Below are 60,948 nucleotides of genomic sequence, written 5' to 3'. Positions count from 1 at the left end.
TGCTTTAATTACCCTTGAGCTGTGCTTAGAACTTGGGACAGTGATAGCCTAGTGGTAGAGCTGTAGTTAACAACTAGAAGGTTGTGGGTTTGAATCCCAGCTCTGCCATGCAGCCACTGTTGGGCCCTTGAGCAAGCCCTTTCACCCGCTTGAATTGATTGGACATAGTTTGCAAAGGCACAGACCTGGGTCCAAAACAGCCCACATTTACACTACACTGTCAGGACAAAAACCAAGCCATGAAGTGTGTGTAGATCTGGGCAAGCCATAGCCTAGTGGTTAAGGTACTGGACTAGTAATCAGAAGGTCGCTGGTTCACGCCCCAGCACTTCCAGGGTGCTGCTGTTGGGTCCTTGAGCAAGGCCCTTAACCCTCAATTGCTCAGACTGTACACTGTCTCTGTAATGTAAGTCGCTTTGGATAAAGGCGTCTGCTGAACACAGAAAATGTAAATGTAAATCTCCACAAACATTTACGTTTTATATTTACATTTTTGGTATTTAGCAGACACTTTAGTCCAAAGCAAAGTTTCAGTTTAGTACTTTCTATTAAGCAATGGATCCAATATGAAAATGTAAAAATGAACACAGCATCCAAGAAATTAGAAGTGAACTTACATAAATAGAAAAATCACTGGGTGGAAAATATTAATACGTTTTATTCAGAAGAGGCACTTCAGGTTCGTGCTTGCACAATTTGAGCTTGTTATAAACAAAAATGATATTAGAAGGAACAAAAGAGTCTACAGCCTAATCGTTCTGTTTCTACAAATAATTGACAGTGCAATGTAATGTCATGAAGGCACCAGTTAACAATAAGAGCTTCTAAACATACAAAATTAAAAATATATGGCAGTAATTTTAATATCAGGATTATATGCACTTCAGCAATGAGTTTCCATGAGCTACTACTTCAATTTCTTATAACATAATCTACAAAAGATGCAAAGCTTTAAATTGAATTACATTTTCTAGTATCACTGACTTCTCAGTTGTTCCCCTTTTACTGAGAGCATAGCAGAGTCGGTCTAACAAACATAAAATGAGCTTATTTTTTCCATCATGTCATCAAGTTACTGGTCATGTCACTGGTCTTCATGGAACTGTCACATACAGTAATGTTCTTCATCAATCCGTCCCAGTTTTAATTCAAGGACTCATTCAGGCTGAATCCTATACCACATTCTGTGTAGCACCAATGGTGACACACTGAATTATCTTGGCTGTTTAGCCCTGTATTAGGCTTGCAAGGCTCACCATGATCTCAAAGATAACATACTGGAAAAGTTGGTCATGAACTGCAGAACAATGAAGATACAACAGCAGTTTAATGCAGATTAAATTAATCCACAGCAAATCGACCCCGTAAAACTTCCAAAGTCTTTAAAAAAATAGATGTTTTAGCCGTTTAGGTGGCACAGCGGTAAAATACGCTAGCACACCAGAACTGGGATTTTGAATACATCGCATTAAATCTCAGCTCTGCCATCCGGCTGGGCTCGGCGGCTACATGAACAACGTTTGGCCTGTTCTTCATACAGGGTGGGAAGCCGGATAGGGACTCTCTCATAACTGATGCAATTACGACCTCTGCTGGCTGATTGATGGCTCTCCGTACACAAAGCTGATCCGCATATGAACTCGCCTCGTGCAGGTGAAAAGATGCAGTCGGTTACTGCTCACGTGTTAGAGGGGGCGTGTGTCAGTTCACTCTCCACAACCGGGGTGGAGGTCAGCACCAGTAGAGAGGAAGCATAATGCAATTGGGTAAAAATTGGATGCGCTAGAAATCGGGAGAAAATAGATGTTTTATGAACAGCCACTTATGATTTATTTATTTTTTTAAAGATGTTTGCACTTGTATTCTTTTCCTTCTAATGGGTAAAAGCACACAGCCTGAAGATGATGTTGGGTCTTATGTAATGTAGCTGCCAGTACCTTAAGGCAACCTTTTATTCCATTTCTTCATATCTGTAAACATTCGAGACTAAAACAGCCAGAAGTCATTACTTTTATTACTTGTACACGGCTTCAGTACATCCAATTAACAGAGTGATCTGTGCCGTGCAAAGAAAATCTTTATATTTTACTACATTTATTGATGTTTTGTACACACAACACTGAATTTGCACGTCATTTGGCGTCTTTTTTGTTAAGGTAACAACATAGGTACATGAATTTCTGCTGTGTTCCATATTAATGGCCACGGTTTTGGAACTAGATGTTTAAAATGCTCACAGTCAGGTGTCCACATACCTTTACTGTCTGTAACAATACTGTTGGTAGTAATTTGACATGGTTAATAATATTGTAGTGTCCAGTTTAAGACAGACTGTTTGGCACTAGGGAAAGTGATAGCCTAGTGTGTAGAGCTTTGGGCTATCAATCGGAAGATTGTCTGTTTAAATCCAGGCTCTGCTATGCGGCCATTGTTGGGCCCCTGAGCAAGGTCCTTAACCCTGTCTGCTCCAGGGGCGCGGTACAATAACTGACCCTGTGCAATAACTGACCCTGTGCTCTGACCAAGCTTCCAAGCAAGTTGGGATATGCGTGTATCTATATATATTAGAAATACAGACATTTTTGTTCTGTTGCTATGAGCTTTGCTTCAGGCATTAGACTGGCTTATACATTTGAAGTTTGGTCCAATTATAGTACACATGTTCCTCCAGATGTGCCACTTAATTAGCCATGTCTGGTTCCATGAGACTAGTACGGTAGTATGTGGTTTGTGATGCAGCTTTATTTCAGCTCTCTGTACTCTTTACATGAACAGATTATTGATGAAGGTCTTAAAGCTTTAAACTAACAGCTGACTATTTTAAGAGTCAAGTCCTTCTGCTTTGTCATTCTTTGGCTTGCAAAGGGGGCACAGAGGCACAGAGGATTGATGTGTCAGTTTCTCTTAAGTGTCAATCGCCTTCACCTCACAAGTTCTGATTCGCGCAGGTGGAAGTTTCTCTATATATCACGGTTTCTCTCTCTTAGACTTGCCAGGACATCTCTTAAATTAGCCATTTCTGGTTCCACAAGTCTAGTACGATGGTATGTAGTTTGGGATGCAGCTATATGTACTGTTTACATGAACAGATATGAATAAAGGTCTTAAAGGACTGAACTAACGTCTGACTATTTAAATGCTTCCATGAAAACTATTTTAAGAGTCTTGTCCTTCTGCTTTGCCATTCTTTGGCTGGCAGAGGGGGCTCAGAGGCGCAGATGATTGATGTGTTAGTTTCTTTTAATAAACGAGTGTTAATTCACTGCAGGTGGAAGTTTCTCTATATATCATGGTTTCTCTCTCTTAGACTTGCCAGGACATCTCTTAAATTAGCCATTTCTGGTTCCACAAGTCTAGTACGATGGTATGTAGTTTGGGATGCAGCTATATTTCAGCTCTATGTACTGTTTACATGAACAGATATGAATAAAGGTCTTAAAGGACTGAACTAACGTCTGACTATTTAAATGCTTCCATCAAAACTATTTTAAGAGTCTTGTCCTTCTGCTTTGCCATTCTTTGGCCGGCAGAGGGGGCACAGAGGCGCAGATGATTGATGTGTTAGTTTCTTTTAATAAACGAGTGTTAATTCACTGCAGGTGGAAGTTTCTCTATATATCATGGTTTCTCTTTCTTAGACTTGCCAGGACGTCTTTTAATTAGCCATTTCTGGTTCCACAAGTCCAATATGGTAGTATGTGGTTTGGGATGCAGCTTTATTTCAGCTCTCTGAATCTGCATGTGATTTAAGGCATTACAGCATGATGCTTACATGATTTGTAGATCAGTAGATGGCTGAGAAAATCCTATGGTAATCATATTAGTACCATAAATGCACAATTTCTTATTTATATTGAACTAGTGTTTATCTTTGGTTGCTTAGCCAAGAAAAATTAAAGGCTTCAGATAAACTGTACCCAAATAATCCAAATAAAAAATAATGATCATAAATAGTCTGTATTGCATGTTATTAAATTCTTCGATTATTATTATTTGATGTAAATAATTAACCACAATCAATCATTTCTGTCAAATATTTTTTCCAGCTTGAAATTTTTATTTTATTTTTTATTGCACTGTAATAATTAATGCTGTTTCTGGATCAGCTGGGAATAAGGCACAGTTACGTTTATACAGATATCTTAGGCAATGCCTGCTGTAGAACTGAAGTATTTGAACTGCAGGTAAAAACTTCTCTTTGGACACTTTGGTGTTTTGATGAATGCGTTAGGGAAGATCAGTAGTGCTTGTCTCCTCCTTCACTGGGCTCAGTCTGCTGAGACAGCAGGAACGCCTCCCACACGGCCAGACACTGCAAGAGAACACACACATTCCGAATCATAAGAGCACTGAGACCCTTTTGCCACACTTATAAACACTTTATCTGGGGACGTATCTGTGCTAGTGGTAAAAGTCTTAAACACTGAAAGCTCCAAAATAATGACAGACTATTTGAATGATACCAAAAAAACCATGTGTCCTTCTGCTTTGCCATTTTTGGCCAACAGAGTAAGTATGGAGGCGCAAATGATTGATGTGCCAGTGTGTGAGCATTGGTCATGGTTACTTTCACTTAGACTTGCCAGCTCCTTTGCTGGCAAACCTGCTTTTCTAATACTGGGCTGCTCTGGACAGTCTGGTTTTCCGATGACGTGCAATGCCAGCACACTTATCTCTTTCTGGGAACTCAGCTCAGTCTTGTGGTGTATTTGGGCAAAACGTATGATCATATAAAATCTATGTGTCTATGTAAAATGATTTGAAAGGTTTGAAAGGTTTTCAGACAGACCGTATGTCACATCGATAATGGTCAGTCAAGACCTATACTGGTACTATAGGTTCTCATACGAAGATCTGTTTAAAGATACATGAGCATAAACTATATGGACATACACCGATCAGCCATAACATTAAGACGTTAGAAGCACTTTGTAGTTCTACAATTACTGACTGTAGTCCATCTGTTTCTCTACACACTTTGTTAGCCCCCTTTCATGCCGTTCTTCAATGGTCAGGACCCCCACAGGACCACCATTATTTAGGTGGTGGATCATTCTCAGCACTGCAGTGACACAGACATGGTGGTGGTGTGTTAGTGTGTGTTGTGCTGGTATGAGTGGATCAGACACAGCAGCGCTGCTGGAGTTTTTAAACACCTCACTGTCACTGCTGGACTGAGAATAGTCCACCAACCAAAAATATCCAGCCAACAGCGCCCCGTGGGCAGCATCCTGTGACCACTGATGAAGGTCTAGAAGATGACCAACTCAAACAGCAGCAATAGATGAGCGATCGTCTCTGACTTTACATCTACAAGGTGGATCGACTAGGTAGGAGTGTCTAATAGAGTGGGCAGTGAGTGGACACGGTATTTAAAAACTCCAGCAGCACTGCTATGTGTGATCCACTCATACCAGCACAACACACACTAACACACCACCACCATGTCAGTGTCACTGCAGTGCTGAGAATGATCCTCCACCTAAATAATACCTGCTCTGTGGTGGTCCTGTGGGGGTCCTGATCATTGAGGAACAAGGTGAAAGCAGTCAGTAATTGTAGAACTACAAAGTGCTTCTATATGGTGAGTGGAGCTGATAAAATGGACAGTGAGTGTAGAAACAAGGAGGTGGTTTTAATGTTATGGCTAATCGGTGTATATCAGCACTGCAGCGTTTAATATTGGCCCCCATGCTGTGGTTCAGACATGCCTGGTCAAGATATATTCTTTACTTTCCACATTTCAGTGTGGATGGAAAACTAAAACATTTTAAAATAATATAACCTTGACAATACATGAAAGCTTCTAGTAAGGTGTAAACATTTACAAAACCTGAAGGTCTTGCTTTGATTCAGAACATTAGGGATGACAGTGTATAAAGGAGTTCCGGAAGCATAAACTCATTTTCCGAGCTGGTCTGTGAGCAGAGGGACATTTACAACCTCGCGGTGACTGAAACGATGAGTTGCTGTCAAACTCTGAGACTCTGAGTCTCGCTTTGCTTTGCTGTGTGACAGGCGCTCACTTCAAAAAGAAAACTTCTCTAAGTTCTTAGGATGAGAGGAATAAAAGATAGACACATGCAAGATTAAAATCCACAGACACTGATTTCAAATAAATGCAGTAATAAAATCAGTTTCTAGGTCACGTGACCACAGGATGGAAAATTCTGGGACATTTAGTTGTTTCTTACAAAGCAGACAATGTGGATGATCATAAAAATTCTATTCCAATGTCTTTATGGAAACTAAATTATGATGCATTATGACCAAATTCACGGTCATGACAATTGCACTATGAGGCGTCCTAGCAATCCTACGGAAGAGTAAAGCAGCTAAAAACACGAAAACTAACAACCAATTCTGTGGACGCAGAGGGCGGGTCAAAACACAGACAACGTTTTCAGACCCTTGCTGGATTTACATTCAACTATTAAAGTAGCTGTGCTGTGTATTGTAGTTTCAATTTATTTTATTCCATTAATTTATTTATGAGAATTATTTAACGACTGTCGTGAATTGTGGCTCTTTTCTTTAAAAATCTGTGAAATCTGTTATTTTTGAAAAACGAAGTCCGTGAAATTAATCACATTTCTACATGAATTTAGTAGGGCCCTAATCATGGATATCTGGACACTATATGCTTGCTTGATGAAAACTGGCAAATTTTGGGTGGAGGTCATGCTTGAATGAAGTGTTGTAAGGAGCACTAATAGGACACCACTATTGATTATAAAGTTCAAGTGCTACGCCCAGACTCAATAATCAATAATATGCTTCCGAATGTGTGCACAGTAGAGCTGGGCGATTTGGCCAAAAATTTTATCACAGTAAAGAAAGAAAATAAATAATCAAATTTAATAATAAATATGCTTTAATATTGACAATACCCTCCGCCAAAAAGTAGTTCCACACCGAATATAAAGTTTAACACTACAAAGCAGACATCCCAAGTTGCAAAAACTCATTTCAGGGAGGTAAGAACAACAAGAAGAAAAAGGCAAGAACCTCCGAAGGGAAAACAAAGAAATAAAAAACCTCTCACACACACAAAAGGATTATGGGTGATAACAGAACTTTTAGGAGCTGCTAACTGAGCTATTAAGCTAACTGTTCACGTTACAAATACATTAAAGTTCCCTACATAGTGCAATAGATTGTGTATTAGACAATTGGTTATGTTCCCTACATAGTGCACTAGATTGTATATCAGATCACGGATTTATGTTCCCTACATAGTGCACTAGATAGTATATTAGACAATTGGTTATGTTCCCTACATAGTGCACTAGATTGTATATCAGATAACGGATTTATGTTCCCTACATAGTGCACTAGATTGTATATCAGATCACGAATTTATGTTCCCTACATAGTGCACTAGATTGTATATCAGATCACGAATTTATGTTCCCTACATAGTGCACTAGATTGTATATCAGATAACGGATTTAAAATGCGGTCGGGGAAAAAAGTCTGTGTCGCCTGCGTGCGCGTGTGTGTGTGCATGAAGCTTGTCGTTACTGGCAACGCGTCAGCGGAGTAATACAGTTGTGGTGTGAAAAGGCCGTAACTGTTATCACCAATATCAGCACGGTTAGAACGCTTCTCAACCAATCAGATTGTAAGGTCGGAACTAACTGTTGTATAATATTTATTATATGAACATGATATACATGCAGCATAGTATGCAAATTACACAAAGCAATGCAAATAGTAAAAAAAAAAAAAAAAAAAAAAAATCGAACTTGTTGATACCTTAAGTCATGTACTTTCAGCAGGTATTTGAAGGCTCTTTCTCCACCGTACTAATAGGCATCATGTCTTTAGCCATGAAATAAGAGACAGCTGCCGTTATTTCATGGTGCCTTTTTCTTAAGTGGTAACGACAGAAACGACGTGGTAACACGCCACAACTGACTGTTGTTGCTTAAAATAAAGTCCACTGCTTGATGGCCGACTAACGGCACTGCTGGATGGCTGGTTAACAACACTTAAACGCTGTTTTATATGCTCGACTGGGTGGTATTTTTTCAAATTATAACATAAATCGGTAGCGTTTCCCGACTTAGTTATTTCTGAACGGCGACATATTTTGCTTTGGAGCTTTGCAGTCCAGTATCAGTCACGAATGCTATTCTGAATGAACGGGAACAACTTTCACATGCCGAAATGAAGTGGAAAGTGTTCTCTAAGATCTTAAAGAACAAGCTGAGTGGGAGAAAAATGAATGGACACGTGCAAGATTAAAATCTGATTTAAAATTACATGCAGTAGTAAAATCAGTTTCTTGGTCATGCGGCCACATGATGTATGAGGGTTCTTCAAACTGTTTTTGGTTGAGCTCGTAGCCACTGATGCAGCGCTGCTTTCACATCATCACCACATGACAATCTTCTTCCCCTTAAAGCTTCTTTGAGCGTCCAAAAAGGTGGAAATCAGATGGAGCTAAATCCGGACTATAAGCGTCTCTCAGTCTCTCAGACACGACCGACTACTCGTGAGGAAACTTTTTGAAGATCCCCTCATAAAAAATTCTGGGACATATAGTTTTTTCCTAAATGCCTGAATGCTTGAATAAAGTTCTTGCAATGAACCAGGAGTTCCCCAAATTGTTGCCACAAATATGAGGTCCTTAAAGACACGATTTGAGAGTTTGGTGTGGAGAAGCTCCAGTGGCCTGCGCAGAACATTGACCTCAACCCAATTAACAGAACTGAGACGAATCGGAACATCTGTTGTCTTTCTTGTTCAATAACTCTACAATCCAGTATCAGTCACGAACGCTCTTTTGAATAAATGGGAACAACTTCTACATGCCAAAACATTTACATTTTCAGCATTTAGTAGACGCTTTTATCCAAAGCGACTTGCAGTACTGTGACAGTATATTGTCTAAGCAATTGAGGGTTAAGGGCCTTGCTCAAGGGCCCAAGAGTGGGGCTTTAACCAGCAACTTTTTGATTACTAGTCCAGTACCTTAACCACTAGGCTACAACTGCTACAAAACCTAGTGGAAAGTGTACTTAGAAGAGTGGAGACTGGAATTGCTCATGGTTTAGGATGGGATGTCCAAAAGTTGTCCACATACTTATGGCTATAAAGTGCATTAATGCATTCCACATGCCCAGCAACCTTTTTCTAAACAGAGCAAAATAAGAACGGCTGTGTACACAAAATAAAAGGCAGAACAACAGATGAACCATCTGAGAGCCGAGTCTCTGCTCTACCTCGGCTCCAGATGTTTCCAGCTGATTTGCAGGTGAACAGAGATAATAAGGAGAAAAATACAGGCGGGGCTGGGAAAACAATGGTACAGAAGCAGAAACGAGGAGGTGGAACAACCCGTCTCTGTAGAGCACAGCGGATTTTCCTGCAGGAACGGTGTTAAGTGTTGAATTCAAGGGTACGTGCAGTGCAGAAGCCTCGTACGATGAATAATTACAGGCCCAGGACTAACCCCTGCTGTTCCCCATGTTCTATAAGAGACGGTCATGAAGCAGTGCTTGAAAACCTTAAATATATTCCGCAGCGTCTAAATTAAGTCCTAATCAAGGGATGCTCATCTCGCCCGTCTCTGAGCAACATCCTTGTTGCTATGGCGTTTCCATAGCAATTCTTTGAACTCGCCATCTTGTGGTGTGCGGCTGCTGTGCCCACAGTGTTATACAGGCTACAATGCAATAGGGGGACTGCATTCGGAAATAAATAAATATATATATATATATATATATATATACAGTGTATCACAAAAGTGAGTACACCCCTCACATTTCTGCAAATATTTCATTATATCTTTTCATGGGACAACACTATAGAAATAAAACTTGGATATAAGTTAGAGTAGTCAGTGTACAACTTGTATAGCAGTGTAGATTTACTGTCTTCTGAAAATAACTCAACACACAGCCATTAATGTCTAAATGGCTGGCAACATAAGTGAGTACACCCCACAGTGAACATGTCCAAATTGTGCCCAAAGTGTCAATATTTTGTGTGACCACCATTATTATCCAGCACTGCCTTAACCCTCCTGGGCATGGAATTCACCAGAGCTGCACAGGTTGCTACTGGAATCCTCTTCCACTCCTCCATGATGACATCACGGAGCTGGTGGATGTTAGACACCTTGAACTCCTCCACCTTCCACTTGAGGATGCGCCACAGGTGCTCAATTGGGTTTAGTCCATCACCTTTACCTTCAGCTTCCTCAGCAAGGCAGTTGTCATCTTGGAGGTTGTTTTTGGGGTCGTTATCCTGTTGGAAAACTGCCATGAGGCCCAGTTTTCGAAGGGAGGGGATCATGCTCTGTTTCAGAATGTCACAGTACATGTTGGAATTCATGTTTCCCTCAATGAACTGCAGCTCCCCAGTGCCAGCAACACTCATGCAGCCCAAGACCATGATGCTACCACCACCATGCTTGACTGTAGGCAAGATACAGTTGTCTTGGTACTTCTCACCAGGGCGCCGCCACACATGCTGGACACCATCTGAGCCAAACAAGTTTATCTTGGTCTCGTCAGACCACAGGGCATTCCAGTAATCCATGTTCTTGGACTGCTTGTCTTCAGCAAACTGTTTGCGGGCTTTCTTGTGCGTCAGCTTCCTTCTGGGATGACGACCATGCAGACCGAGTTGATGCAGTGTGCGGCGTATGGTCTGAGCACTGACAGGCTGACCTCCCACGTCTTCAACCTCTGCAGCAATGTTGGCAGCACTCATGTGTCTATTTTTTAAAGCCAACCTCTGGATATGACGCCGAACACGTGGACTCAACTTCTTTGGTCGACCCTGGCGAAGCCTGTTCCGAGTGGAACCTGTCCTAAAAAACCGCTGTATGACCTTGGCCACCATGCTGTAGCTCAGTTTCAGGGTGTTAGCAATCTTCTTATAGCCCAGGCCATCTTTGTGGAGAGCAACAATTCTATTTCTCACATCCTCAGAGAGTTCTTTGCCATGAGGTGCCATGTTGAATATCCAGTGGCCAGTATGAGAGAATTGTACCCAAAACACCAAATTTAACAGCCCTGCTCCCCATTCACACCTGGGACCTTGACACATGACACCAGGGAGGGACAACGACACATTTGGGCACAATTTGGACATGTTCACTGTGGGGTGTACTCACTTATGTTGCCAGCTATTTAGACATTAATGGCTGTGTGTTGAGTTATTTTCAGAAGACAGTAAATCTACACTGCTATACAAGCTGTACACTGACTACTCTAAGTTATATCCAAGTTTCATTTCTATAGTGTTGTCCCATGAAAAGATATAATGAAATATTTGCAGAGATGTGAGGGGTGTACTCACTTTTGTGATACACTGTATATATATATATATATAAAAATAAATATATTGGACATATACAGTACATTTTGACACAGTTTGAACAGCCTCCTTCCAGGGAGCAAGTGTAGGATGACGTAAAATGCGTCTATGTAGAGAGATCACTAGGTTTTCGAACACACCCCTCAAGCGTCTGTGAGCTCGTTTATAAACAAGGCCAGGTGAGGTCTCTGCTGAGTAACATAGGTGAGAAAGTGCAATACAGTACCTTGAAACTCAACGTCAGTTGGTCCTGGGAGTGTTGAGTTTAAAAGGCGTTGAGTTTCAAGGTATTTTCTTCCTATAAGGATGTTTGGGAAACCTGTCAATGTGTTCCCGTGGAGCTGCATATATTTTAGGCTCATGTAAAATAATGAGGTTGTTTTTGACACTTGTACACTGAAAATAACACAAATATAATATAAACACACTGAAACATAATAAAAGCTGCACTTTAGCTTTACTTCATTATTGTTTCATTATGCTTCTTAATCGTGAAGATGCTTGAGTGACACAACCACTTTTGTGCTGCTGTGCCGTTATTTCCTATGAAGTGTGAATGCGCTGGTGCACAAAACTTAACGTGACTTATTGTACTAAAACTATGAGCGAGGAATTTCATTAGTGGAGGAACTTGAGAAGTTTAGTACTCCTGTCTCCTTCTTTCACTATATTAAACCATGCTAAGCTTTATTTATGATAAGCGTTTAAAGGGACACATTTCTCCACGAAGGGCATCGAGTTTTAAAGATGTGGAGTTACACGGTACCACTGTATTTTGGATGTTTTCTGTCCAAGTTAAATCATTTCTGAGTCTGTAGCATCCACACAGCATTAACATTATGGGCTGAAGTGATGGACAAGGATCTCCAACACCAATTAAAGGGAATTTATTTAGGACTGATGTCCTATTTATTTCATACAGTCGTAGAGACTTAGGGTGTGTTCAAAAACCGAGTGATCTCTCTACATAGATTCATTTTACATCATCCTACACTCCCGAGAAGAGGGCGTGTCTAAATTCTCAGTGTCCTTAAAACGCTCCTACCGAGGCACCTCAACTCTGAGTGATAATCTGACTGAATGACGAGGGAGCGTCCGATTCTTCCTCAGCGCTGAAGGCAATCCCAAACATCAAAGTTACAAACATGGCGGACGAATGCGAAGCAAGCAACGGAGTTCTTATCAAACGTAGATAAATTCTCATTGATGTTTAATGTGTATGAAGGTGCACAAGTGTCGTTTATTTGTAAATTGGGGCTCGTCGGGGACGGTTTAACCGTTTTCGGTACACGGAGGGAGACGTTATGTGATGCTAGCGTGTTGTGCCACCTCATCCCTTTGGTTTGAATGGCATGAGGCTAACTGTGTTAGCTCAGTAAGCGAAAACCGATGTCTAACTAGTGCATCTGAATCCTCTCTACAGTACTGAGGCAGCTGCCTATGTAGGCAGTAGACAGCAAGGCAGCTCACTAGCTTTTTAAACAGATCCTTAGAATCTATGCCAAGGTGCAGTGTAGCTGTTTTGGAGGCTTGTGCTGGCTCAGCAGCTCACAAATCAATTGATTTCCTTTAATCTGTCGTATTAAGATACGTCTCTAGCTCTTTTTATTATTCTGTTTGATATTAAAAGAAGTGTTAAGATGCACAGAGGCCCCAAGGTCCTAAAGTGCACTCGCCATCACCGATAGAACAGTCCAGGTTGGCCTCAGAGGGCTGGGCAGCCGTTAACAAAGATGACGGATTACATCCCTCTTAAAACGTCTGTGTTTTTAAAGCTCATCCTGAGAGACCAGTTTCACTTTCCAGACAGGACTGTAGCATTAGTGGTGGGGTCACGATTTCTGATTCTACTCTGAAAAGTCATGCAGAGAGCTTTGGAGAGCAAAGAGGAAGTGTGTGTAGCTGTCTTACACCATACATCACAATACTTTGCTTTTCCGAAGCTGTTCAGCAAAAAATAACATCATTTCTTTATGACCTTGGAGGCCTGTTAGGATCGATACACTGTCAGTCACAGATATAAGAATGAAATACTACTGCTCTCTGCTGGCACATGATAAAAGCAAAGCTCCTATCCATCCCTAGTATTGTTCTAAACACTACCTCTTCCATAAGTAAACATACTCGTGAATAACTGTCGCTCACCTTCTCATAATATTCCACGTTCTTCTCTGCCGTCCGGGTGAAGACTGATCTCAGATCAGACCTCATGTTCTTCTGCCAGCGGCTCCAGTCCCCCTTCAGCGTGTTATTGGCAAACTCCAGTTTGTCCTCGAGTTTATCAATCTCTTCCTTCATCTGTTTATGCAAACAAATACACCATTAGGTAGCAGCACACAGCGGGTACTTGCCCACCACACGCCCAGCTCCCAGTAAGAGTGCATTTTAATAGCCAGCCAAGCAGCAGGATGTACTAGCAACATCATGCAAGATACAAGAACTCCACGATCACTGGGTTCAAATCTCCAGTGGCGCTATCGTCCGGTAGGGCGTCTACATACATGGCTCTGTATGAGAAAGGAGGAGTCATGGCTGAGGCCCTGTGATTGATTTGGAGTCCTGTTTGGGGTGTGTTACTGCACTGCGACCAGTGAACCCAGGGAGACTGGACCCACTGTGATCCTTGATCCTGACCAGGATGAAACGGTGGTAAAACATGATAATGAAATGATATATTACATAGTATGACTTTTTTTTTCTTCATACTATGAGCGCTAATGGAAAGCTTTAAGCAAATATACGTGCAATTACTGCCATCTACTGGTAAAAAACGGCAATTTCGACACATTTCATGTCGTTCATTCATTCGTTTTATTCTGGTCAGGGTTACGGTGTGTCCGAGTCATTGGGCATAAGGCAGGAAGCACCCAGGACAAATTTCCAGTCCATTACAAGACAGACACACACAGACACACACAGACACAGAGACACACACAGACACACACACACACAGAGACACAGACACACACAGACACACACACACAATTTTTAGCGGTTCCATTTGGCCTGACATGCAATTCACACGGAAAGGACGCTGGCTGTCCAAACAGGGAATCAAAGCCAGGTTTCTTGCTGTGCGGCGACAGCGCTACCCACTGCGCCACCTTGCCGCCCTACACTTACAGCACTCAGTACACCCAGGCGGTCTCCCATCCAGGTCCTGACCAAGCCCATCCCTGCTTTGCTTCAGACATTAGCTGCAAGCCAACTTTCATACAGATGCTTCAAACTGAAAGTCCAGGTTTTAAGCCAAACTAAACTATTTATTTTTCAGCAGTATTATAGATGACTTTGTTTTTCAGCCGGGATAGAGGTCAGGTGTAATTGTTAGGGTTGTGTGGGTGCAAAGACATGATCTCAAGAGTCAAGTCAAGTCAAATTTATTCATATAGTGCTTTGTTTTTTTGTTTTTTACAATAGGCATCGTCTCAAAGCAACTTTACAGAATCCAGGACCGACAGACCAAAAACCCCTGTTGAGCAAACCGAGGGCGACAGTGGGAAGGAAAAACTCCCTTAAAATGACAGGAAGAAACCTTGAGAGGAACCAGACTCAGCAGGGACCTCCCAATCCAAATGTCTGGCTCCTTCCCAGACCTGGAAACTCTTGGATTTGAATTTCTTTTGTAAACTTATGTAATTAAATAGAAATGAGTAACAAATTCAGGAGAGGTACCGAAAACAAAATGCTATAGAACTTGTTGCTGATAGTGAATGACATTCATTCAACTTTAAGCCATCAGCTCTGTTTTTACATGCTTACAGTATTTTTTACAGATATTAAATCTGCAGTTTAGGAAACCAAGGTTCACAAGAACTTTGGTGAGAACAACATTTGGATTCAGCCAGATTAGCAAACAGTATAAAATTTACATAAGGCCAATGTTATAGTTCGAAGTAGGTTTTCGTTTGCATATCTTTTTCTTCACTATTGTTAGAGTAAATTATGGTCATTCTTTTAAATTAAATTAGGCTGAGTGTTTCTAAGAATAAAAAAAGAATACATTTGATAGAGCATTATAAAACCACTCAAATTTGTTAAAAGACTAAACATTCCTAAAACTGCATATAATATGGGCAGAACAAAGACCCAGTGACTTTAAAAAGGACCAAACTGTTATGGCAAGACGACTGGGTTGAAGGATCACAGGGGTGATCACAGGCAGCTGTGGTGAAAACTGACCTACAGTGGTCACCAACAGAACCTCTAACAGGTTGTTGGGCAGCCAAGACTCGACATCCCATCCTTAATCCATAGGGTTTAATATGATGTCGGTCCACCCTTTGCAGCTGTAACAGCTTCAACTCTTCTGGGAAGGCTTTCCACAAGGTTTAGGAGTGTGTTTATGGGAATTTTTCACCATTCTTCCAGAAGCGCATTTGTGAGGTCAGACACTGATGTTGGTCTGGTGTGAGGTTGTTTTTCAGGAGTCGGGCTCGGCCCCTTAGTTCCAGTGAAAGGAACTCTTAATGCTTCAGCGTACCAAGAGATTTCAGACAATTTCATGCTCCCAACTTTGTGGGAACAGTTTGGGGATGGCCCCTTCCTGTTCCAACATGACTGCGCACCAGTGCACAAAGCACAAGGTCCATAAAGACGTGGATGAGCCAGTTTGGTGTGGAAGAACTTGTCCTGACCTAAACCTGATAGATAGAACACCTTTGGGATGAATTAGAGCGGAGACTGTGAGCCAGGCCTTCTCGTCCAACATCAGTGTCTGACCTCACAAATGCGCTTCTGGAAGAATGGTGAAAAATTCCCATAAACACACTCCTAAACCTTGTGGAAAGCCTTCCCAGAAGAGTTGAAGCTGTTATAGCTGCAAAGGGTGGGCCGACATCATATGGCAATATAGTGTGTGTATATACTGTATGTATATATATATATACAGTGTATCACAAAAGTGAGTACACCCCTCACATTTCTGCAGATATTTAAGTATATCTTTTCATGGGACAACACTGACAAAATGACACTTTGACACAATGAAAAGTAGTCTGTGTGCAGCTTATATAACAGTGTAAATTTATTCTTCCCTCAAAATAACTCAATATACAGCCATTAATGTCTAAACCACCGGCAACAGAAGTGAGTACACCCCTTAGTGAAAGTTCCTGAAGTGTCAATATTTTGTGTGGCCACCATTATTTCCCAGAACTGCCTTAACTCTCCTGGGCATGGAGTTTACCAGAGCTTCACAGGTTGCCACTGGAATGCTTTTCCACTCATCCATGACGACATCACTGAGCTGGCGGATATTCGAGACTTTGCGCTCCTCCACCTTCCGCTTGAGGATGCCCCAAAGATGTTCTATTGGGTTTAGGTCTGGAGACATGCTTGGCCAGTCCATCACCTTTACCCTCAGCCTCTTCAATAAAGCAGTGGTCGTCTTAGAGGTGTGTTTGGGGTCATTATCATGCTGGAACACTGCCCTGCGACCCAGTTTCCGGAGGGAGGGGATCATGCTCTGCTTCAGTATTTCACAGTACATATTGGAGTTCATGTGTCCCTCAATGAAATGTAACTCCCCAACACCTGCTGCACTCATGCAGCCCCAGACCATGGCATTCCCACCACCATGCTTGACTGTAGGCATGACACACTTATCTTTGTACTCCTCACCTGATTGCCGCCACACATGCTTGAGACCATCTGAACCAAACAAATTAATCTTGGTCTCATCAGACCATAGGACATGGTTCCAGTAATCCATGTCCTTTGTTGACATGTCTTCAGCAAACTGTTTGCGGGCTTTCTTGTGTAGAGACTTCAGAAGAGGCTTCCTTCTGGGGTGACAGCCATGCAGACCAATTTGATGTAGTGTGCGGCATATCGTGTGAGCACTGACAGGCTGACCCCCCACCTTTTCAATCTCTGCAGCAATGCTGACAGCACTCCTGCGCCTATCTTTCAAAGACAGCAGTTGGATGTGACGCTGACCACGTGCACTCAGCTTCTTTGGACGACCAACATGAGGTCTGTTCTGAGTGGACCCTGCTCTTTTAAAACGCTGGATGATCTTGGCCACTGCTCAGTTTCAGGGTGTTGGCAATCTTCTTGTAGCCTTGGCCATCTTCATGTAGCGCAACAATTCGTCTTTTAAGATCCTCAGAGAGTTCTTTGCCATGAGGTGCCATGTTGGAACTTTCAGTGACCAGTATGAGAGAGTGTGAGAGCTGTACTACTAAATTGAACACACCTGCTCCCTATGCACACCTGAGACCTAGTAACACTAACAAATCACATGACATTTTGGAGGGAAAATGACAAGCAGTGCTCAATTTTGACATTTAGGGGTGTAGTCTCTTAGGGGTGTACTCACTTTTGTTGCCGGTGGTTTAGACATTAATGGCTGTATATTGAGTTATTTTGAGGGAAGAATAAATTTACACTGTTATATAAGCTGCACACAGACTACTTTTCATTGTGTCAAAGTGTCATTTTGTCAGTGTTGTCCCATGAAAAGATATACTTCAATATCTGCAGAAATGTGAGGGGTGTACTCACTTTTGTGATACACTGTATATATATAATGCATTTTTCTCCCATTTTCTCCCGATGTAGTGTAGTAAATTTGTCCTCCGCTGCTGGGGATCCCTGAATTTTTGCCGTTGAGGACGTTTCATTTCTGCTCACGCTTCCTCCGACCCACACGCAGAACCCTTAACAGAATACTTCTTCAACCATGCACTCTGCACAGGAGCATCTATCCGCCAATCAGGGTTCCCACACAACGCCTGAACACCCCGCACACATATTCCGGTTATCCCTCCCTGCAGGCACTGCCAATTATGCCCACCATAAAAGCTAAAGCGTCTGGACCAGCAGAGGAGCTACTGTGGCTTAAACTGCAGATCATTATAATACTGGTGCTGTGGTGAACGTGACGCACACAGTGCATTAAACCCTTCTGTGTACTAGGCTGCATACCGGCACACAGGACAAGGCCTAAAACATTTTCTTGTCAATGTTTGAAGAGAAATTTATGGTCAATTTTTCAGGGTGTTTATAAACAGATTTGATAAACGACATAATAAAACCACGGACATTTGTTTTGGGCTGTGTTTACTGCTTTAGTATTAAATTTATTAGGATTTTTAACATCATGTTTTACACACTTTTGTTCTATTCATGACTTGACAGGTAGTTACTGGTTACCCATGATTCATCAGTTCAAGTTTAACGCCAAACACCATCACGGCCAATTTTGTATCTTCAGTCAGAGCTCCTGAAGGAAACCCACACAGACACGTGGAGAACATGCATGAACTCCACACAGAAAAAACCCAGACCCTTCCATCTGGGAATCCAACCCGCTGTGAGGCGACAGTGCTACCCACCTCCCCACTGTGCCTCCCCACTTCAGTATTAAAAAGCTTGCAGCATCGATGTAGATCTAGAGCAGCAAAAATACAAATCGACATGCACAGTCACATGCACACATGCACATTTTCTTCCTTAATAAAGAAGAACAAGAAAGCAGACGGATCTGAACAGACGTTTATAGTCCAGCAAATGCCACAGCAGCTCAGCAGCTCAGGTTAACATGCAGCCACAAGCACACGGCAGCTGTATTAAAGAATCTTAAGAGTTAGAACCATGCTCAGTGATGAGGTGGTAACATTTGAGTCTTTTTTTTTTTTTTTGCGCTTTTGGGCTGTTAATCTTATTTTTTGCCTTGTTCTACGTTAAAGGCACCTCATTATTAAAATATGATCACAGGTTAAAACTGACATTTACATGTAGCAGACGCTTTTTTATCCAAAGTGATTTACTGTACTGTGACAGTGTATTGTCTAAGCAATTGAAGGTTAAAGGCCTTGTTCAAGGGCCCAACAGTGGCAACCTGGCAAGGGTGGGGTTTGAACCAGCAACCTTTCGATTACTAGTCCAGTAACTTAACCACTAGGCTACAACAGCCCTGCTCAGAGCATAATTTACTGCAATGGTTCAGCGGAATCACTTTTTTAATGCCTTTTTATGCATTTTTTTCCTCCCAATCTGGTCGTATCAAACTACCAGATCGCATTTTGCTTCCTTTACGTGTTCAGTAGCCGACCGCTTCTTTTCACCTGCACGAGGCGGGTTCATATGGAGATCCGTATCACGCACTGAAAATCACGCACTGATCTCCATTATCCCCTGTCTCTGTGTAGGTGCCATCGATCGCCAGCAGAGGTCGTAATTGCAGTCATGAGGAATCTTTACGGCACTCCCTCCCCAGACGAGTCAATCGTTGCCCATATAGGTGCCCGGCTTGCCAGTAGCGGAGCATAAATTTGACCTCGAGAGTTCAAAACTACATCAGGATAACGAGGCAGACAGGCAAGTGGAAACATAATTATTTTTTATACAGTGGTACCTTGAAATTGACGCCCATCATCAATAAATTTGTACCTTAAACTCAACATGTGTGCAATGTAAACAAAGGGGTAAGCTTTGTGGCGCATGGGAAGCAGCAAAACCGCTTTTGTGCTGCTGTGCTGTTGTTTCCTATGGAGTTTGACACTGTGTTTCCTTAAGCAGCAGGCGATTTTATTGTATTTTTGTTTTGAATTTTAACGGTTTTCAATTGTATTTCAGTGTTTTTATATTATATATATACAGTATGTATTTCTTTCAGTGTATAAGTGTCAAAAACAACACTATTATTTTACATTAGCCTAAAATACATTATGGCATAACATTATGACCGCAGGTGAAGTGAATAACACTGATTATCTCTTCATCACGGCACCTGTTAGTGGGGGGGATATACAGTGGGGCCAAAAAGTATTTAGTCAGCCACTGATTGTGCAAGTTCTCCTACTTAGAAAGATGAGAGAGGTCTGTAATTTTCATCATAGCTACACTTCAACTATGAGAGACAAAATGAGAAAAAAAATCCAGGAAATCACATTGTAGGGTTTTTAAAGAATTTATTTGTAAATTATGGTGAAAAATAAGTATTTGGTCAATAACAAAAGTTCAACTCAATACTTTGTAACATAACCTTTGTTGGCAATGACAGAGGTGAAACGTTTCCTGTAAGTCTTCACCAGGTTTGCACACACTGTAGCTGGTATTTTGGCCCATTCCTCCATGCAGATCTCCTCTAGAGCAGTGATGTTTTGGGGCTGTCGCTGGGCAACACGGACTCCACACATTTTCTCTGGGGTTGAGGTCTGGAGACTGGCTAGGCCACTCCAGGACCTTGAAATGCTTTTCTTATGGAGCCACTCCTTCGTTGCCCGAGCGGTGTGTTTGGGATCATTGTCATGCTGGAAGACCCAGCCACGTTCCATCTTCAATGCTCTCACTGATGGAAGGAGGTTTTGGCTTAAAATCTCACGATACATGGCCCCGTTCATTCTTCCCTTAACACGGATCAGTCGTCCTGTCCCCTTTGCAGAAAAACAGCCCCAAAGCATGATGTTTCCACCCCCATGCTTCACAGTAGGTATGGTGTTCTTGGGTTCTTCTTCTTCCTCAGACGGGCCTGGACATGTACTGGCTTAAGCAGGGGGACACGCCTGGCACTGCAGGACTTGAGTCCCTCTCGGCGTAGTGTGTTACTGATGGTAGCCTTTGTTACTTTGGTCCCAGCTCTCTGCAGGTCATTCATCAGGTCCCTCTGTGTAGTTCTGGGATTTTTGCTCACCGTTCTCATGATCATTTTGACCCCACGGGATGAGATCTTGACCCCAAGGGAGATTATCAATGGTCTTGTATGTCTTCCATTTTCTTACAATTGCTCCCACAGTTGATTTATTCACACCAACCTGCTTGCCTATTGTAGATTCACTCTTCCCAGCCTGGTGCAGGTCTACAATTTTCTTCCTGGTGTCCTTCGACAGCTCTTTGGTCTTGGCCATGGTTGAGTTTGGAGTCTGACTGTTCGGGGCTGTGGACAGGTGTCTTTTATACAGATAACGAGGTCAAACCGGTGCCATTAATACAGGTAACGAGTGGAGGACAGAAGAGCTTCTTAAAGAAGAAGTTACAGGTCTGTGAGAGCCAGAAATCTTGCTTGTTTGTTATTGACCAAATACTTATTTTCCACCATAATTTACAAATAAATTCTTTAAAAATCCTACAATGTGATTTCCTGGATTTTTTTTTCTCATTTTGTCTCTCATAGTTGAAGTGTAGCTATGATGAAAATTACAGACCTCTCTCATCTTTCTAAGTAGGAGAACCTGCACAATCAGTGGCTGACTAAATACTTTTTGGCCCCACTGTATTAGGCAGCAAGTGAACATTTTATCCTCAAAGTTGATGTTAGAAGCAGGAAAAATGGGGCCAAATTGTGATGGCTAGACGACTGGGTCAGAGCATCTCCAAAACTGCAGCTCTTGTGGGGTGTGTCTGCAGTGGTCAGTATCTATCAAAAGTGGTCCAAGGAAGGAACAGTGGTAAACCGGCGACAGGGTCATGATGCACGTGGGGAGCGAAGCCTGGCCCGTGCGGTCCGATCCAACGGACGAGCTACTGTAGCACAAATTGATGAAGAAGTTCATGCTGGTTCTGATAGAAAGGTGTCAGAATACACAGGGCAGCAAAAGGGGAACCAACACAGTATTAGGAAGGTGGTCATAATGTTATGCCTGATCGGTGTATATGCAGTTCCACAGGACCATGCGTCCTTATGGGGAAAAGAAACCCTTGAAACTCGACGCCTTTTAAACTCAACACCACTCCCAGAACCAAAGGACATCGAGTTTTAAGGTAATCTGAATAATGATGTAAAATGTAATATTAGTCATGGAATAAGGGCACAAAGGGCACCGTGTTTGCCAATTCAGCGATTTTCTCCTCTCATAAGAAAACCAGTTTAGCGAGTGTGAGGTGTAAATAATTACGTCTAACATCAGGGTGTATTTTCCTGAAATTCCAGTCTGCATAAATGTTACCAGCTCAAAACAAAAGCTCCTGTAAAAGCCGCCATGCAAACGCAAGCTCGTGAACGCATGCTCCACAACCGGTACCTCTTTCATCTCTCCTTTTATCTTCTGATGTTTCTGATGTTGGACCTCCTCTGGGTCTTTGCCCACCAGGCTGTCCCACGCTAAACTCAGCACCGTAGACTCCTTCACGGACACAACCAGGGCCACATATCAAACACTGAATGTCCAGTAGCGCTTTCCACATATCAGAGTTTGCATATTAAAATTCAGCAGACGTGCTGTTATCATACATCAGGCGCTCTTTGTACGCTTGTATCTCGCATCTCTTGCAAATCCGGTATCATCAGTTTCTTAATAAAGTCTTAAATTATTCACACGGTTGCAGCTTTCCAAAGCAATCAAAATTTGCATCCAAAACATAAGGACCACACCCAGAAATGTGAACGGTAATGCCTATGTGTTCAAGAGCCACATTTCACGTATCTTTTCACCTGCACGAGGAGAGTTCACATGCGGATCAGCTTTGTGCACTTTGATCAACGCATTATTCCTCAAGTCTGTGCAGACGCCATCAATCAGCCAGCAGAGGTCGCAATTCGCTCAGTTTTTGTTTTGTCTGTCTTCATATGTGTGCTTTTAGTTTTATATTTATAAAGAGATCGAGTTCAAGAGCCACAATTCACGTCAGTCGTTAAATGACACTCATAAACTGAATGATGGAGTAAATAGAAGCTACAAAACACAGCACAGTTACCTTAATAGTCGAATGTAAACCTAGAACATCCAGCGATGGTTTCAAATACAAAAAATTCTCGTCCTCATCTAGACTTCCACCCACCTCTGTGTCCACAGAATTAGTTGTTAGTTTTCCACACTCAGTTACCCGAGTCGTGTTTTTAGCTGCTTTACACTTCAGCATTTTGGACATTTTGACTAAGCAATTGCTAACTGAATTGCCGTAGGATTGCTAGAACACCTCATAGTGCAGATTAACCAGTAAGCGTGAGGCACTTAATCGCTACGCGAATAAAAAATTTTAAATAGCTAAACACAAACATTAAAGTTTGAATTTCAAAGCAAATTACACATTACCCAGGAAAAGGCTCGTTCCACGGTTCGTTCCACGATTTTCATGGCCGTGAATTAGGTAGGGCCTTAGTTATACTGTATGGTAACAGTATGCACGTCTAATTTTTACCCAATTGCATTACGCTTCCTCTCCACTGGTGCTGACCCCCGCCCTGACTGAGGAGAGCGAGACTGACACATGCCCCCTCCAACACGTGTGCAGTACCCGACTGCAACTTTTACCCGCACGAGGCGAGTTTACATGCGGATCAGCTTTGTGCACGGAGAGCCACACCCTGATCAATGCATCATTCCTCTCCATCAATCAGCCAGCGGAGGTCGTAATTCGCTCAGTCGTAATTATTTTTGCTCTCCTCAATCGGGGCAGGGGAGCGAATTACGACCTCCGCTGGCTGATTGATGGCGAGGAATGATGCACTGATCAGGGTGTGGCTGTCTGTACACAAAGCTGATTCGCATATGAACTCGCCTCGTGCAGATGTAGTCGGCTACTGCACACGTGTCGAAGGGGGTGTGTTAGTTTTGCTCTCCTCAATCGGGGCAGGGGTCAGCTTCAGTGGAGATGGAGGGGTAAAATGCAAAAAAAAAAAAACATCCACGACCAAGACATGCACAACGGTTACCATGTAACTAAAGCCCTACCTGATTCACAGCCATGAAAATCATATCATGAAACAAGTCTTTTTCCTGTGTAATATGTAATATGCTAGCGTGTTTTACCGCTGGGCCACCTGAGCGGCATCACGGATGTTTTAAATGTCGGGCTTTTAGTGGTAGTCACTAGTTTACATGTTGAATTTAGATTATATGGGCAGCATAGAAACCTGTGTGACTTTAATAAGGGACAAATTGTTATGGCAAGATGATCAGTTAGCTGTGGTGAGAATTGACCAACAGTGGTCACCAACAGGTTTGATTTGGTTTAACACCATGTCAACACTAGTTACATTCATGGCAGAATTTATATGAAAGTCTTTCTTGTTTAGTTTTTGTTTGGTCCGTCTTCATACATGTGCTTTCAGTTCATATTCATGAAGAGTGTGAGTTAGTTCCAGCTCTAACTTTGTTGCAGACGTCTCGTATGGTTTGGGGAAAAGCCAGGTTGTTGGGCAGCCAAGACTCATTGATTCCAGAGGACATGAAGGCTACGGCGTCTGGACCAGCAGAGGAGCTACTGTGACTCAAATTGCAGATCATTTTTTAAAGCGGTGATGTGAATGTGACACACACAGTGCATCAAAGCCATCTGCGTATTTGGCTGCACCGTCACCGGTCAGTCAAACTGTCCAGCATTTAAAACTCCTGTCCATCACTGAAAGCTCCTACAATGGGCACGCAGGCATCAGAACTGGATATGATTATCAGATCAAGCTGAAACTAGGAGGTGATTCCCACTGGCTATATCAAATATATATCAAAAATATTTTGACATTGTTGACAAATGATAGTTACACAATTTATCATAGACGTGCAGAGTACCAGTCACCTCATATATATTTATTTATTAGTTTTTTAGGATTTTAACGCATTTACTGCATTTAGCAGACGCCTTTATCCAAAGCGACTTACAGTACCGTGACAATATATTGTCTAAGCAATTGAAGGTTAAGGGCCTTGCTCAAGGGCCCAACAGTGACAACCTTTTGACTACTAGTCCTGTACCTTAGCCACAAGGCTACCACTGTCCACACAAGGACAATTTTGTATCTCCAATTCACCTCACTTGCACGTCTTTGTACTGTGGGAGGAAACCGGAGCTCCCGCAGCAAACCCACACCGACACGGGGAGAACATGCAAACTCCACAGTGAAAGGACCCAGACCACTCCATCTGGGGATCAAACCCAGGACCTTCTTGCTGTGAGGCGACAGCGCTACTCACTGAGCCACCGTGCCGCCCGCTAGCCACCTCATATATCCTCAATGCCCACTTCTCGATGCTTTTCTTCTCTGTGTATCGCACTGTGGTCAGCGCCTGACCACGTAAATGCTGACTTAAACAGCCATTTTGCATTTTTTACCCTTTATCTTCCAATTTATAGCATAGCCAGTTCATCATTTGCTGCTGGGGACCCTGTTCACGTCTGAGGAGGGTATATCTGCCTGACACACGCTCCCTCCGATGTGTGCGGGGTCCACCGACCCCCTTCTTATTCGCCCGTACTTCAGTGGATTCACGCATGGAGAGTCATGCACTGATCTCCACGTTCCTCCACTTTCTCCTAGAGGTACTAACCAAGGTCCCTGCACAGCTTCTTTTGTATTGTGGTCTTTTCCCACCCAGCAGACTTTAGTGCCCAATTTTGTCTGCTGCAGTCTATGGCGATTGTGCCCGCTAGGGGGCGCCCAGCTGACCGGTAGCAGAGCTGAGATTTAAACTCGGGGAGCTTGCTTTAAAAATGGCCACCTCACCATGCTTTTCTTCTCTGTGCATCGCAACGGAAGCGCTGGGGTCAGCACCCGTCTACGTAAATGCTGACGTACATAGCCAGTGTTATTTTTTCCATCATGGAGTGTTTTTTTGAACAGAGAGGCACCAGGATCTGAGCCGTCGCCTTCATTATCCGGTGGTTGTGTGCATCTTCTCAGGCGTCTCTGTAATAGTCACCTTCCTTCGTTTAATGACCACTTGTGTGTGTATATGTGTGTGTATGTGTGTTGCAGAGCTTTCAGATGATGTTTTCTGGTGACCTAAAGCAGATTTAAAAGAAGAGTGTCCTGATTTCTGTCCATGGACTGAGGTTATTCATGTTTGCATAGATTTTATGGGTGAGGTGACTGCAGGGTTGAGAAATGCTGCATTAGGGTATCACACACACATTCACAACCACACACACCTAGACCTATTTAAAATCCAGTATGTTTCCAATACAGACAGAACACGAAGCCTCGCACCGTCGCTCGATGTTCTAGGTTTACGTTCAACTATTAAGGGAGCTGTGCTGTGTGTCGTAGCTTCTATTTATTCTATCATTTAATTTATGAGTGTCATTTAATGACTGACATGAAATGTGACTCTTCTTTAAACATCTGTGAAATAAATGTAGTAGAAATTGATAAAAAACAGAAAAGATAAACATGTTTATCTAATTTATTTAGATGTTTTACACCATGTTTATAACACAATGGTTATATTCATGGCAGGAGGGGTAGTAAATTTTAATATCAGTCTATAGTCTTCCACTGCTGGAGGGTCCCTGATTGCAGTCGAGGTGGGTATATTGCTGCTCACGCCTCCTCCGACCCACGTGCAGCCCTTTGCGGAACCCTTTATTACCTATGCACTCTGCACAGGCGACTCTTTCTGCTAATCAGGGTCCTAACACAGCGTTTGAAGACCCCCACCAGAAATGTGTCTGCTGCAGGCACAGCCAATTATGCTCGCTAGATGGTGCCCAGCCGGCAGCCGACCGGAGGCAGAAGTTCAGAATCTCAGCACTGGTGTGCTAGCGGAATATCACGCTGGGGGTAACAAAGCATGTAGAGAAACAGATGGACTACAGTCAGTAATTGTAGAACTACAAAGTGCTTCTATATGGTAAGTGGAGCTGATAACATGGACAGTGAGTGTAGAAACAAGGAGGTGGTTTTAATGTTATGGCTGATCGGTGTATAATAGATATGAATGTGTTAAATGTGTGATCGATACATTTTTCTGGTTGTATTTTTGAGTTTATTTCAAGATAATTTATGTATGAGATGAACAATACTTGTCAGTTTAAAAAACTTTGCAGATTTATGGATTTTACTACAAAATGTGACCGCTGCCCTAATCTGGCAACCCAGCACTAAACCCGATAAACAACAAACGACTAACTGTGAGGCTCCGCTTTGCTTAAAACAGGGTAAGAGGTCTGAACGTTCTGATCAACGCTGAACTTCCAGAGCTTTTGGATGTTGTTTTCTGGTGGCCTAAAGCAGGTTTAAGAGGAGAGTTATTTGTTTGTAGACGAGACCTCGAGGGGAACACATTCCGAACCTATTAAAATAACTTCTTTCCTATCGCAAGGGCCATTCAGCACTGTGGAAGTCGACAGGAACGGCGCTCTCAGGCTGTAATTAAATTGTCTGAAGAAAGGTTATTGCTAAGCCTGGTTTAGGAGCGAAACCCAGCAACCTTCAAGCATTTCTGCAAAGGACTCGGCTCAGTTCTGCCCTAAGTTTCCCTTTCTGCACAGGAGCTGATCTCTTTTGCAGCCGTGACATTTGATGGAATTGATGTTAAAAAGCCAGAAGCCCTGGAGACTTACGGTCGACGTGATTAGCACAGGCTATGTACTGTAAGTGCTTTCTGAAGTTCGGGGGAACTTCCTGAAGTTGTTTATTTCATTTTATTTAATATGGGTTACTTTTATATGAAAGTAGACACTGCTGCCGAATAAAGGATTGATTAATAATAATAATCTGTGGAAAATTGGCTGAATTGAATAGAAAATAGAGAAAAAAAAAAAATCAAGCTGCACTCACTGCTTCAATGTCCGTCTTCTTATTGACCAGAGCGTCGTTCTTAGCCTCCAGCTCCACTTGGATGTTGTCTCGTCTCCTCAGTACTGCCTGTATGTGATAAATACCGCAATAAACACAATGAAAATACGCAAGTAACCCCATGGGTACATAGAGCTAAAGCTGAACGGCAAGCTGTAGCCTAGCGGTTAAGGTACTGGACTAGTAATCAGAAGGTTGCTGGTTCAAGCCCCATATGCTGCTGCTGTTGGGTCCTTGAGCAAGGCCCTTAACCCTCAATTGCTCAGACTGTAGACTGTAACTCTAATGTAAGTCACTTTGGATAAAGGCGTCTGCTAAATGTTGTAAATGTAAATGATCAGAAAGGTGCTGGATCAAGCCCTACAACTGTCAACTTGCCACTATTAAAGGCAGGTGTAGCCTAGTGGTTAAGGTACTGGACTAGTAATCGAAAGATCGCTGGTTCAAACCCCACCACTGCCAGGTTGCCACTGCTGGGCTCCTGAGCAAGGCCCTTAACCCTCAATTGCTTAGACAATATACTGTCACAGTACTGCAAGTCGCTTTAAATAGAAGCGTCTGCTAAATGCCGGAAACGTAAACGTATGGGACTAAAGGTCGTAGCGTTCTTGTGATTTCATCTGTTTTTGTAGATGTCCTTTTTCTCAATATCTATCTATCTAAGGGTCTGTCTGAAAACCTAGTGATCTCTCTACATAAACAGAATTTTACATCATACTTTAAGAAGAAGGTTGTCTCAATTCCTAGATGCATTAAAATGCTGCCTACCGAGGTGCCCTAATTCTGAGTGATAATCTGAGCATCTAGTGCAGGGGTGTCAAACTCATTTTCACCGAGGGCCACATCAGCATCATGGTGGCCCTCAAAGGGCCGATTGTAACGTATCCTGCTGTGATTGCAGTCACATTGCTGTTTTTCTTGGAGGCTGAATTCTGCATTTATATCGTCCTCCTTGACCACAGACACGGCCTCATAACACAAGAGACGCACCGGTTTCTCTTCCTGAAGCACAAACTTGTTTTCACTTTCATTAAATTTCCTCCTTCTGCTTAATTTTCTTAATTATCTTCTTGTACATTTTGGGATTATGTGTAAATATGTGTAACATCATCTACTGGCGGGCTGTGTCACTTTGCAGGTCACAAAATCAGCATGCATTTTGAAAGATGCAGTTTATTTAGGATTTTACAGTGTATTTTTAAGACAATCATTCTGCCCTCACTAATAGTTTATCCCCCTTTCTCAGCTAGACAGACAGACAGACAGACAGACAGCTCCCTTCAGAATACAGTCGGTTTATTTGCTCCCCAGCTGTGTGCATCAAAATGAAGTAAAAATACAAACAATAAAAACAATAAAGAACTTAATACAGTAAAAGCACACAGCTGTAGTCAAGTGTTACATCTGGTACAATATGAGATTTAACCAAACGTAAAATAACGAGTTAAAATTGTGTGTAAAGACACTAATTGTAAATTTGTAACTAAAACGCTGTGATATACTCACTAAACATTTACTAACAACTGAGAATATAAACGCCACTACTTACAGACGATGCTTGGGTATTATATTGCAATATAATTATCTGTATTTATTTATTATTGTTTACGTTACTGACTACGCTACCCCGCGTTCTCTTTGCCGTAAAAGTCACATGGCTTCTTAGCGAAGGTTAAAGTTAGTTGCCATGACTACGATGTCACGTTGTCTCTTGACACCCCTGATCTAGTGCTTCCTCACCTGCGACTGCAATCCCAGCATTCAGCATATACACACGTGTGATCTACAAAAAGTTATATGTGCTGGTCCGGACACTTGATTTGACGCAGTTATTATGTCGGATGCCCTTCCTGACGCAGCCCTCCCTATTTTCTCCAAGTCTGCTTCACCTCACATTAGCCGCCCACCACCCACAGACATCGCCAATCAGGTCTGTCGATTGCAGGCTAGCATATTTAACCCTCGCACCACCTGAGAGCTCAGAACTTGACGTTAAACACTCCCACAATATATTTAACAGTCTCTAAAAGAATCATAATTTATAATACATATGGGAATATAGCCGATGTGTTGTTTTTAGCCTTTTGTATCAGCTGGACCACAACACTGACCAGAAGCGAGTCTCATGGGCTGCATCCATGCATTACTCAGCCTTTAATGTATAGTAATAATAGGCCTAGCATATTTTACCCTTGCACCACCTGAGAGCTCAGAACTTGATGTTAAACACTCTCACAGTATATGTCAGTGTTCTTACACTTACCCAGTTATAAAGACGTCCTCAAAATACATTTGGTTAAGAGCAAAAGTGCAAATTAAATTATTCTTAAATGACATTGAACAATAATATAATATAATATATATATGCATCACGACACTCTGGCTTAGTAATACTTCTACCAGCACAGCAGACACTTCTATACAACAGGCCTATTATTACTATACATTAAAGTAGGGCTGGGCGGTATGACCGTACATACCAACGGTATACTGTCTTTGCTTCCTCATCTGGTATGGATTCTCAGCACTGCAGTGACACTGACATGGTGGTGGTGTGTTAGTGTGTGTTGTGCTGGTATGAGTGGATCAGACACAGCAGCGCTGCTGGAGTTTTTGAACACCTCACTGTCACTGCTGGACTGAGAATAGTCCACCAACCAAAAATATATCCAGCCGACAGCGCCCCGTGGGCAGCGTCCCGTGACCACTGATGAAGGTCTAGAAGATGACCGACTCAAACAGCAGCAATAGATGAGCAATCGTCTCTGACTTTACATCTACAAGGTGGACCGACTAGGTAGGAGTGTCTAATAGAGTGGACAGTGAGTGGACACGGTGTTCAAAACCTTCAGCAGCGCTGCTGTGTCTGATCCACTCGTACCAGCACAACACACACTAACACACCACCACCATGTCAGTGTCAATGCAGTGCTGAGAATGATCCACCACCTAAATAATACCTGCTCTGTGGGGGTCCTGTGGGGGTCCTGACCATTGAAGAACAGCATGAAAGCTGGTTAAAAAAGTATGTAGAGAAACAGATGGACTACAGTCAGTAATTGTAAAACTACAAAGTGCTTCTATATGGTAAGTGGAGCTGATAAGATGGACAGTGAGTGTAGAAACAAGGAGGTGGTTTTAATGTTATGGCTGATCAGTGTAAATATAAATTCAGTTAAATATGTGTATTTTTAATTCATTTTAGCTTTCCATACCATATTTCCATATATGCACAATAAACATCTAAACGTCAAAAACAAACCTTGAGGGTGTCGGTGCAAAGCACATACTCGTGCAGAGTCGGTAGAAGATTGTTGCTCAGGTGCTCCATACTCTCCTCAGTCTCCCGACAGCATCTGTCCATGCAGCTGGCCATTAGCTTCAGAGGTTCCACCAGCTCCTCCTCTGAGCCTGACCACAGCGTGTAGATGGGTCCACACTCCTTTAATTCCTGTAAATACTCTGAATAAAAAAACAAGCACTTCTAAACAACACTGCTCACAACGCTTTAGGACACAAAGTCTTCAGGATGTGAAACGAAACCTTTTTGCTCTTTGATGATTCGCTGGGTGACTCGATCTATCGAGGTCATCTTCTGACTGAAGTCCTCCACGTAGTCCTGAATGGCGGTGAACTCCTCCGGCCGGTTCCTGACCCCTCCCCGGACGGTGGCGGCCACGGCGCGCACCGTGTCGCCCATCCTGCTTAGAAAACTTGAGCCTTGTTTCTTATGAGACGCCAACTCCTGCATACACAACGTGATGAGGATGAATAAATAAATATGAGGGAGCTTCAAAAGGTTTCCGCGCCTTTTTTTAACTCTATTTATTAAGAATTTGAAAAACAAACTCCATCACTTTTCTAGTCACCTTCCAATGCATTTTCTTCAGAGTCGTACCAACTTTTTATATTTTTGTAGCCACTGATGCAGCTCGTAGCCATTGATGCAGAGCTGCTTTCACATCATCATCACATGAAAATCTTCTTCCCCTTAAAGCTTCTTTGAGCGTCCAAAAAGGTGGAAATCAGATGGAGCTAAATCCGGACTATAAGCGTCTCTCAGACACGACCGACTACTCCTCCTTCCAACCCTCACCGCTTCCAACCAAAATATAGAAGTGCATTAGATCCCTCATATATTGTGTGGTAGTTTAAAACAACTACTAAATACATAATATAAGTGTGTAGCGCTGTCGCTTCACAGCAAGAAGGTCCTGGGTTCGATCCCCAGGCGGGGCGGTCCGGGTCCTTTCTGTGAGGAGTTTGTATGTCCTCGCTGTGTCCGCTTGGGTTTCCTCCGGGTGCTCCGGTTTCCTCCCACAGTCCAAAGACATGCAGGTGAGGTGAATTGGAGACACTAAATTGTCCATGACTGTGTTCGATATAACTTTGTGAACTGATGAATCTTGTGTAATGAGTAACTACCGTTCCTGTCATGAACGTAACCAAAGTGTAAAACATGACGTTAAAATCCTAATAAACAAACAAGCTATGGTCATATGTATTTATTGTAAGTTATTTATCATGATCTAAACGTCATATTTTACACACTTTGGTTACATTCACGACAGGAACGGTAGTTACCGGTTACACAAGATTCATCAGTTCAAGTTTTTAATATTAAACACAGTCATGGACAATTTTGTATCTCCAATTCACCTCACTTGCACGTCTTTTTACTGTGGGAGGAAACCGGAGCGCTCGGAGGAAACCCACACAGACACGGGAAGAACATACACACTCTATACAGAAAGGACCCGGACCGCTCCACTTGGGAATAGAACCCAGGACCTTCTTGCTGTGAAGTGACGAGGCAACCCACTGTTTATGTGGACAATGGTTTCAAAAGATGCCAGTAACTGTTACATGTCTGTTTTAAAACAAATATACACATCTGTAGTAACCACTTCATTCTGAGCAGGATCGTGGTGGGACCGGAGCCACCCTCACAAAACATCCTGTACTGGATACCAATCCAATCTGCCAATCCACATTCTGCATGTTTTTTTAGGAGGTAGGATGAAACCTACAAGGCCGACAAGGTTTAATCCCTGGTTTCCAGGACCCTGGTGCTGTTAGGCACCTACACTACCTGCGTGGCCCCCGTGACTTTTAGAAAATGTTATAATGTGTCAAAACAAATACAGCATGGTACAAAAACACATCTAAATTATACAATATATGTTAGAATATATTCAGTGTAATAAAATGACATTTTTTTAAGAAAAGTGCATAAAAAAGATGTTGATGAATAACCAGTTTAGGATGAACACAATGTCTGTGTGTATTGCTGGGCCAACTAAGTAGGAGTGTCTAATAAAGTGGACAGTGAGAACTCCATCAGCGCTGCTGTGTCTGATCCACTCATACCAGCACAACACACACTAACACACCAGCACCATGTCAGTGTCAGTGCAGTGCTGAGAATCATCCACCACCTAAATAATACCTGCTCTGTGGTGGTCCTGTGGGGGTCCTGACCATTGAAGAACAGCATGAAAGGGGGCTAACAAAGCATGCAGAGAAACAGATGGACTACAGTCAGTAATTGTAGAACTACAAAGTGCTTCTATATGGTAAGTGGAGCTGATAAAATGGACAGTGAGTGTAAAAACAAGGAGGTGGTTTTAATGTTATGGCTGATCGATGTAAATATAAAGAATACCGTGTCGCTTATTTACCATAGTGACTCTCCTCTGTGTGTGTGTGTGTGTGTGTGTGTGTGTGCGTGTGAGTGTGTGTGTGCATGTGTGTGTGATTTTACCCAGGCTTGTGCTGTAAGAAAGACCTTGAAGTCCTCACTGCAGGACAGGATGGGATGGTCGGCTATCCTGTTCAGAAACTTGTGCAGCGCCTTCCTTCTGGTTTCGATGAAGTCGTTGGTGAACCTCTCCACCATTCCCTTCATCACAAATTTCTCTGGCAGTGGCTACAGCAAAAATAAAAAGGAAGTCGTTGTTTAGGGTCGGGTTTCATCTAACAGAACATTTCCTAACGCTCGTGGCTTTACTTGTAGTAGCTCATGTATCATTAGCTAGCCACGTTATGACCAATGTTTGATGGAAACATCACATCCATAAAGCTCTGCACCAAGGTTACAGAATCATTCTTCTGCCCTCTCAAATTTGGCCAGCAGAGGTGGCATGGAGGTGCAGATGTTTAACATGTTCCTGTTGACTGACTCACCTAAAGCTCAGTGAGCATTAATTCGCTCCAGGTGGAAGTGTTTCTACATATCACGGTTTCTTCCTCACAGATTTGCCATCTTCTCTGCATTCACTGGAACCGTGATTCAGGGCTCGGTCTAATCTCGGGTTTCTTTTTTTTTTCTATTTTATTGATGCATTTTCTCACATTTTTCTCCCAAGTTAGTGTAGTCAATTCGTCTTCCGCTGCTGGAGGATCCCTGATCGCAGTCGAGGTGGGTTTATTGCTGCTCACGCGCCCTCCGACCCGCACGCAGCCCTTAGCGGAACCCTTTTTCACCTATGTGCTTTGCACAGGCTCCTCTCTATCTGGCAATCAGGGTCCTTACACAGCGTTTGAAGACCCCACCCACATAGTCTGGTCATCCCGCCCTAGCATAAACGTGTCTGCTGCAGGCACTGCCAATTATGCCCACTAGATAGCGGCCAGCCGGCCAGTGCCAATGCAGAGTTTCGAACCGAAGAGTTCAGAATCTCGGCGCTGGTGTGCTAGCGGAATATCCTGCTGCGCCACCTGTGCCGGTCCGCACATATTAATCTCTTACTGGGAATGTGGCACTTTTTGGGTATACCAAGGGAACCTCCCTGGATGGATAAGCGGTCAGACCCCACGTTTATACTCACACTGGGTGTGGGCTGTGCCAGCAAGGGGTGCAACTTATGCATTGCCATCCCCATCTCAGAGAAGTTTGCCATATTGTGTCAACCGGTTTTAATTCTGCCCTGTCTCTTTTCTGTCCACTTTCTCTGTCGCGGGCCGCAGATGGTTTTGTGTGTTTCCTTTGCTTCTTTGTTTCCGTTATTTTGGCCATATTATTTTAGCCACAGTATCGCTTTGACTTAGTTAAGCATCCTACAGACTGGGTTCATTTTTTCAGTTCTTGCAAGTACAGGACTACACATGGCACCCTAGTGAAGAGGCGTGGCCCGGCCCATTAGAAACGCCTTTTAGAGAGACTTGATAGAAAAAGTACTGGACTGCCATTGCTGCCTAGCTGTCTAGTCCATTATTTTTTCCTCTCCTAAACCTTAAGAGATTTTAGTTTATTAAATTGGAGGCTGTCAACAAACAAGGCATCTTACTAAACATAATTGTTTAATTTTACATAATAAAACAAATGAACAGGGGCTTCTTTAAAAGTAAGTGATTCTGTTGAAAATATGATCATTTATTAGCCATAAAACTAGTAAAAACCGTTTATTATATCTGTAGCACATCATCTAAACTCAAACGATTACTTACATGTACAATAAGGGTCGGATGAGACTCTTCCAGCTTCCCCTTTAACCACAGGAAGTCCTGGTACCGCCTGCGGACTTCATACTCGCTCGAGTCAAACTCACCACGAGTGGTCTGAAGATACAAGAACCTTCAAGATAAATATTTACATAAGCTCAAAGAGAGCTATTAAAGAAACACGCTCGGTGGCTTTACCTTGGTCAGAACCCTGTAGGTAATAAACGTCTCGATGGTCGTCACGTGGCTCTCGGGGTTATCGACGGTGATGAAAATGTCTTTGTTGTCGGGCACCTCTTCGTCTTCCTCGAATTTGTACTGGTTGACCATGGAGCCGGGCGAAGTCGGCATGGAAGCATTTGTAGGGCTGACATCCATGAAGTTTGAGTCCTGTACAATCCAACAAAAATTAGTATTATTATTACAGTAGTACCTTGTAACTCAACGTCTCCTAAACTCAACATTTTTGAAACTTGATGCCTTTAGCTGAGAAATTTGTATCATTAAACTTGACATGTGTGCAACCGTTTTGTTCAGCGCTCAGTTGAGCGGTGCGGTAAAACGTCATCAAAGTGTGAATATGAGACGAATCTGCATTTGTGTGGAATAATCATCAGATCCAGTCTGAAAGCTCCACATGTATCTGTGTTTATTAGGGATGTAATGATACACTCTACCCACGATGCGATGCGATTCACGATGCTGGGTTCACGATACGATTTTTTCCCGATTTTTTAAACAAAATGAAATTGAAAACAAATTATAAATTATGTTTCCTTTTATTATTTCTCTTTAAAAAAAATACAATAAAATACTTTATTTGTGCTTATCTTTTATTTATCTAAATAATTAATGTCCTTTTATTTCTGGAAAATTCCTAACCTGGCAACCCTGTAGTGATGTCAACCAGGTGAGGTGAATAGCGCCAGCGCCCTCTGCTGTTTAAAGTGAAAAACGATTTGAATCGTTACACATGTGAATCAATTTTTAACTGTCTTGTGGTGCATCGTTACATCCCTATTGTTAATCTGGATTTTCCTGACTGTTTCACTTTTAAACTTGTGTTACTTGGACATCTTTTTATTTGCATTACACACCTTTATTCAACACCATAAAAATGAACCAGTTCTGAGTAATCTGTTTACAAAAAGCACGCACATACACACACACACACACACACACACACACACACACACACACACACACACACTTACTGTTACTTAAATGCAGTCACTATTCAAGGGATAAAATACCAAATAAATCACACTAATGTTAAAAACGCTAACTGAGTCATGATGCCGTCAGCAGCGTAGTCCAGGCATCCACCAAAGGAAGGATTATTTATCAGCTCAAGCAAGATATATCATTTTACGCTGCTCCAGGGTCCAACAGTGGTCTCTACACCATGCTGGCCAATGTTTGTTTGTATATTAGGATTTTAACGTCATGTAGTTACTCATTACACGAGATTCATCAGTTCACAAGGTTATATCGAACACAGTCATGGACAATTTTGTATCTCCAATTCACCTCACTTGCACGTCTTTGGGCTGTGGGAGGAAACCAAAGCACCCGGAGTAAACCCACGCAGACACGGGGAGAACATGCAAACTCCACAAAGAAAGGACCCGGACCGCCCCACTTGGGGATCGAACACAGGACCTTCTTGCTGTGAGGCGACAGTGCTACCCACTGGGCCACCTATCAGCCGGTCAGGCATGCAAAGTGTAACGAGGAAGGAATGGAGGGCCTATGCCCAACAATGGATTAGCGTCCTGTCCTGGCTGTTTTACTGCATTGCGTTAAGTGATTCCAGAGAAAACAAACCCACAGTGACCCCGCCCAGAATAAAGCAGTGGTAAAATATGAAAATGACTGAATGGACACATGGCTCATCAGCGAGATTTAAACTGCAGTGGGCTTCGAAGCTGTTAAGCAAGAAAAAAGTCCAAAATTGGCAGACAGAAAATACTGTAGTATTAATGGGCTTAAAGTAAAAAGTAGGGATAGACTATGAAATAGGTATAATACAAGAGCATTATGTTGAAAGCCAGGCATAAGCTCATAAGAGTGTCAAAGCCTGTGCATGTCACTGCTGGCCTAGCGTTTGTTGGGCCGAAACTTGCTTATAAAGCCGGTCCTGCTGGTTGCTTGTTCTCAGCCAAAAGCATTATGCTGGTCAGACTGGTGCCAGTTATGCTGGTCTAAGCTGTTGTTTCCACAGAGGATTCATACAGCAGCTTCAAACCTTTATCAGAGCTAAGCCAGCCAAGCAGATTTACAGTTTTCCCAGAATGCTGTGCACTGTACCCTAATTTCAGCAACGACACAGGAAAATATCGAGCTGAACAATGTGAGTAAAACGTTCACGGAGCTTCTGTGGACCGATCCTGTGTTGAAACTGACGCGTAAGCACAAATTTCACATACGGCTGCATAATGGAACACAGTAAACTTATTGTGTAACACAGTTTAGTCATTAAAAAGAAGCTTTTCTATGTACAAGCTGCCAACAACAGTCATCAACAAGCATCAACAGTAGGAGTGCAGTAGAAAAATACATGACAAAGTAATGGAATTATTCTGAATGTCACATATAGGTATCATTGTTTTATATAATTACACTTAAGTCAATAAACCATATACAGTAATACCTTCACTTATATCGTTTTACCTTATGTCGTTAGTAAAGGAAAATTTATGCAACTTTATGTCGTTCAGCAAAAAAAACAACAACTAAAAACCCATAAAACATAAAAAAAAATTCACCCAAGACAGCAAAATAAATGTTAAAATATATAAAATGTAATATATATAAAAGGCACTTGAGTGGCACAGCTGATCGATGGCATCCGAACAGAAATGGGGAACAATGGGGATTAGTGCTTGACTCCATATAAACCCGCCTCATGCAGATAAAAAGAAGCAAACGGCTGGTGGTGATAGTCACAGCTCTCCACGGTCAGCAGCAGTTTATTGAAAACTGTGTGTGGCTTTATTATGTGTTAATAAAGTGCTGGTGCTAGTAGTGCCAACTGCCAAGTTCACACTACACGACTCTCCAAGTGGTCAGGTCTCTGTACAGTTCACACTACACGACTGGCTCTCTTGTAATCGGGAGTCTTTCAGGTCGGTGTGTATTTCACACTACACGACTGATCGGTGATAGGGGGTCACACACTACACCATCTATCACCAACTGGAATCGCAGGCGAGCTTCTCTGGTCTCCCAAACTACGTTTTGTCACGAAAACACACGCGAAAAGTGACGAGGGGTTTAATGATACCACGTCCAAAAATGCACGTCAACAAGTAGCGAGAGATCAAAGTTTGTGCGCTGATGTGCAGCGTAAAATCAGGGAGGAAAAAAAAAAAGAATCATGAATAAATAAATAAGTGGATTTGGCTACGCGAGCAGCATGGATTGTTCTATAGTAAGTTGGAGGTTAATAAATATTTTTTGCAATGCAGCGTTGGTGTAGAGAACGATCAGGTCAGAAATACTGTAAAACCTGTGTGTGTTGATGTATTCTGATATAAACTATATTATGCCCCTGTCCCACCTTTTTACACCTTCTCCCCTGCGTTTCCCCTCACACCGTATCTTGCGTTCTCATTGGTCGTTCGTTAGCACTCATTGCCAGTCGGCCGACTCATATCCAGATATTTGACAAGATAGATATCTCTCATGAGTCGCTCAGATCGTTTCACACACAGTGATTGAGAGCTTCAGAGTTTCGATCTAGCGCCGAGCAGTCAGCGAGCAAAATCAGGGCAGAAATCGCGTAGTGTGAACTAGGCATGATAGTCACAACTCTCCATGGTCAGGAGTGGAGGTCAGCAGCAAAAGAGAAAGCAAAATGCGATCGGGTAACTGGATATGACTACATTAAGGGGTGAAATGGGGAGGGAAAAAAAAGCATTTAAAAATAAGAATACTCATAATTCCAGTGCTTTGCTGTGTTGTGGTGCTTGTTCATAGGTGTGACTTATATATTGTATTGTATTAGTAAGCGTCATGCTATATCGTTGGAAGGCAAGATGGCGATGATAAAACACCAGGGTTGCCGCTGCCACAGCTCACACTTTTGACAATTGTTCATGATAAGATGATGCTCCAGCAAAGTCATCAGCAAGAGGCGAGATTAACCGCCGACCTGTGGTGATGGCTTGGCGCCCCGTGCACAATGTATTCTTACTTTGGGTGCAGTGGGACAAACTGGCCACTTACGGACCCTGAAGCATTTAGTAAAATGTATTTATTTATTTATTAGGATTTTAACGTCATGTTTTACATACAGTGGGGTCAAAAAGTATTTAGTCAGCCACTGATTGTGCAAGTTCTCCTACTTAGAAAGATGAGAGAGGTCTGTAATTTTCATCATAGCTACACTTCAACTATGAGAGACAAAATGAGTAAATAAAATCCAGGAAATCACATTGTAGGATTTTTAAAGAATTTATTTGTAAATTATGGTGGAAAATAAGTATTTGGTCAATAACAAAAGTTCAACTCAATACTTTGTAACATAACCTTTGTTGGCAATGACAGAGGTGAAACGTTTCCTGTAAGTCTTCACCAGGTTTGCACACACTGTAGCTGGTATTTTGGCCCATTCCTCCATGCAGATCTCCTCTAGAGCAGTGATGTTTTGGGGCTGTCGCTGGGCAACACGGACTGCACAAATTTTCTATGGGGTCGAGGTCTGGAGACTGGCTAGGCCACTCCAGGACCTTAAAATGCTTTTTACGGATCCACTCCTTCGTTGCCCGAGCGGTGTGTTTGGGATCATTGTCATGCTGGAAGACCCAGCCACGTTCCATCTTCAATGCTCTCACTGATGGAAGGAGGTTTTGGCTTAAAATCTCACGATACATGGTCCCGTTCATTCTTCCCTTAACACGGATCAGTCGTCCTGTCCCCTTTGCAGAAAAACAGCCCCAAAGCATGATGTTTCCACCCCCATGCTTCACAGTAGATATGGTGTTCTTGGGTTCTTCTTCTTCCTCCAAACACGACGAGTTGAGTTTTTACCAAAAAGTTCCATTTTGGTTTCATCTGACCACATGATATTCTCCCGATCCTCTTCTGGATCATCCATAAGCTCTCTGGCAAACTTCAGACGGGCCTGGACATGTACTGGCTTAAGCAGGGGGACACGCCTGGCACTGCAGGATTTGAGTCCCTCTCGGCGTAGTGTGTTACTGATGGTAGCCTTTGTTACTTTGGTCCCAGCTCTCTGCAGGTCATTCATCAGGTCCCTCCGTGTAGTTCTGGGATTTCTGCTCACTGTTCTCATGATCGTTTTGACCCCACGGGATGAGATCTTGACCCCAAGGGAGATTATCAATGGTCTTGTATGTCTTCCATTTTCTTACAATTGCTCCCACAGTTGATTTATTCACACCGACCTGCTTGCGTATTGTAGATTCACTCTTCCCAGCCTGGTGCAGGTCTACAATTTTCTTCCTGGTGTCCTTCGACAGCTCTTTGGTCTTGGCCATGGTTGAGTTTGGAGTCTGACTGTTCGGGGCTGTGGACAGGTGTCTTTTATACAGATAACGAGGTCAAACCGGTGCCATTAATACAGGTAACGAGTGGAGGACAGAAGAGCTTCTTAAAGAAGAAGTTACAGGTCTGTGAGAGCCAGAAATCTTGCTTGTTTGTTATTGACCAAATACTTATTTTCCACCATAATTTACAAATAAATTCTTTAAAAATCCTACAATGTGATTTCCTGGATTTTTTTTTCTCATTTTGTCTCTCATAGTTGAAGTGTAGCTATGATGAAAATTACAGACCTCTCTCATCTTTCTAAGTAGGAGAACCTGCACAATCAGTGGCTGACTAAATACTTTTTGACCCCACTGTACTTAAGTTTAATGTCAAACACAGTCATGGACAATTTTTGTATCTTCAATTCACCTCACTTGCACGTCTTTGGACTGCGGTAGGAAACCGGAGCTCCCGGAGGAAACCCACACACACTCTGGGACGTTTGTTTGTTTGTTTATTAGGATTTTAACGTCATGTTTTACACTTTGGTTACATCCATGACAGGAACGGTAGTTACTCATTACACAAGATTCATCAGTTCACAAGATTATATCAGTACACAAGTTTATATCAAACACAGTCTTGGACAATTCAGTGTCTCCAATTCACCTCATTTGCCTGTTTTTGGACTGTGGGAGGAAACCGGAGCTCCCGGAGGAAACCCACACGGACACGGGGAGAACATGCAAACTCCACACAGAAAGGACCCGGACCGCCCCGCCCGGGGATCGAACCCAGGACCTTCTTGCTGTGAGGCGACAGTGCTACCCACTTAGCCACCGTGCCGCCCACTGAGTGAGTAGCACTGACGCCTCACAGCAAGAAGGACATGGGTTCGATTTCCCCTTTCTGTGTGTGGTCTGCATGTTCCGCAGTACAAAGACATGCGGTCAGTCCAAGTAGAGCTAAAATTGCCATAGGTGTGATGGACTGGCGACCTGTCTGGGGGTGTTTCCTGCCTTTCACCTTATAAAACACTCACTGCGACCCTGACCAGGACAAAGCTGTAGTAAAACAGACAGTGAATGAACGAATAAATGAATTAATACACTTTTTAGCTTCATTTTGTTCAGTAATGACCCACATATACATGTTAAAGCACTACACCTATGCAAATGTGCTAGACTACAAAAAGGAAGCTACTTTTTAAACCGTCACCACCTGATTACTGACCTTTGGAACCAAAAGAGAGCAAAACAACGATTAGAGAGGCACAAATGTTTCACTTTTTAATGAAATTTGAACTTTAAACTAATAAACTACAGTAACTGGTGACTTTAGATGAGCTGAATGCAGGACACCCACCAAAACAACACTGAAATCAATCAAAACAACGGAATAAAAGTGCTAACGTGTCACCGTCAAGTGCCAAAACATGAACCAGTACTTATATTTACTCTGTGTTTTATTTAATCTCTCCTCTGCCCTGTTTCTGAGACAGTTTTGTTTACTTTAGTTCTCATACCTTACTAAAAACTTCTAAATCCTCGTCCTCGTCCAGCTCCAACATTTGGCTCGAAACTTCCGGTAAAACTGCAGCACCGTCCACAGAACTTGCGCTCATCGTGAAGTAAATTAAACACTGTTATTAACTTTTAAATCACTTTTATCTCATTATTTAAAGCTTCTTGTCCCAGTAAAATAGTAAAACTAAACTCAGCTCGAAGCAAAGCGAGTTTACTGCGCAGAAACGGAAATCCCGCATTCAGGGAAGAGTAGCAGCTCCACACTGCATACTAGCACACTACCTAGTATAGTAGAGCCATAACATTAAAACCACCTCCCTGTTTCTACACTCACTGTCCATTTGATCAGCTCCACTTACCACATAGAAGCACTTTGTAGTTCTACAATTACTGACTGTAGTCCATCTGCTTCTCTGCATGCTTTGTTAACCTGCTTCCACCCTGTTCTTCAATGGTCAGGACCCCCACAGGACCACCACAGAGCAGGTATTATTTAGTTGGTGGATCATTCTCAGCGCTGCAGTGACACTGACATGGTGGTGGTGTGTTAGTGTCACTGTCACTGCTGGACTGAGAATAGTCCACCAACCAAAAACATCCAGCCAACAGCACCCCGTGTGACCACCGATGAAGGTCTAGAAGATGACCGACTCAAACAGCAGCAATAGATGAGCGATCGTCTCTGACTTTACATCTACAAGGTGGACCGACTAGGTAGGAGTGGACAGTGAGTGGACACGGTATTTAAAAACTCCAGCAGCGCTGCTGTGTCTGATCCATTCATCAGCACAACACACACTAACACACCACCACCATGTCAGTGTCACTGCAGTGCTGAGAATGATCCACCACCTAAATAATACCTGCTCTGTGGTGGTCCTGTGGGGGTCCTGACCATTGAAGAACAGGGTGGAAGCAGGTTAAAAAAGCATGTAGAGAAATAGATGGACTACAGTCAGTAATTGTAGAACTACAAAGTGCTTCTATATGGTAAGTGGAGCTGATAAAATTGACAGTGAGTGTAGAAACAAGAAGGTGGTTTTGGCAAGTTGGCCTACTTGTTAGTCTTTTTTACTAACTGACTGGTGCACTGTATGGTTAAAGGATGTGGAAATTAGTGCATCAATGTCTGGCCTGACAAATGTTCTTTTGACTGACAGTGCACAGAAACACTCCAAAAACCTGTGTAAGGCCTTTTCAGAGGACTAGAGGCGATGGGAGCAGGCATCCAATGCTGTTGGAATGCAAAGTCCAACAAGCACATGGTCAAATATCAGCATACTTTTAGCCCTATAGTATATAAAGTAAGACAGTGTTTCTCTAGTGACTTAAGTAGGGCTGTATAATAACAACATAACTAATAATTACCAAAATTACGTCAATATCAAAACCAAGGTTTAGTAGTAAGTATATACACACAGCATTAAAATAACCATATAAACACAGACAGTGAACAATGACAAGGATTAAACCCAGGTCTACTGGAACCATGTTAGTGGTGTATATGTACACCAAGGCTGTGGACTGAACATTGAACATTGGGGGAATGTAAGGGCTCCCTGCCACTGTAAAACATTCCTGCCATATCAACAACTGATGGAAACGCAGACGGATCATAACAAAGTGTGAGTGGAATATGTTTTATTTATAATTTGTAGGGCGGCACGGTGGCTCAGTGGGAAGCACTGTCGCCCCACAGCAGGAAGGTCCTGGGTTCATTTTGAGCATATCTGAATAATAAGGATGTCACAAACATGTCATATACTGTATAATCAATATACGTATAATCACAATATATAGTACACGTGGGCAGTGTAGCCTAGTGGTTAAGATACAGGACTAGTAATTGAAAGGTCACTGGTTCAAGCCCCACCATTGCCAGGTTGCCACTCTTGGGCCCTTGAGCAAGGCCCCTAACCCTCAATTGCTTACACAGTATACTGTCACAGTACTGTAAGTACTGTAAATGTAAATTAAACATCTATGGGTAAATTTACAACATTCAAAAGTAAAAACTTGCTGGGCAGTTGTAGCGTAGTGGTTAAGGTACTGGACTAGCAATCAGAAGGTTTCTGGTTCAAACCCTACCACTGCTTGAGCAAGGCCCTTAACCCTCAACAGCTCAGACTGTATACTGTCACAGTACTGTAAGCCGCTTTGGATAAAGGCGTCTGCTAAATGCCGAAAATGTAAATGTAAATGTTGTGATTATGGTATGTATTACCATCTGTGCACAGTGATATCCTAAAAAATTAAATAAATAAAAAAAAAGCTCTATCAATCGCTTTAAGAGTTGAATCTAGTGTATTGGGGGTGTATTACACTAGCAATTTTCACACAACCTTCTTATGTTAAATAAAAACTACAATCTTTTAATAAGATAAAAAGTTTTATTAGCATAAAATGACTCTCCTATCAGACGGTGCTGTTTCTATTCACAGGAAGGATTATCTGTCTCAATAGATGATTTTTTTTTATTGTTGGGAGGTGAATTCATCCTCGACATCTTTTGTCATGCAGGACTAAATTTCTCTGTGCACTGTTGTTAATCTGATTAGTTACAGTTTGACTCGTCACATGTTGATTTTTAAGCTTCATTGTGTCTAGTGTAATATCCAAACCACCAAAAGATGTCACTGTAGCACAATAAATAACAACACAGAGCCACGTGGCACATCACTGCATCTATTTATTTTTTTATATATGTAAAGCATCTGCACTATATAGCCAAAATTATATGGACATCCCTATTAATGAATGAGTTATTGTGTTGCAGCCCCATTCATTGTTAACAGGTGGATAAAATCAAAACATGCCACTTTACCTCAGGTCCGTTTATTGAAGTTCTGCCCTGCTAGAAATGTTTGCCCAACTGTAAAAGAGAGTAGGGACCCCTGCATCACTCACTATAGAGTTCCAAACTGCCTTTTAAAGCAACATCAGCACAAGAACCGTGCTTCGGGAGTTTTATGAAATGGCTGATCTTATGCACACAAGCCTAAGATCACCATGCACAATGCCAAGCATTAACTGGAATGGTCTTGGTTAGGTCTGGTCCTCTGCTGACATGTGATGCCCACATTCAACAGTTTTTTGGTAACTCACCTCAGTGTCACAGTGTTTTTTTAAAGCATCTGTCTACTTGTATATCTGCACTATATTGCCAAAAGTATGTGGACATCCCTCTTAATGAATGAGTTATTGTGTTGCCGCCCCATCCATTGTTAACAGGTGGATAAAATTAAAACATGCCACTTTTACCTCAGGTCAGTTCCTCGGTTTTGCCCTGATAGATCTGACCTGGGCAACTGGTAATACTGTTTTTATAATAGAAGCATCTAGCAACAGTAACTCAGTCATGAATAGAGTAGGGACCCCTGCATTACTCACTATAGAGTTCCAAACTGCCTTTGAAAGCAACACCAGGACAAGAACTGTGCTTAGGGAGTTTTATGAAATGCCTGATCTTATGCACACAAGCCTAAGATCACAATGCACAATGCCAAACATTAACTGGAATGGTCTTGGTTAGGTCTGGTCTGCCACTGGCATGTGATGCCGACAGCGTTTTGGGCCTCATAATGGAACCAGCCTGGAAAATCTGATTGCCCCAGAGACGGCGTGAATGAACGTTATGCTGCTCATTTATTGTAGGTTCTGAAGGTTCCCTATTGTGTTTTTCCGAGAGCAGTTGTCGTATTGTGACAGCCAGTTCTCAGTTCTGCTCCATCCCTCCTTTGTACAATTACTTTGTTGCAGGCTGTAGATGTTGTTTTATTTCATTTTTTTTTTGTTTGTTTCTGTTAACTTGGCCACATTATTTATGTGCAATTATCTTCTTTTTGTTACTGGCTTTTTTGTTTCAGTTCTGCTCTATCTCTGTTCTGTCCACGCTCTCCGTTGCAGGCTGTTTTCGTGTCTTTCATTTGTTACTTTTTTCCGTTATTTTGTCCCCTTTTTACTGGTGGTGTTTTAGCCACAGTATTGTTCTTATAATAGTGTGACAGCCAGTTTTCAGTTCTGGTCTATCTCTGTCCTGTCCTTGTTCTCCGTTGCAGGCTGAGGATGTTTCGTATCTTAAATTTTTTTTTGTTTGTTTCTGTTATTTTGGCCACATTATTCATGTGCGATTATCCCCTTATAGTTGGTGGCTTTTTAGCCACAGTATTGTCTTTGTCATATTGTGACGGCCAGTTCTTAGTTCTGCTCTATCCCTGTTTTGTCCACTTTCTCCATAGCAGGCTATGTGTTACTTTTTCCGTTATTTTGGCCACATTATTCTTGTGCGATTATCCCATTTTTGTTGGTGGATTTTTAGCCACAGTATTGTCTTTATCATAGTGTGACAGCCAGTTATCAGTTCTGCTCTATCCTCTGTTCTGTTCACTTTCTCCATTGCAGGCTGTGGATGTTTTTGTGTCCTTCATGTGTTACTTTTTCCGTTATTTTGGCCACATTATTCATGTGTGATTATCCCCTTTTTTTTGGTGACTTTTTAGCCACAGCATTGTTCTTATCATATTATGACAGCCAGTTCTAAGTTCTGCTCTATCTCTGTTCTGTCCACTTTTTCTGTTGCAGGCTGTGGATGTTTTTGTGTATTTCATTTATTACTTTTTTCTCTTAATTTGGCCACATTATTCTTGTGCGATTATCCCCTTTATGTTGGTGAATTTTCAGCCACAGTATTGTTCTAGTCATATTGTGACAGCCAGTTCTCAGTTCTGCTCTATCCCTGTTCTGTCCACTTTCTCCTTTGCAGGCTGTGGATGTTTTTTGTGTGTTTAATTTATTTTGTTTCTGTTAATTTGGCCACATTATTCTTGTGTGATTATCCCCTTTTAATTGGTGTCTTTTTAGCCACAGTATTGTTCTACCTTAGTTAAAGCATTTACACTTGGGTTATTTTTATTCGTAAGCTTTTAACTCATATTTAATCAGAATTGTGATGCTGATGTTATGGAATAAAATAGAAACTAAAGGTGATTAATGCTTTTATTACTGTCACAACACTTTCACTGTATCTGTATTGGGTTAATACAGACTGAGCTCATCTGGCCTGCTGTAAGTAGGCAAAAATGTTATGTACTTCTCATGTGATGCTCTTGCAATCACATTATTTAACTGAATCAATCAGGAGACTTTTAATTAGGAATAGAGGTGTAGGAAACATGCAGTATCTTAACTGTATACCGTTCTGCTTTGAGCAAGTTCGCATTAGCACACAGTTTGGGGTAACGTTTTGCACACAGCATGAGAAGCACATCCCTCACCCATTCATAATAGACAGAATTAGAATAATTCTATAAAGGTCAGTCCTTTACTGTGTTCACCACAGACTGATAGAGCAGCGAATGCAGAAAAGGTCACGGCTCCACAATCATATTATCTTGCTGCCTTTTGATATCATTTGTCCAGGAGATTGATTCAAACCTGATGTTTAAAGCTCGATGTTGGTTTTAGGTCAGCCGGCTGAGCACGCTCTGTGTTTCCGCTTTTAAGATACGCAACCCTGATGGTAGTATTAAGTAAGAACTAAGTGTTCTGGCTTGATAAAGTACCAGCATTAGCACGAGCCATTCCATACAGGGCATTAATTGCTCCTTAGTTGTACAAAATGAGAGTAATAAATGGCGCGACTGTAAAGGAAAGTCGGCTTCTGCAACGAGGTTGTGAAGACATTACACTCCTAATGTGATTTTGATCTTGTACTTTGTTACTTAGTCCCTGTATAAATCCTCCCACAAGTCCGAGTTCCTTGCAGGGTTGTGCAGAATACAAAAAGAACTCATACAGCCAGAGTACACTGCACTTTTGTTCATGTTTGTTTGTTTGTTTATTAGGATTTTAACGTCATGTTTTACACTTAATTACATTCATGACAGGAACGGTAGTTACTCATTACACAAGGTTCATCAGTTTTACACAAGTTTATATCAAACACAGTCATGGACAATTTAGTATCTCTAATTTACCTCACTTGCATGTCTTTGGACTGTGGGAGTAAACCGGAGCTCCCGGAGGAAACCCACACAGAAACAGGGAGAACATGCAAACTCCACACAGAGAGGACCCGGACCGTCCCACCTGGGGATCGAACCCAGGACCTTCTTGCTGTGAGGCAACCCACTTAGCCACCGTGCCGCACTTTTGTTTAAATAAATAAAACGTACAAAGAATACATTTGGACGGCACAGTGGTGCTGTGGGTTGCACTCCCAGGTTCCTTTCTGTGTGGAGTTTGCATGTTCTCCCTGTGTCTAGGTGGTTTTCCTCCAGGTGTTCTGGTTTCCTACCACAAGGCCAAAAACATGCAGTCAGGACAACTGGAGATACTAGAAATTGCCCTAAGTGTAAATGTCAATGGACTGGCAACCTGTCTGGTTTTGATTTTTTGTTTTCATTTATGCCATCTAGCAGTGCAACAATAGTGACTGGACACGATACCAAACCATCAGTGGCAATTTGTCAGTAGTGGGGCTTGAACCAAGGACCTTCTGTTCTATTTATTCATTTGTCATATCCAATTATATTCGTATTTCCGCAGACCTCTACTCTTGATCTTAGAAACACAACCATCACAAGCCTGCTCCAACATGCGAGGCCGGTCATTTCTTTTCGCCCAAACGAGGTGAAATCCACCTAATGAACAAATAATCACTCAGTTTTCCTACATAGTCACATATTAAAGTCTATATATTTGAAATGGCATGTATCTTGTCCAGCAAGCTCAGGTGACCACATATATTTGGTTATAGTGTATCTGAAGTATTCAGGCTATAAAAAAGAAGAAAATCAAATAAACAAATTGCGGCAGTAAAACTGTGTACCTGGCAACCCTAATAAGAGCTCTGTAGATAATTAGAGCTGTTTTGTAGTGAGGAGCGTGCATATAAGTTAATAAATGACATTGGTTGTTTTTAATTAACATTATACTGTGTATGTTTTATAAATGAATTCTCAAGTGTAAAATATGCAAAATGCGTCAGAAATTATAAATATACACATGTATATACACCAACTAGGCATAACATTATGACCACTGACAGATGAAGTGAATAACACTGATTATCTCTTCATCACGGCACCTGTTAGTGGGGGGGATATATTTAAGCAATAGAACACGAGAGGGAGTGTGTTATCACGAATAACATCACGGCTGTGATTCGGTCGCCGTAGATAATCACAGCCGTGATGTTATTCGCGATAACACACTCCCTCTCGTGTTCTATTGCTTTTATACAACAGTTTTTACAAAATAAAGAAAGAAAATAAATAAAAGAAGCCCTGAATTTCATAATAAATATGCTTTAATATTGACAATACCTTCCGCCAAAAAGTAGTTCCACAACGAATATAAAGTTTAACACTACAAAGCAGACATCCCAAGTTGCAAAAACTCATTTCAGGGAGGTAAAAAGAACAAGAAGAAGAAAAAGGCAAGAACCTCCGAAGGGAAAAAACTAATAAAAAAAACTCTCGCACACACCAAAGGATTATGGATGAAAACAGAACTACTAGGAGCTGCTAACTGGGCTATTAAGCTAACTGTTCGCGTTACAAACACATTAATGTTCCCTACACAGTGCACTAGATTGTGTATCAGATCACGGATTTATGTTCCCTACATAGTGCACTAGACAGTATATTAGACAATTGATTTATGTTCCCTACATAGTGCACTAGATTGTATATCAGATAACGGATTTAAAATGCGATCGGGAAAAAAGTCTGTGTCCCTGCGTGCGCGTTTGTGTGCATGAAGCTCGTCGTTACTGGCAACGCGTCAGCGGAGTAATACAGTTGTGGTGTGAAAAGGCCGTGCTGTTATCACCAATATCAGCACGGTTAGAACGCTTCTCAACCAATCAGATTGTAAGGTCGGAACTAACTGTTGTATATTAGGCAGCAAGTGAACATTTTATCCTCAAACTTGATGTTAGAATCAGGAAAAATGGGCGAGCGTGAGGATCTGAGCGAGTTTGACGAGGACCAAACTGTGATAACTAGACGACTGGGTCAGAGAATCTCCAAAACTGCAGCTCTTGTGGGGTGTTCCCGGTCTGCAGTGGTCAGTATCTATCAAAAGTGGTCAGCCGCTCAGGTGGCACAGCGGTAAAATACGCTAGCACACCAATATATGAGCAACGTTTGACTTGTTGTTCATACAGGGTGGGAGCTTGATAGAGACCTCATAACTGATGCAATTACGACCTCTGCTGGCTGATTGATGGCGTCTGCACAAAGAGAGGAATAATGCTGATCAGGGTGTGGCTCTCCATGCACAAGGCTGATCCACATATGAACTCGCCTCATGCAAGTGAAAAGATGCAGTTGGGTACTGCACACGTGTCTGTCAGTTTGTGTGTCAGTTTGCTGTCCTCAATCAGGGGCGGGGGTCAGCACCAGTATAGAGGAAGCATGAAGCAATCAGGTAAAAATTGGACGCGCTATGTAAAATGTAAAAAACTAAAAGTTGTCCAAGGAAGGAACAGTGGTAAACCGGCGACAGGGTCATGGGCGGCCAAGGCTCATTGATGCACGTGGCCCAGGCTGGCCCTTGTGGTCCAATCCAACAGACGAGCTACTGTAGCTCAAATTGCTGAAGAAGTTCATGCTGGTTCTGATAGAAAGGTGTCAGAATACACAGAGCAGCACAGTTTGTTGTGTATGGGGCAGCAAAAGGGGGACCAACACAATATTAGGAAGGTGGTCATAATGTTATGCCTGATCTGTGTATATACGCATATACATATGTACACATATACATGTATTCTGTTAAAACCCATCACTTTTAATACTGCTGTATAATGTAAAGTGAATATTTCAAAGCAGGAATCATGTAACTCAAATGTAAATGTACAATATGATTATTTTCTTCCACATTTATGTGCACCGTGTTAACCGTGGTGCTCGTTCCTTCTGTTGATCTGCGCTCTAATCTTATTTGTCAGTCTGTGCCTCCCCACTGAGCCATTCTGAGCGCGGACGATCCCTGCCTCGAATCCAGGATTGGATTTCATGTGTTTGACTGCGATCTGTGCAGAAAAGGCATGTCCGTATGAAAGCACATCACAAATAGGCCGTAATTCTATTTCTTGTAAGATATAATTGTCAGTGTGGGAAGTGAAAACATAAAAGGTGGCACAGAATCAGCCTGGCACCCCAATACTGCTCCCTGGCACCATCCCAGATCTGTGCCTGCAAAGATCCGCACAGCGCTGTTCGTCCATCAGTGCTAGTTAATAATTAGATCAGCATTAAGCCACAACGACGGCTTACATAGATCAGCTGCTTTCAGATTGCACCCGCTTCCTGTCAGAGCCATTAGAGGCCGACCAGAGCGTCCTTAGAAAATCCTGCAGCCGGTTCAGACAGTGACGTCTAAGCTCGCCCGAATATCTCTGAAATGTGGAGTCTGTGCGATTGGCTGGCAGACCCGCAGCATCTTGTAATGTACTGGGATTTCGTGGCCTCCACATAAAGCCCATAAAACAGAGAATGAGGAAGATTTAGAGCCACCTGGAGTGAGTGCATAAGTGAACAATTAAAAATCAATTTGCCGTCAAAAAGCTTTGCTTTCTAATTATAAAACCACGCGCTGACTTACGTACTTCTCCCTCTCGTGCAGATGCGAAGCGCACGTTTTTTTAGTTTCCTACTCATTGTATTTTTTATTCTTTTTTTAAGATTGAGACGTTTCGAAAATACGACGGCGTATTAGGGCCAATTTAAAGAAAAATATTTTTTAAGCTTCGATTTCAAGAATTAAGTTGCCGCTCAGGTGGCGCAGAGGTAAAAACACACGCTGCAACCGGAGTTGGATTTCGAGTACGTCGTATCGAATCCAGCTCTGCCTTACCGACCGAGGCTGAGCGGCTACATGAACATCGATTGGCCTGTTGTTCAGATGGGCGGGACTAAGGTCGGAAGTGGGTCTCTCACTGTCAGAATGGTGAAGTTACGACCTCTGCTGACTGATTAGAGGCGCCTACACAGAGATGAGAAAGGAGTGCTCTTAGGGTGTGTCTCTCCGCACGCAACGCTAGGTGGCGCCACACTCGTCAACGTGTGGGTGGCAAGATGCATACGGCTTGCTGCTCACCTGTCGGAGGGGATGTGGGTTAGCTTAGATCTCCTCGGTCAGGACAGGGATCGGCAGAGGCAGAGAGGAAGCGTGATGCAAATTGGGCAATTGGACATGCTAAAGAGGTAGAAAAAGGGGAGAAAAAAAAGAATAAAGTCGAAATTACTTCGAAATTTTATGTGCTGTCGTCGTAGGCTTGTCAGTTTAGAGAAGCACCGGTCTCAGTACCTGGATCGGCACGCGCTGAGGGCAGCCTCCAATGTCCGTTACAATGTGTGTTACTGTGGTTATCCAGTAACCTGCGATTATTATTGAGTTGTTGTTTATATTGTACGCTTCCATCCACATGACATGACGACTAAACCCATCAATGCAACCATTTATAGCGATGTCATCCGGCATTAGTTTATCGTACGAGTCCATATGCCATAAGGCGTTGGGGCTTTTGGGGTATTTGGACTGTGGGAAAAAAACCGAGCACCTGAAGAAAACCCACACTGAAACAGGGAGGACATACCCAGCACGTCCATTTTGCTCACAAGGTGCAGGGTTACTTATAGTTCCTAGAATTAAAAAGATCACGGCTGGTGGAAGAGCGTTTTCTTACAAAGCTCCACAACTCTGGAATAATCTTCCTGCCTCTGTTCGGGATTCGGACACAGTCTCAGTGTTTAAGTCTAGACTGAAAACATATTTATTTTCTCAGGCTTTTGATTAGTATAGACAAAGGCGCAGAGCTTGGGGGTTCTAGGTCATAGAAACTTGTGGTGATCAGGGATGTTGGGTTGCTGTCGTTCTGCCTCTCTTGTCCGATCACTCAGGTTTGGGTAGGAGAGGTGGGTGCTGATGTCCTGTGAAAGCCTTCATGACCTTGTTACCTGCTCGCTCTCCCTTTTAGTGATGCTGTAATAATTAGGGCTGCCGGAGTCTAAAACTCTCTGTAAAACGGATATTTTTCTCAACTCGCATTTTACGTTTTTAACTACATTTTCTGTTGTTTTACCCCAAGGGCATTCTGATGGAAACATGGCTCCCCACCCGCGATTAAGGAATGAAGTCGAGACTGCCGTGCCAACAATGCTGCTTCTGCCGGATGTGACGGGATCCTGGCGTGTTTGCACCAAGAATGTCAAGAACTCACTACAGACTTTATTGCAGACTGGACTGAATAATAACTCTATTATTATTAATAACTCTATTATCATTTATTTATTTATTGCTAGTTATACCTTTTAGTTCATTTTAATTCTGTGTTTGTATGAATTGTGTAAATCCTATTTATTTAAATGATCCTGCAGGTCACCCAAGAAGGATGGGCCCTGATTCTGGTTCCTCTCAAGGTTTCTTCCTGTAATTTTAAGGGAGTTTTTCCTGCCACTGTCGCCCTCGGCTTGCTCAACAGGGGTTTTTGTATCTGTTAGTCCTGGATTTTGTGAAGCTGCTTTGAGACAATGTCTATTGTAATAAGCGCTATATAAATAAAGTTGACTTGACTTGACATGCAAACTGCATACAGACATGACCCAAACCACTCCACCTGGGAATCAAACCCAGGACCTTCTTGCTGTAAAGCAGCAGTGGTACCCACTGAGACTTATTATTATTATTATTAATAACATGATTTTTATTATTTCTTTGCATTTATACAGCCTTGTTTGAAGTACTGGCGAAGGTGCAGATGGCGAGCGTACCGGTGGCCACGTTCTTCTAAATAAACACAGTTTACTGCAAAGCCGTTTCAGCATCCTTATGCTATTAATAAACTGGTGCTGATGTTGCAGGAGATCGAGGTTCTTTATTTGTGAAACCGAAACGAAAGTATAACTTTACCAAGTCATGAACATCCCTCATTTTAACACGAAATCAAAACTTAAAAAATATTTTTCTTTAAAGTGGCACCGCCGTACGAAAGCCATTATGCTGTATAGGATGTATTTTATATGAACGCGTTCATGCACCTAAATGAATTTTAAATGCGACTGCTGCTGTATCCCTGCCAGGTGTCCGATCCAACAACTGTGGCGTCATTATCACCTTCATTAAATGTGTCTACATTGTCATGATTGTCGTATCATTAGTCATTTATGCTGCTTTCTGCTTTTTCTTTGTGTTTTTCTTCAAATTCCACTATACATACATCTGATTACATCTGATTTAGGAATGATTGCAAATATCCTGCTGTCTTTTTGTGCCACAGACATCACGGCATTGAATAAAATGCCAGTTCTGTGTGTCCTCTTGTTTCCCAATGGATGTGGGACATTCAGCAGGTAATAGTTTACCAATATATTACGTTGATACGCCTCACTCTCTTAACCGCTTATCCCAGCTTTTCAATGGGCGCAAGGCACACAGTAACACCCTGGACGGGGCGCCAGTCTATCACAGAGCAGACACACACACAAACACACACCCATTCACCTGTAGGGCAATTCAGTGTCTCCAATTAGCCTGACTGCATGTTTTTGGACTGTGGGAGGAAACCGGAGCACCCGGAGAAAACCCACACAGACACAGGGAGAACATGCAAACTCCACACAGAAAGGACCCGGACTGCCCCGCCTGGGGATCGAACCCAGGACCTTCTTGCTGTGAGATGACAGTGCTACCCACCGAGCCACTGTGCCACCCTACTCTATTTATTAGGAATTTCATAAACATATGACATCCCTTAATTACACAGTCACCTTTCGATGCATTTTTTCCAGCGTCGTACTAACTTTTTAATGTCGTCAGCAAAAAATGTTTTTGGTTGAGCTGGTAGCCACTGATGCAGCGCTGCTTTCACATCATCATCACATGAAAATCTTCTTCTCCTTAAAGCTTCTTTGAGAGTCCAAAAAGGTGGAAATCAGATGGAACTAAATCCGGACTATAAGCGTCTCTCAGACACGACCGTTTACTTCTCCCACTCTCACCGTTTATAACCAAAATATAAAAGTGAGGAGCTTTTTAAAGACCTCTCATATCAAATCTAATTTATTTGTACAGCATTTTTACAATAGACATTGTCTCAACGCAACTTAACAGAATCCAGGACCAACAGACCAAAAAAAAAAACCTGTTGAGCAAGCCGAGGGCGACAGTGGGAAGGAAAAACTCTCTTAAAATGACAGGAAGAAACCTTGAGAGGAACCAGACTCAGCAGGAACCTCCATCCTTCTTGGGTCACCTGGAGAATCATTTAAATGAATTAGACTAGAAGGTCCTGGGTTCGATTCCCAGGTGGGGTGGTCCGGGTACTTTCTGTGTTCTCCCTGTGTCTGCGTGGGTGTCCTCCGGGAGCTCCAGTTTCCTCCCACAACCGAAAAACATGCAGTCAGGTTAATTGGAGACACTGAATTGCCCTATAGGTAAATGGGTGTGTGTATGTGTGTGTGCGCCCATTGAAAAGCTGGGATAGGCTCCAGCACCCCCACATGACTCTGATTGGATAAGCGGTTAAGAAAGTGAGTGTGTGAGTATTAGTAAACTAATTAGTAAAAAGAATATACAAGCAAGTGGAGTTCTTTATAGGGCAGCGGTTAAGGTACTGGACTAGTAATCAAAAGGTCGCTGGTTGAACCCCCACCACCACTATCACTGTTGGGCCCTTGAACAAAGCCCTTAACTCAAGTTGCTTAGACAGGATAATATCACAGAACTGTAAGTTGCTTTGACTAAAAAGCGACTGCTAAATGCCAGACTTATTCAGTCCAGCCTGTCATAAAGTCTGTATTGAGTTCTGGGCATTTCTGGTCCAAACACATCAGGTTCCTGTCAAACAGTAAATAATAAAAAGCACAAACATTTACTTGTTATGTTTGAATTTAACCTAGCAACCTAGCATATAAAAAATCTGTCATGGTATGTAGGTGCATCAGTGCCCATGCCATGGGTGCCATGGGCATATTTGTGAAGGTACCATCGACACAGAGGAGTGTATTAGAAATTTAGAGAGACACATGCTGTCATTGAGGTGGTTATTTCAGCAAGATGATTCCAGGCCTCATTCTGCACATACTACAACTGTGTGGCTATGTCAGTGGACCCCAACCACCGGGCCGTGGACCGGTCCGTGGGCCGCACAGAAATAATAAATAATTAGAGATCGATACAAGAGCACTTAATTTTCCCAAACTCTTCGGGTGTTACTGTCTCCTATCACCACTAGGTGGGAGCAGCGTCTCGTTGCAGCGAAAAAAAGCTCAGGCTTCACACGGATCCATTCTACAGTTACTATAGTTAGTTTTTTAATCCTTCCGCCCACATCGGTCCATGAAATTACACCGATAAGGCATAACATTATAACCACCTTCCTACTATTGTGTTGATCCCTTTTTTGCATGCCCCATACACAACAAACTGTGCTGCTTTGGGGATGGCTGGGCTATGTAGACACAGAGTGCATGTGCTTGTCTTGCCTGCCTGCAGTCCAGATCTATCTTCTATTAGAAATGTACGGTGCAGCACGAAGAGGAGAATCTGATGATGACCATCATGGACTGTGGAGCAGCTGAAGTCGTGTATCAGACAAGAAACCATTAAAATGTCTAATCAATTGGAAAGGTGACAGAACACGGGGTAAACACGCCTCTGTGCCAACTTTTTTGGAGTGTGTTGCAGGCATCAAATTGTAAATTTTATATATATTTATTTTTTATTATATAATATGTATATAACATAATAAATATAACATATATATATTAGTTTTTCTTCCATTTTCTCCCAATTTAGTGTAGTCAGTTTATCTTCCACTGCTGGGGATCCCTGATTTTTTGCAGTCGAGGTGGGTATATTGCTGCTCACGCCTCCTCCGACCCACGCGCAGCCCTTAACGGAACACTTTTCCACCCATGCACTCTGCACAGGCGCCGCTTTCTGCCAATCAGGGTCCTTACACAGCGTTTGAAGACCCCACCCACATATTCCGGTCACCACTCCCTGCAGGCACTGCCAATTATGCCCGCTAGATGGTGTTCAGCCGACCGGTGGTAACGCCAAAGTTCAGATTCTTGGCTCTGGTGTGCCAGCTGAATATCCCACTGCACCACCTGTGCGCCATTTATTTATATTTATAAAATACAATTAATTTGAGTAGTAAAAACATGAGAAATCTTTTCTTTCTACTTTATAGTTAAATAAAGATTCAAGAGAATTAATGACAGAGACTTCTTTTTATTTTAAGGGCAGTTGTAGCTTAGTGGTTGAGGTACTGGACTAGCAATTGGAAGGTTGCCGGTTTAACACTGCCAGGTTGCCATTCTTGGGCCCTTGAGCAAGGCCCTTACCCCTCAATTGCTTAGACTGTATACTGTCACAGCACTGTAAGTTAGTGTGGATAAAAGCGACCGCTAAATGCCATAAATGTAAATGTTGCAGCAATTCTAGCTGTACCGAGCACGGTGTTCTGATATTACTTAAAGACAGATGATATTTACACAAGGCTGCATGTCATTTGGGTAAATTTACTGCTTTCTAAAAGCATCCTGTCTGGATGTAAACACTCAGAGTTCAACACCGCGAGTGTACGAGCGTCTTAATGATGCAGCCAGCCGTGCCACACGCCGCCGCCGCCGCCGCTCTGCTCCCGAACCTCCCAAAACAACCTGCTTTAATGGCATCCTGTAATTAGAATAATAATGATTATCTTGAACTTTCGCTATGTAGAACTCTAACCTGTGAAATCTAATTAAGTCTGCTCGGCAAACAAATAAGAAAGCATCCCTAATCAGTCACCCAGAAATGAGATAAATTGGAATACAGAGGTGCGGGATCGTAGGCTGAGCTGAGGAGATAAGGAAGAGGGAGAACATGCGAAAGTGTGTTTAGTGGAATTGCAAGTTGTGCATCAGGTGTGGTCAGTGCTGGCTGAATTTGATGTGCATGTATTTATTTATTATTATATTATATATGTATGTATTTATTTTGCACACTACTGGAATGAATAGAATGTCTTTACATTTTTGGCATTTAGCAGACGCTTTTATCCAGGGTTAAGGGCCTTGCTCAAGGGCCCAACAGCAGCAACCTGGCAGTGGTGCTTCTGATTACTAGTCCACTACCTTAACCACTAGGCTACAACTGCCTAAATAATTCATTTTTTTAAATCAGGGTAGCAGACTTACGTTTGTGACAGTACTGTCCAAGCAACTGTGGGCTGCTCAAGGGCCCAACAGTGGCCGTTTGCAGTGGCGGGGCTTGAACCAGTGACCTTCTGATTACTAGCTCAGTACCTTTACCGCTGCTCTTCTTTTGTCATTTATACATCTACATGTGTACAGTACAATGAAATGGGGTCAGAGCTCAGGGTCAGCTATTATACGGCACCCCTGGAGTCCAGAGGGTTAAGGGCCTTGCTCAAGGGCCCAACCTGGCAGTGGTGCTTCTGATTACTAGTCCACTACCTTAACCACTAGGCTACAACTGCCTAAAGAATAAATTTTTTTAATCAGGGTAGCAGACTTACGTTTGTGACCATACAGTTCAAGCGAGGGTTGAGGGCCTTGCTCAAGAGACAAACAGTGGCTGCTTTGCAGTGGTGGGACTTGAACCAGTGACTTTTTTTGTGCTTTTCCACCAAAAGAACTCTGGTTCTGTTCAGGTTTCTTCTAACCTTGGTGTTTTTTAGAGAACTGACCCGCGTTTCCACCAGTTTTGGGAACCAAGCCTGCGTCATCAACGGTGGGCGTTACATAAAGAAAGTAAAGAGTAGTGATGTGATGGCGGAGCGTGTAGATTATGTGCGAGCATTTGTGCTGCTGTTACAGATGTTCGTTTTTATGCAAAAAGCATCTATCAGCTTGAAAAGCTTTACGTAAAAAATAAAGCGTAACGTGGCTGAATGTACTAAAACAACGACCGATGAATTTCAGCAATACAGAGCACTTATACACGTTACGCTTTATTTTTCACGTTAAGCGTTGTTTGTACTGTCCGGGTCACTTTTACCACGTCATATTACACAGTTCATCTCTTTTGAGGCGCTACTGATCAAACTTTAATCAGGTGAACTTTAAAAGTTGGAAGTGCATCTTCCAGCTCCATATGAGACACCAGCACAGCGGTTTTACAGCTTCTCATGTGAAAGCACTCAAACCTCTACTTTTTGACACGCCCACCGGTGACGCCACAGTTCACGCTGAAAAACCGAGTATTCTGTGGTGCCAGTGGTGCCAGTGGAAATACGCGGAACCGGTTCAAAATCAAGTTCACGAACCGGAACCGGCTCCGTTCCATGTTGGTGGAAAAGGAGTATCTGAGTAGTAAGCTCAGTACCTTAACCGCTGCTTTTTATTTGTCATATATACATCTACATGTGTGCAGAACAATGAAATTCGTTTTACACATATTACAGCATGGAAGCTGGGGTCAGAGCTCACGGTCAGCTATTATACGGCACCCCTGGAGTCCAGAGGGTTAAGGGCCTTGCTCAAGGGCCCAACAGTGGCTGCATTGCAGAGCCGGCATTCAAACCCACAATTCTTCTGACTCGGAGCCCAAAGCTCTACCCACTTGGCTACCACTGTCCCCAAGAATATGATATACAATTATACTGTATATCTGACATAAACTATTTAATGGTATAATCATTATTCTGTTGATTTGAAAATGAAATAAAGTGCATTTAAACGGGTCACTACAGCAGATCTGGTTTGCATATTAGACTTGGCACAGTTTTGCACCAGATGCTCTTCCTATCTGTTAAGTTTTTCCTCAGTTACTCAAAGTCCTCAAAGAACTTAACCAGGAGAAGAATCATTCGTTGAATCTCGTGCATGAGAAAAGCACTAAGACGAGACACCAAGGCAAAGTATGAATGCCTCAGTTTATTGAAAGAAAACAGAGTTTTTATAAACACAAAATAGTGTGTGTGTGTGTGTCTGAGTCACACACAGCGACTTCAGTGACTCGACTCCTTACTTGCAAAAAATGACTCATGGACAACAAAGGTCAGTAACATTAGTTACGTGTGACAATTATATATATATATATGAGCCGACATCATTCTGATCGTGTCATTTTCTGCTCTATAATAACGCTCCAGCCGTCTTAACCCCCAACACACGCAATGGGTAAATGTTCCAGCCAGCTTCCGGTGTAGTCATGAAGCGTCGCTCCCTACTTAAAATGGTGGAATACCCTACGTAGTGCACTTCACAGTAACAGATAATGTGAATGGAACGCTCCTACAGAATTGGCGCTATTGATTGTAAGAACCGCTTTCTGAACCAATCAGACCTTCTGATTGTAAATTTTAGTAAGAAATGCTGTTATTTGTATTTATTCAGTTTGCAGCGTCACACAGATGACGTGATAATGAAACGCTTGATCGGCTTTCTAACGAGTTCGTGTATTTACAAAATAACGGATTCTATTCCTAATGGGACACACACTTATGAATTTAATAGCATCTGGAAGAACATAAGCTAAGGTAAGCAGTATTATGGATTTTTTGCTGTGTTTGGGATTTTGACCACTGTGACGTACTTTGCAATAAAAACAAAACGTCAGTTTAAGATTTTAACTGGTACCTAGGAAAGTAAAGGCACGAAGTAAAACGGCTAAATACAGTCGCTAATCTGTTGTTTTTTTATCTGAATTTACAGATTATTTGTTTATTTC

At 42.4% G+C, this 60,948-nt stretch overlaps 1 protein-coding gene across 2 annotated transcripts; it reads right to left on the bottom strand.

Annotated features, from left to right (window-relative positions):
* Positions 1-4,034: 4,034 nt before the first annotated feature.
* Positions 4,035-42,489, bottom strand: snx7 (sorting nexin 7). Of its 2 annotated transcripts, XM_062992215.1 has the most exons (10): positions 42,258-42,489; positions 35,435-35,626; positions 35,243-35,353; positions 33,558-33,722; positions 31,337-31,538; positions 31,056-31,255; positions 27,776-27,862; positions 22,302-22,403; positions 13,480-13,632; positions 4,035-4,312 (listed from the first exon to the last, which is right to left on the bottom strand). In XM_062992215.1, the coding sequence occupies exons 1-10, from the start codon at positions 42,354-42,356 to the stop codon at positions 4,238-4,240; spliced, it is 1,386 nt and encodes a 461-aa protein (XP_062848285.1). In that variant the 5' UTR covers positions 42,357-42,489; the 3' UTR covers positions 4,035-4,237. The 2 variants fall into 2 exon arrangements, with proteins under 2 accessions (XP_062848285.1, XP_062848286.1); XM_062992216.1 differs by lacking the exon at positions 22,302-22,403 and having other exon boundaries at positions 42,258-42,488.
* Positions 42,490-60,948: the final 18,459 nt, after the last annotated feature.

This window comes from Trichomycterus rosablanca, chromosome 3 (genome assembly GCF_030014385.1).
Source record: "Trichomycterus rosablanca isolate fTriRos1 chromosome 3, fTriRos1.hap1, whole genome shotgun sequence".
Classification (NCBI taxonomy): Eukaryota; Metazoa; Chordata; class Actinopteri; order Siluriformes; family Trichomycteridae; genus Trichomycterus; species Trichomycterus rosablanca.
The sequence above is the reverse complement of the archived record's forward strand: the minus strand, read 5'-3'. Positions and strand labels throughout refer to the sequence as shown.

Coding starts and splice junctions, on each gene's coding strand:
- snx7 (XM_062992215.1), bottom strand. CDS start 42,356: ATGAGCGCAAGTTCTGTGGACGGTGCTGCAGTTTTACCGGAAGTTTCG. Junction 35,627..42,257: donor ATTTAGAAGTTTTTAGTAAG/GTATGAGAACTA, acceptor TGGATTGTACAG/GACTCAAACTTCATGGATGT. Junction 13,633..22,301: donor TAAAAGGAGAGATGAAAGAG/GTACCGGTTGTG, acceptor TTGCATAAACAG/ATGAAGGAAGAGATTGATAA.